The sequence below is a fragment of the Mobula birostris genome, chromosome 20 (assembly GCF_030028105.1).
Source record: "Mobula birostris isolate sMobBir1 chromosome 20, sMobBir1.hap1, whole genome shotgun sequence".
NCBI classification, from domain to species: domain Eukaryota; kingdom Metazoa; phylum Chordata; class Chondrichthyes; order Myliobatiformes; family Myliobatidae; genus Mobula; species Mobula birostris.
Window position 1 is genome coordinate 43,194,731 of NC_092389.1, and position 72,089 is coordinate 43,266,819.

General features: G+C 41.8%; 1 long non-coding RNA gene across 2 annotated transcripts; it reads left to right on the forward strand.

Moving 5' to 3' along the window:
• The first annotated feature begins 392 nt into the window (after window positions 1-392).
• Window positions 393-33,574, forward strand: LOC140185545 (uncharacterized). 2 transcript variants are annotated; one of them, XR_011882647.1, is made up of 4 exons: window positions 393-471; window positions 9,224-9,291; window positions 20,283-20,523; window positions 32,939-33,574. It is a non-coding gene; the product is annotated as an uncharacterized lncRNA (long non-coding RNA). The 2 variants fall into 2 exon arrangements; XR_011882646.1 differs by lacking the exon at window positions 32,939-33,574 and having other exon boundaries at window positions 20,283-20,990.
• Window positions 33,575-72,089: the final 38,515 nt, after the last annotated feature.

A 72,089-nucleotide genomic window follows, 5' to 3' on the forward strand; every position in this document is an offset into this window, starting at 1 on the left:
TATGTGCTGGAGCCAGGATAAATCCTCTGAAATGACAATGCCAAGGAATTTGAAGTTGCTGACCCTCTCCAACTCTGATCCCCTCATGAGGACTGACTCATGGACCTCAGGTTTCCTCCTCCTGTAGTCAATAATTTTTTTTGGCTTTATTGGCATTGAGTGAGAGGTGGTGTGGCATCACTCAATGTCTCCTTTTGTCTTTTTTCTCTTTTTGGGGCGCGGGGAGGTGCTACAAACCTCAGAGGCAAGCACTGATCCCTCTAAGCTTCATGGGTGCATGACGACACCACCGCTGTGGGCCAAATCAAAGGTCATGAATCAGCATATAGGAGCGTTTTGTAATCAGTTATTTAAATTTCCAGCCTAAGGCGCAGAGGTTTCATTCAGTTTTGTCACAAATTGTTCATAAGCTATACTAGCATTACCAGAGCAAAAGCATATACTGCCACTTTCCTGAAAAAATGCTATGTGGTAAGTTGTTGCTAATAACTTTATTTCACATATTTTATGGCCCTGATTACTATACATAGTTTTTGTTGCCGCGCAGCTGGAATTTTCTTAACATTTAACGGCTGTTTTATGCCGTGTAGAAATTTCCTGCTCGGAGCAATGGTTGGTCCACACAACTGTAAAAGAAAATTAGAGGGAACGTTGGAAGCAAGGCCAGAATTTACTCTCCTGACCACTCATAATCATAACAAGATAGGCTTTATTCAAATTGTTTTAAGTTACGAGAATTTAAGTGCCTTTTCGTTCTTACATTCACAGTCATTGTGCTACGTCGTGTTTCATTAAATTCCTTAAAACCAATAACTTATGCACTCATGTGCCCCTCCCCACCGGGGTTGTACACTACCACAATAATTGAGGGGCTTCCCCGACCCAGCCCCTCCCGTCCCTGTAGCAGAGGAGCCCGAAACTGTGGTCCTTTTCACCAAGCCCTCGAGCGAGCTGCGCCAGGCTTCAGTGTGTCTCTGCAGCCTAGATTATGCCAGTCGGCAGCATTCCTCTATGATGTGCTGGTGCACCAACAAGGTTCAGGCAGACCAAAGTGCGTCTTTCACCGAACTGATCTGCCAGCAGCGCTTGATGTCCGTCTGTGTGCGTGTATCTCTGGGAACAGCCCAAAGGTCAGCGAGTCTTCTGTCAGGTAATTGCTTGGGACGAACCATGGCCCTCGCATTTTTCTACACGCCCTCTTTGCAAATCCAGAGTTCACAAGGTCTTGGTGCCTGTTGGTGAGATCTGACGATGAGGCATTCTGACAGATGGTCTGGACGGTCTGCTAAGGGAACCGCCCCGCTGTGTCCATCGAATCCTTCTGCTGCAGTGTTTGCAGGGCGTTCCGTGTTGACACGATGGACTTGATGGATTTGTGGTCAAAGGTGTCCTGACACTTTCGGCAGGATAGTGATGTCAGAAAGCCTTCCCGAACTGCGGTCGTTTGAGCTTCTGGGCAGGGAATTCTGACATTTAGACCCAGTGCCAGTGATAACATCGCATGGTTCAACAACAACAACTTCTTCCCCACAGCAAACAGGCTCTTCAACTGACCTTGAAAATCCTAATTCTACCTTGACTCTATTCCTCTCAATTTATACTAGCGTCGTTATGTTTATTTTTGGTTATTTTGTTGTGTGTTATGTATAATTTATGTTAATTTAAGTTCATGTAATTTACGTTTGTCAAGCTGGTAATATACTGTGCTGCTGCAGCAAAAACGGTCACTTTAATGGGATTTAAAGATTAGCTTTATTTGTTTAAAGTTTAAAGTTCAAAAGTAAATTTATTATCAAAGTACATATATGTCACCATATACAACCCCTGAGTTTTTTTTTGCAGGAATTCACAGTAACTACAAAGAAACAAAATAATAATAATAAATAAACAATAAATATTGAGAATATGAGATGAAGAACCCTTAAAAGTGAGTCCACAGATTGTGGGAACAGTTCAGTGTTGAGGTGAGTGAAGTTATCCCCTCTGGTTCGAGGGTCTAATGGTTGAGGGGTAATAACTGCTCCTGAACCAGGTGGTGTGGGTCTTAAGGCTCCTGTGCCTTCTTCCTGATGGCGGCAATAAGAGAGCATAACCTGGATGGTGGGAGTCCCTGATGATGGATGCTGCTTTCTTGTGACAGTGCTCCATGTAGATGTATTTAATGGTGGGGAGGATTTTACTCGTGATGGACTGGGCTGTACCCATTACTCATTGCAGGTTTTTCTGTTCGAGGGCATTGGTGTTTCCATACCAGGCCATGATGCAACCAGTCAATATACTTTCCACTACACATCTATAAAAGTTTGTCAACATTTTAGATGATATGCCTAGTCTTTGCAAACTGCTAAGAAAGTAGAGTTGTTGCCATGCTTTCGTTGTAATGACATGTTGGAGCCAGGACAGGTCCTCCAAAATGATAATACTGAGGAATTTGAAGCTGATGACTGTCTGCACCTCTGACCCTCCGATGAGTCATCAGCAGGGTGGTGCAATGGAAGCATGCAGGGCCCTTAACCCAGATGTCGATGGATGGAAACTATATACTGCTAATTATGTAAATGAATCTCAGAGATGTATTTTTTTATTGAGATACAGTGCAGAATAGGCCCTTTGGGCCTTCGAACTGCGCCACTCAGCAATCCGCCAATTTAACCCCAGCCTAATTTACCAATTAACCTACCAACCGGTACATCTTTGGACTGTGGGAAGAAACCAGAGCACCTGGAGAAAACCAATGTGGTCACGGGGAGAACATACAAACTCCTTACAGGCAGCGGTGGGAATTGAACTCGGGTCGCTGGTGTTGTAATGCGTTGTGCTAACAACTACGCTAGCATGTATATGGTGATGTGTATGTATGTACTTTGATAAATTTACTTTGAACATTAAACTTTGAGGACTAGCTCATGGACCTCCAGTTTTCTCCTCCCGTGGTCAACAATCATCTCCTTGGTCTTTCTGATATTGAGCGAGATGTTGTTGTGGCTGCACCACTCTGCCAGATTTTCAATCTCCCTCCTATATGGTGACTCACCACCACTTTTATTTATTTACCAACACAGCGTGGAGTAGGCTCGACTGGCCCTTCAAGCCAAGCCGCCCCAGCAAGCCACAACCCTGATTAACCCTAACTTAATAACGGAACAATTTACAATGACCAGTGAACCTAGCCGGTATGTGTTTGGACTGTGGGAAGAAACCGGGAAAAGCCCACGTAATCCACAGGGAAGGTGTCCAAAGACTTTTACAGAATGGCGCTGGAATTGAACTCCAAATATTGGAATGCTCCAAGCTGTGATAACATCGCACTAACTGCCACACTACTTTGGGTTCCACATTTGATTCAGCCTACAGCAGTGATGTTGTCAGCCAATTTAAATATGGCATTGGAGCCGTGCTTAGCTTCACAGTCATACGTATAAAATGAGTCGAACAGGGGGGCTAAGCACACAGCCTTGTGGAGCACCGGTGCCGATGGAGATCGTGGAGGAGGTGTGTTGCCAATACAAACTGACTGGGGTCTGCAAGTGAGGAAATTGAGGATTCAGTTGCAAAAGGAGATATTGAGGCCAAGGTCTTTGAGCTTATTGAATAGTTTTGAGGGGATAACATCAAAGGTTCAAAGGTACAATTTAATGCCAGAGAAATGTATACAATATACATCCTGAAATGCTTTTTCTTCGCATAATTTTCTAACATAATTGAATTCCAAGCTGTAGTCAATAAACCGCATCCTGATGTTTGCTTCTTTACTGTCCAAATGTTCCTGAGTTAAGTGAAGAGCCAATGAAATGGTATCTGCTGTTGACCTGTTGTGATGGTAGGCAAAATGGAGTAGATCCAATTCATTTCTCAGGTAGGAGTTGATATATTTCACCTGAACTTGTACTTCATATATTTTTCCAAGTCAGAGTCTCTATTGCCTGTTTTATCATATACTGTACAAGTTTGCCATGTACAAGATTGCTGATGACACCACTGTTGAGGGCTGTATCAAAGGGGGTGATGAATCAGCATACAGGAAGGAGATTGAAAACTTGGCTGAGTGGTATAATAACAACAACCTCTCACTCAATGTCAATAAGATCAAGGAACTGATTATAGACTTTTGGAGAGGGAAACCAGAGGTCCATGAGCCAGTAATCATTGGAGGATCAGAGGTGGAGAGGGTCAGCAATTTTAAATTCCTGAGTGTCACTGTCTTAAATTCCTGGATCCATCATATAAATATTATTGCGAAGAAAGCATGGCAGCACCCCTATTTCTTCAGGAGTCTGCGAAAGTTCGGCATGTCGTCGAAAATCTTGGCAAACTACTATAGATGTGTGGTGGAAAGTGTGCTGACTGACTGCATTACGGCCTGGTATGGGAACACCAATGCCTTTGAGCAGAAAATCCTACAAAAGGTAGTGGAGCAACACACATAAAAGTTGCTGGTGAATGCAGCAGGCCAGGCAGCATCTGTAGGAAGAGGTGCAGTCGACATTTCAGGCCGAGACCCTTCGTCAGGACTTGGATTTGGCCCAGTACATCACGGGTAAAAGCCTCTCAACTGCTGAACACATCTACATGAAATGTTGCCGTAGAAAAGTAGAATCCATTATCAAAGATCCTCACCACCCAGGTCATGCTCTCTTCTCACTGCTGCCATCAGGTAGAAGGTACAAGAGCCTCAGAACTCACACCACCAGGTTCTAGAACAGTTATTACCCCTCAACCATCAGGCTTTTGAACAAAAGGGTATAACTACACTCATTTAAGGACTCTGTTATTTCCTGCTCGTTATTTATTGCTATTTATTTACAATGCCTACAAAAAGTATTCATTCCGCCTTGGAAGTTTTCATGTTTTATTGTTTTACTACACTGAATCACAGTGGATTTAATTCGGGTTAAGGTGCTCTAGTTTCCTCCCTCAGTCCAAAGATGTACTGGTTAGAAGGTTATTTGGTCATTGTAAATTGTCCTTTGATTAGGCTGGGGCTGGGTTTAAAATCAGTGGGTTGCTGGGTGGACTGAAATGGTCTGTTCTGCAACGTATCTCTAAATAGATCAATAAATAAATAAATACAGGGAAAAACTTGTCCTGTGTGCCATCGATACAGATCAACACATGGTTAAACAATAACAGAATGGAGAACTAATAATTACAGTTTCAGAGAAAGTAGTAGACTAAAAGGTGGAAGATCATAATGAGATAGGTTTTGAGATCAGGCGTCCATCTTATTATACAAAGGAAACATTCCACGGTTTCATAACAGTGGGGTAGACGTTGCCTTTGAGCCTGGTGGTACGTGCTTTCAGGCTTTTGCTTCTTCCTTTCAATGGGAGAGGGAAGACTTATCGATCGAAGATGAACTCCTATTTAAAACAAAAACACTACACATTTAAAAACAGTTGCAGACATAAAAAATCAAATCAGTTTCTGTCAGTTGCCCTGGGAGCCCAACTTGGCCTCCTTACACATGAAAATGTTATGTATCTATTTGTTGAGAAACACAGCGTGGAACAGGCCCCTCTGGCCCTTCGAGCCACACCGCCCAACAACCCACCGATTTAACCCTATCCTAATCACGGGTCAATTTACAATGACCAATTAACCTACTAACTGGTATGTCCTTGGACTGTGGGAGGAACCGAGCACCCGAAGAAGAAACATGCACGTGTAAGGAGCCAAACTCTGACACCCCGAGCTGTAATAGCACTGTGCTTACCACTATGCCACCGTGCGCCCCGTGGTATGGTAGCACAGTGATTAGCACAATTGCTTTACAGCGCCGATGATCACCAGTCAGGGTTCGATTCCCACTGCTGTCTGTTCATTTTCCACATGACTGCATGGGTTCCCTTTGGGTGTGCTAATACCCACATTCTCAAGACATCCGAGTAAGTTGTGGGCATGCTATTTTGGTACTGGAAGCATGGCGACAGTTGTGGAGTGCCCCCAGCACAGTCCCTGCTAATTTGAATCCAAATGAAGAATTTCTCTGTATGTTTCAATGTTTTCATTTATGTGATAAATAAAGCTAACCACTATCAGGCAACCTCTAAGTCACTTGCAGCACACATCTTAGTTGCTGGTGAACGCAGCAGGCCAGGCAGCATCTCTAGGAAGAGGTACAGTCGACGTTTCAGGCCGAGACCCTTTGTCCTGATGTGTTGCTTGAATTTCCAGCATCGGCAGAATTCCTCGTGTTTGCGTTTCTAAGTCACTTGCATTTGCTTTGTGTCAATCAATTAAAGGGGGAGAATCCCTGTGGAGCTAAAATTCCTGGCAGTTCACTTCATTTCCGTCAGCAAATTCCCAAATTTTGGAAGTGCATTTGGTGGTGCAAATCTCAAATTTCTGGCATAGTTTGGATGAGATGGAGGAATCTTGGCATGAGAGTGAGCAGTGGCTCCTACTCTGCAGGTCTGGGACAAACTGAACTGAATATCTCCATTGGAAGTGAAAGGTGAATCAATTAATACTATAAACACAAGAGCAACACACACAAAATGCTGGAGGAACTCAGCAGGTCAGGCGGCATCTATGGAGGGGAATAACCAGTCAATGTTTCAGGCCAAGACCTTACATCAGGACTGGAAAGGAGGGGGAAGAAGCCAGAGTAAGAAGGTGGGGGAGAGGGGAAGGGGGATACAAGCTGGAAAGTGGTAGGTGAGATCAGGTGAGGGGGGATGAAGTAAGAAGCAGGGAGGTGAAGGGCTGGAGAAGAAGGAATCTGATAGGAGAGGACAGTGGACCATGGAGAAAGGGAAGGATGAGGGGCACCAAAGAGAGGTGATGGGCTGCTGTTTATCCCTGTTTGTGGCTAAGTACAGCTCCAACACCATTTACAAGTTTGTTGATGACACCACTGTTGAGGGCTGTATCAAAGGGGTTGATGAATCAGCATACAGGAGGGAGATTGAAAATTTGGCTGAGTAGTGTAATAACAACAACTGCTTACTCAATGTCAATAAAACCAAGGAACTGATTGAAGACTTTAAGAGAGGGAAACCAGAGGTCCTTGAGCCAGTACTCATTGGAGGATCAGAGGTGGAGATGGTCAGTAACTTTAAATTCCTGGGTGTCACTGTCTCAGAGGATCTGTCCTGGACCCATCATATAGATATAATTGCAAATAAAGCACGACAGCATCTCTTCTTCCTCAGGGGTCTGTGGAGGTTCGGAATGTCATCAATAAACCTTGGCAAACTTCTAAAGATGTGTGGTGGAAAGAATGCTGACTGGCTGCACCATGGCCTGGTATGGGAACACCAATACCTCTGACAGGAAAATCCGACAAAAGGTAGTGGATTCGGCTCAGTACATCGCGGGTAAAACCCTCCCAGCCATTGAGCACATCTGCCTGAAACATTGCTGTAGAAAAGTAGCATCCATCATCAAAGATCCTCACCACCCAGGCCATGCTCTTTTCTCGCTGCTGCCATCAGGTAGAAGGTACAAGAGCCTCAGGACTCACACCACCAGGTTCAAGAACAGTTACTACCCCTCAAACATCAGTCTCTTGAACAAAAGGGGATAATGACGCTCAATTTAGGACTCATTTATCTTGTTATTTTATGCTCTCATTATTTATTGCAATTTATTTATATTTGTATTTGCACAGTTTGTTGTTCATTGATCCTGTTTACAGTTACTGTTCTATAGGTTTGCTAAGTATACCGACAGGAAGAAGAATGCCAGGGTTGTACTCTGACAGTAAATTTTACTTTGAACTTTGAACTTTCCATAGATTCTCCCTGGCCTGCTGAGTTAACTCCAGCATTTTATAGTAATTAATAGCATGGAACGATTTGTCAAATGATGAAATCCTTCTGCTTATTTTTCTCTAGCTACGGACTTAAATTCTATTATTGCCCCATTTGTTCAGAAAGATTACTGAAGGTAAAGAATACAGGCGATCATCACATTAAGTGAACAGTCCAAATGTCCCTTGATGGTTTTACCATGGATAAGCTGAGAAGGAAGACCAAAGTCTGTCTTTCTCTCTATTAAATTAAACATCAAACACAAGGGAAATATAAAGATAATTTATGTAGTTTACATTGAGATAATTTAAAAGGGAGAAAAGCATATTTACAAAAGTAACATACTAACTATTCCCAGAGAAACAGCTCACATTCCAAAGACGAAGCTTCCTGGCTAAGCACATCCTAGATATCTTGAGCAACACACACAAATGCTCGAGGAATTTAGCAGGTCAGCCAGCATCTGTGGCGAGGAATAAATAGTCAATGCTTCGGACTGAGATTCTTCTTTAGGACTGGGTAAGAAGGGGGCAGAAGCCAGAATAAGAGGGAGAGGTGGAGGAGTGCAAGCTGGCAGTTGGTAAGTGAGGCCAGGTGAGGGGGAAAGTGGGTGGGTGGGGGAGGAGTGATAAAGTAAGATTAGATTAGATTATGAAGACACGCAGTCCTCTTTTATTGTCATTTAGTAATGCATGCATTAAGAAATGATACAATATTCCTCCGGTGTGATATCACAGAAACACAGGACAGACCAAGACTGAAAAACTAACAAAAACCACATAATTATAACATATAGTTACAACAGTGCAACAATACCATAACTTGATGAAGAACAGGCCATGGCACAGTAAAAAGTTCAAAGTCTCTCGAAAGTCCCACATCTCACGCAGACAGGAGAAGGAAGAAAACTCTCCCTGCCATGCCCGACCACAGTCCGACTCTGAGTTGTCCGAAAACTTCGAGCTGCGATCAGCCCTCCGACACTGAGTACCGAGCACCATCTCTATCCAAACGCTTCAGCTTCAGCCTTGGTTGCCAACAGTGGGCAAAGCCGTGGATTTTGGGGCCTTCCCTCTGGAAGATTCTCGATCACACAGTAACAGCAGCAGCAAACCGGCAGGGATGTGATGCGTGGATGAGGTAAACAGCTGAAGAAGAAGGAATCTTCAGATAGTTGAAGATAACTCCATAAACTTATGCAACCTCATGGGATCATGTAGGTAAGTCACACTCATGGAACTGCTTTGACAGACAGCAAGGCCACACCCCTAGTGTTCCACCTATTGAAGCTGTCCAGACTTTTCACTGTTTCTGAGTGACTCTGATAGCCAGCATTCACTTGTGGGGGAAAAAAAAGCATTTAATATATTTTAAAAATAAAAAAGTGTCAAAAGACTTCAAAATACCTTGAAGTGATAAAATACAAATAATTAAAAGTAGTGAAACTTTCCCCATTCTAAATTCCTCAGAGCTGTGAAATCTCCAGGAAACGAAGGACGCAGGTATCCAACTCGGAATCCGGTTTATTATCACTGAGGTATGTTGTGAAATATGTTGTTTTGCGACAGCATTACACTGCAGTACATAAAATATACTGTAAATTACAGTAAGAAAAAATTACTGCAAATAAATAAGATTAAATTAGTATAGTATATATACTAGTACAGTGTATATATACAGTATGATACAGTATGTGTGTGCGTATAAGGGTGCCATGGTAGGGTAGCAGTTTGATCGGCGCTAACACAGTTCGGGACGTTCTGGAGTTTAGTGTTCTATTCTGGTGCCATCTGTAATGGAATTTATACGTTCTCCCCATGACTGCATGGGTTTCCTTCCACAGTCCAAAGACATACTGGTTGGTAGGTTAATTGGTCATTATAAGTTGTCCTGTGATTTGGTGAGGGTTAAGTAGGTGGGTTGCTTGGCAGCGCGGCTTGTTGGGCTGGAAGGGCCTGTGCCAGGCTGTATCACTGAATGAATGAATGAATGAATAAATGAATGAATAAATAAACAAACAAATACACACACACACACACACAGATACTGATGTGTACGCTGTGCACCATACCGACAAATCTAACAGCTTCTATCAGCAGACAGTCTGGGGATAAATGGGCACAGTTCACTGCAGGATTGTTGGGCTGCATCAGCAAGACTCAATTGATTTTCTTCGACTTTACCCTCCGGCGATGGAATCTTGAACAAGGAGGAATAACAATGAAGTAAAAGCTGAAGCTGCTGGGAATAAAACCAGAGAGCAGCTTTTTCACATGGTGCTCTCAGTCCACAAAAGTATGTAAATTCTGGTTCATTTATAGAATATAGAATAGTACAGCACAGTACAGGCCCTTCAGCCCAATTGTTGTGCCAACCCTCAAACCCTGCCTCCCATATAACCCCCCACCTTAAATTCCTCCATATACCTGTCTAGTAGTCTCTTAAATTTCACTAGTGTATCTGCCTCCACCACTGACTCAGGCAGTGCATTCCACGCACTCTCAGAGTAAAAAACCTTCCTCTAATATCCTCCTTGAACTTCCCACCCTTTACCTTAAAGCCATGTCCTCTTGTATTGGGCAGTGGTGCCCTGGGGAAGAGGCGCTGGCTGTCCACTCTATCTATTCCTCTTAATATCTTGTATGCCTCTATCATGTCTCCTCTCATCCTCCTTCTGTCCAAAGAGTAAAGCCGTAGGTCCCTTAATCTCTGATCATAATCCATACTCTAAACCAGGCAGCATCCTGGTAAATCTCCTCTGTACCCTTTCCAATGCTTCCACATCCTTCCTATAGTGAGGCGACCAGAACTGGACACAGTACTCCAAGTGTGGCCTAACCAGAGTTTTATAGAGCTGCATCATTACATCGCAACTCTTAAACTCTATCCCTCGACTTATGAAAGCTAACACCCCATAAGCTTTCTTAACTACCCTATCCACCTGTGAGGCAACTTTCAGGGATTTGATGTGTTCAATGTCGATGTTGATAGAGTACAGGTCATGAAGATATCATGAGGCTATCCAGGATGTTGTTGGCCATGATTTGGATCAATTGCAATGTAGTCAAAGTCTAGTTTATTGTCATATATGCACAAGTGCAGGCACAGGGTGCAATGAACAACTCACTTGCAACAGCATCAAAATCTGAATCAGCTTCTTTATTACTGACATATAGTACTGTGCAAAGTCTTAGGTGTATACATATACATCTAGCTGGGGTGCCTAATACATTTATACAGTACTATATTTGTCAACGTGGAGCGGCGAGTGAAGTTGTAAATCCAACAGAAGCAAAGGATGTTGGGAATGGCGAGGGTGGAGTGACATGGGAGGGGTGTGGGACAGGTGGCAGAGAAGGTGTGCCAGGGGTGGGGGCTGACTCAGCTGCCGACACACCCAGCCCTGAGACACCAGGCAAGGTCACTTGATTCCAAACAATTAGTTTATTGGTCATTACGGAATGTCTCTCTGGTGCTTCCCACTCCCTCTCCTCTCCATTCCCCTTTCGCCAACCATAATTCCCCTCTCCCTGTCCCCTTCCCACTCTCAGTCCACAGTAGAGGCCCATATCAGAATCAGGTTTACCATCACTCACATATGTCATGAAATTTGTTTTTGCAGCAGCAGTACAGTGCAATACATAAAATTACTACAGTACTGTGCAAAAGTCTTAGGCACCTTAACTATATACATGTGCCGAAGACTTTTGTACAGTACTCTATGCCATGAATTTTAAAACCGCAAACACGAGGAAATCTGCAGGTGCTGGAAATTCAAGCAACACACATCAAAGTTGCTGGTGAACGCAGCAGGCCAGGCAACATCTCTAGGAAGAGGTGCAGTCAACGTTTCAGGCCGAGACCCTTCGTCAGGAAGAACTGAAAGAAGAGATAGTAAGAGATTTGAAAGGGGGAGGGGGAGGGGGAGATCTGAAATGATAGGAGAAGACAGGAGGGGGAGGGATGGAGCCAAGAGCTGGACAGTTGATTGGCAAAAGGGATATGAGAGGATCATGGGACAGGAGGCCAAGGGAGAAAGAAAAGGGGGAGGGGGAAGCCCAGAAGATGGGCAAGGAGTATAGTGAGAGGGACAGAGGGAGAAAAAACAGAGAGAGAGAGAGAAGATAATAATAATAATTAATAAATAATGGATGGGGTACAAAGGGAAGGTGGGGCATTAACGGAAGCTAGAGAAGTCAATGTTCATGCCATCAGGTTGAAGGCTACCCAGACGGAATATAAGGTGTTGTTCCTCCAACCTGAGTGTGGCTTCATCTTGACAGTAGAGGAGGCCATGGATAGATATATCAGAATGGGAATGGGACGTGGAATTAAAATGTGTGGCCACTGGGAGATCCTGCTTTCTCTGGCGGACAGAGCGTAGGTGGGAAGGAATGGGGGGGGGGAATGAATGGACAGGGGAGTCGCGTAGGGAGCGATTCCTGTGGAAAGCAGAAAGAGGTGGGGAGGGAAAGATGTGCTTAGTGGTGGGATCCCGTTGGAGGTGGCGGAAGTTACGGAGAATTATATGTTGGACCCGGAGGCTGATGGGGTGGTAGGTGAGGACAAGGGGAACCCTATTCCTAGTGGGGTGGTGGGAGGATGGGGTAAGAGCAGATGTGTGTGAAATAGGAGAGATGCATTTGAGAGCAGAGTTGATGGCAGAGGAAGGGAAGCCCCTTTCTTTAAAAAAGGAGGACATCTCCTTCGTCCTGGAATGAAAAGCCTCATCCTGAGTGCAGGTGCGGCGGAGATGGAGGAATTGCGAGAAGGGGATGGCATTTTTGCAAGAGACAGGGTGGGAAGAGGCTGGGTGATATACTGTGTCCGGTGCTCCCGATGCAGCCTTCTATATATTGGCGAGACCCGACGCAGGATGGGAGACCGTTTCGCTAAACACCTATGCTCTGTCCACCAGAGAAAGCAGGATCTCCCAGTGGCCACCCATTTTAATTCCACGTCCCATTCCCATTCTGATATGTCTATCCACGGCCTCCTCTACTGTCAAGATGAAGTCACACTCAGGTTGGAGGAACAACACCTTATATTCCGTCTGGGTAGCCTCCAACCTGATGGCATGAACATTGACTTCTCTAACTTCCGTTAATGCCCCACCTTCCCTTTGTACCCCATCTGTTATTTATTTATTTATTTATTTATTAATTATTAATTATTATCATTTTTTTTTCTCTTGCTCCTTTTTCTCCCTCTGTCCCTCTCACTATACTCCTTGCCCATGCTCCGGGCTTCCCCTCTCCCCCTTTCTTTCCCCCTAGGCCTCCTGTCCCATGATCCTCTCCCTTCTCCAGCCTCATATCCCTTTTGCCAATCAACTTTCCAGCTCTTGGCTCCATCCCTCCCCCTCCTGTCTTCTCCTATCATTTCGGATCTCCCCCTCCCCCTCCCACTTTCAAATCTCTTACTATCTCTTCTTTCAGTTAGTCCTGACGAAGGGTCTCGGCCCGAAACGTTGACTGTACTTCTTCCTATAGATGCTGTCTGGACTGCTGCATTCCGCCAGCATTTTGAGTGTGTTGCCATGAATTTTGCTGCTTTGTGGCAGCAGTACATAAAAATGCTACAAGTTTCAATAAGAATTACAGTGCAGAGTGCAAAAAGAAAGCAAAATTGTGAGATAGTGTTCATGAGTTTATGAACCTTTCAGAAATTTGATGGTGGAGGGGAAGAAGCTATTCTGAAAATATTGAGTATGTGTCTTCAAGCTCCTGTACCTCCTCCCTGATAGTAGTAATGAGAAGAAGGCATGTCCTGTATGATCTTCTTGAGGGATCGCCTTTTGAAGTGTCCCCAATGGTGGCAAGGCTAGTAGCTATAATGCTGGCTGAGTTTACAACCCTCTGCAACTCTTTTGATTCTGTGTATTGGCACCTCCATATCAGGTGGCGATGCAACCAATCAGAATGCTGTCCACAGAGCATCTGTAGAAATTTGCTGGAATCTTTGGTGGAAAGCTATATCTCCTCAAAATCCTAATGAAATATAGCCACTGGCATGCCTTCATCAAGATTGCATCAGTATGTTGGGCCAAGGATAAATCTTTTGAGATATTGACACGTAGGAACTTGAAACCGCTCAGCCTTTCCACTGCTGATCTCTTGAAGAGGACTGGCATATGTTCTCCTGATTTCCTCTTCCTGAAGTCCACTACCAATTCCTTAAATTTACTGATGTTGAGTGCAAGGTTTTTGTTGTGACACCACTCAACCAGCCAATTTCTCTCTCTCTCTCTCTCGTACACCACCTCATCAGATCTGAGATTGTCAACAACAGCATCACAGGTACATAGCATCATCGAAACAGCATTCACAAGAAAAATATAAATTCAAAATCTGATTCAAATTCAGATTTATTTATGATAAGTATATCAAAATGTACAGTGAAATGTGATGGTTGTCCGTTGTGTCCAACGATGACAGGAAACTGGGACAGTTCCATTCCTTCGACCTCAGAAGTCCAGATCCAGTGGTACAAACAAGTGTCACAAACTAGGGTCCTCCTTGGTTGCAGTGGATGACCAGGTCATCTTTTGTGCCTTGTCATGCCCTTGGCTCTCCATGGAGTGTTGCAGAACCGCCTTCCTGGCCATTGGATCTCACTGTAGATCTCCTCTGCCCTATCCGCCAGAGCTGACTTCGAATGCTAGGACAGGCACGTCCCTATCTCACTGGGGTACAAGGCCCACCGTCTTCCCTGGCCTGGTTTATCCGCCTGTCGATGCGATGTACCAGGGTGTGGCTGCTGTCGCATGTAAACAGCCACTTGGAGCCACAGGTGAGAGTTGAGTGTCTGGTGGGGACCGAAGGTTAGTGAGCTGCCCCAAAACGGACACAACAAGCCCCTTCACCAGAGGCGCTCCCTCTCCCTGGACATCCCATACACAGTGAAATGTGCCATTTGTGTAAACATCCAACAAATGGATTAAACATAAATTATACATGAATGAATAGAAAGGAAAGTGTATAAATGAGACACAGAACTTCCTTGATTGATTGGGGGGCAGGGGGTGGGGGAACATCGACTCAGACCATGAGAGGCCCGCATCGGGCATTTTCATGCCTTGCAAGGCGCAGATTGGAAGTCTGTGTGGGGTGCCACTCCTCGCACAGACTAGAGCAATGTGTGATTAAGTGCCTTGCTCAAGGACACATACACGCTGCCACAGCTGAGGCTCGAACTAGCGACCTTGAGATAACTAGACGAACGCCTTAACCACTTGGCCACTTGCCCAACACTACCAGAATAGGATTGTTATTATTCTGGTACAGGAACAGGCATATTTTCTGCATATCATAAATATGAATGAATAAAAGATTCAGCAGTTCCACAAAGCATTTTTTGAAATATTGACCGGTTAATGTATAAATGAAATGTCTAACTCCATAAAAAATAGTTATTTGTTAAAGGGATGGAATATAAACAAAGGGAACCTTTGATATAACTATTGGTGTGGCTGTACGAGCAGCTGGGGCATATCACAAGTCCTGGTTATGTGACCATTGACGCCAGACAGATGACCTGTGAAGAGTATTGATAATGGCTGGGGTCACCCGTCTTGTAAAGACACTGCCCAGAAGAAGGCAATGACAAACCACTTCTGCAGAAACATTCGCCAAGAGCAACCCTGGTCAAGGACCATGATCATACAACATGGCACATAATGAATGAATGAATGAATTGGTGTGAACATTCTTGGGGCCATTATGGACCGCTTAGGTTTATTTATTTAAGGAGGGTTATGTTTTCATTGGAGTTATCTCAGAGAAGGTTTCACTATTCTTGAATGGGTAGTTTTTCTTTTATACAGGTTTGCTTCCACAACAGTCTTGGCTGATAATCAGGAGTTTGAGTGACTGATGTGATTAATTGCCCTTCTGTTAATCATTTTTAATAAAACAATACTTTGAAACACCACATTGTTCCTGTGGTGTGGTCTTGGCCAGTTCAAGTGCTTGTTTCCATGCTGACTGTCTCTGTGACTCAATGAGATGAAAGGGAGGTAGAGGAGATGGAGTCTGTACTTATTGGAGTTTACATGAATGAGAAGTGATCTTATTGTGTGATAGCATTGGGTTTGCTGACCACAAAGTTCTAAACTCAAATGAAGACCTTAAGCCCTATCAAGTATAAAGACCCATGAGTACTCTCACTAAGTGGAGATTATGCTATTAACTACCCAATCTTCAAAGACTAGTTCACTTCCATGGTTAGTTTAGTTGCCAATACCCATTATCTGAGTGGTGCCCCCCCCCACTGAGGAGAAGATACTTTCAGCTAACAAAGTAGTTTAACCACAGTTCAATTTTTAGTGATAGAAGTTTTAATTCACATTCTTAAAACACATTTAAAACTCAGAGGATCTTCTATCTTAAAAAAACATTTCCAATTAAGGATTTCCAAAATGCAGGCATAATTTCTAAAAAGACAGACCGTTGATGCAGATGAACTAGTCATCTGTTCCAGAAATCAAAGGCAGAGGAACGTACTGTAGTTCACCATGTATCTCATTCATCCTTCTTCATGTCCCCTACCACATTCCTAATGAGTCTGAACTGCTGTCTGTATTTGTTCCCTTTTTCTACCACTTGAGTGACTTCTCACATATATGATATTCTTTCAGATAGCTTTTTATCACAAGCAGTCTAAAAGCTGGGAGACACAGATCCCAAGTACCCACAATTAGTACTGTGAAGCTTGAGTGCATAAATTTTCCAATTTGTTAATAGATCTGCTTTTGATGTGCTAAGTGATTGTCTTCATCTGGTCTGGAAGCTTCTTTGAACTAAGCAACTTATCCGGTGTTGTCTGATTTGAAATAAGGCAAATTAAATAACCCATTGTCTGATACTACAACTCTTGAGCATTAATGAGCCAGGTGCACTGATGCAACATCCTTCTTTCTATAAGCAACGCATCTGTTTTCAAAGCTGCCCTTCCAACTTCAAACTGATTATTCCTTGCCATTTACATTTAAAACTGAAGTCTGGCTCCCATTTACGACCAGAAGCTAAACAAAGAATTTTGTTGGAAGTTTAACTTGATCTTTGCAAGTGGCAGCTGCTGTGTTCAGAAAGCCAAGCTTGGCAAAAAGAAGAAGCCCCTGGTCCAGGAAGGGAATATCCATCATAAGTATAAAATTTTGAGAGAGGTTGATAGATAGGATCTTCGCCTCAGTGAGGGTGTCAAGAATCAAGGTACAGAATTTCTGGAGTGGAGAGTTACCCATTAAGGAAAGAGATGAGGATGAATTTCTTCTATCAGAGGGTTGTGAATTTTTGAAATTCTCAAACCGGACAGTTGAGGAGTGGTCACTGAATATGTTCAAGGTTAAGGTAGGCAGATTCTTGCCCTATAGGAGAGTGATGGATAGGAGGGAACAGGTATGATAGCAGAGTAAAAGCCAAGGGTAGTTTGGTAGTATAATACTTTACAGTGAGAGCTGTAAGATCAGGGTTCAATTCCCACCACTGTCTGTAAGGAGTTTGTCGATTTTCACCTTGGCCATATGGGTTTCTTCCCACGTTCAAAAGACATGCGAGTTAGGGGTAGTAAATTATGGATATGCTACGTTGAAGCCGGAAATGTGGTGGAACTTGTGGGTTACCCCTAGCATCAACCTGTGTTGGTCATTGACACAAATGGTGCATTTCACTCTATGTTTCGATGCACTCAAAGTTTCAGGAACAACTTCTCTCCCTGCATCACCAGATTTCTGAATGGACAATGAATCCAAGAACACCACCTCACTATTTTCTCATCTCTTTTGCACGACTTACTTAATTTAAATATATATATTTGTATTGTAATTTATAGTTTATTATTATATATTGCAATGTTCTGCTGCCACAAAATAAAAGATCTCACGACAAATGCCAATGATTCTTTTTTGATGTATGTGTGACAAATAAAGATGATCGAATCTAATCTATAGATGGACCTTGACTTTATAGAATGGCTGTGCAAGCTCAAGGGCGACTTGGGCTTTCTCACACTCCCTATTTCTTATATTCTTTACAAATAACTACTAATTATTTGCAAGGAAAATGCTAGGAACATAAACTACTCCAAAATGAATTATTCCAGATCTGATTTCTGCTCTGGTTAATTACCTCAGAGCTTTTTTGGTGCCCTTGACTTCCTACATCTTTCCATGATCAAGCGCATTATTAGCTGAGAAGCAGATTAAAATCATTTTTCAATGCAAGGTGGTAAATAATTGTCCAAAGCAAACCACAAGGAAAAATGTGTTGCTTCCATGTATTGTTTCAGTAGTAATTAGATTCACAAGAAATGATTAATAGAAGAGCAATTAATTACATTAATTTTTCAAATTCCAATTATCTGAGCTCTGGATTATGAGTCAAAACAGGTGTGAGAACAAGGGAATGCACAAATCTTTCTGGTATAAATGAGCTTCACCTGTAGGAAATTAGGTCATCTTTACACAGTGAAACTGACAATAATTTTGGGATTTCTGCACATCCCCAATTCAATGTTGAAATCCTTATACAGTGACTTATTGTACCTTCACAGACAACACTGCAACCTGGTTATTGAGAGAGAGATCAATGATCTAACAAGTTTACATGTTGATAAACTAGAATTGTTGTAAAGAAGTATACTGTCGGATGGCACAATATTGTAGTGGTTAGCATAATGCTGTACAGCGCCAGTGATCAGGGTTCAATTCTCACTGCTGTCAGTAAGGAGCTTGTACATTCTCCCTCTGACCACATGGGTTTTCTCTAGGTGTTCCGAATCCTCCCACATTACAAAGATGTGCAGGTTAGTAATGGCTACTAAGTTGTAGGCATGCTATTTTGGCACCAGAAGCACGGCAACATCTGCAGGCTGCCCCCATAACGTATTTGGATGGTGTTGGTTGTTGACGCAAACGATGTAGTTCACTGTATACTCACTTTACTCTTATGACTGTGAGGTTAAGTGCAGCTTCAATTGCCAATTGACACCCCTGTCGATAGCTGAATCAAAGGTAGTGACGAATCAGTATGTAGGAGGGAGATTGACAATCTGGCTGAGTGGTGCTACAACAATAACCTTTCACTCAATGTTAGCAAAACCGAAGAGCTGATTATTGAATTCATGAGGAGGAAACCAGATGCCCATGAGCCAGTCCTTATCGGTGAATCAGCAGTGGAGAGGGTCAGCAATTTTAAATTCCTCGGTATTATTATTTCAGAGGATCTGTCCTGGACCCAGCACATAATTGTAATTATGAAGAAAGCACGGCAGAACCTCTATACTCATAGAAGTTTGTGAAGTTTCATCGAGCATGTCATCTAAAATTTTGACAAACTTCGATAGATGTATGGTGGAAAATATATTAACTGGTTGCATCATGGCCTAGTTTGGAAACTTTAATGCCCTTGAACAGAAAAGCCTGCAAAAAGTAGTGGATATGGCCCAGTCTGTCATGGGTAAAGGCCTTCCCACCATTGAGCACTTCTACACATAGGATTGTCACAGGAAAGCAGCAGCCATCATCAGGGACCCCCACCACCCACGGCATGTTCTTTTCTCATTGCTGCCATCAGGAAGAAGGTACAGGAGCCACAGGACTCACCACACCAGATTCAGAAACAATTATTAACCCTCAACCATCAGGCTCCGAAAACAGAGGGGATAACTTCACTCAACTTCACTTGCCTCACAACTGAAGTATTGCCACAACCTATGGATTCACTTTACTTTCAATAACTCTTCATCTCATACTCTCAATATTTATTGCTTATTTATTTATTATTACTATTTCTTTTTTTCTTTCTTTTTATATCTGTACAATTTGTTGCATTTTGCACCCTGATTGTCTGCCCTGCTGGTGCTGTCTTTCACTAATTCTATTATGGTTTTTGGATTTATTGAGTATGCCCACAAGAAAATAAATCTCAGGGTTGTAATGGAGACATATACTGTATGTACTTTGATAAAAATTTACTTTGAACTTTGAACTTTGTATGTTTTGATGTTTCAATGTACATGTGACAAAAAAGCTGACATTTCATCTTTCATCTAAATGGAAAAAACCCCTGAGGATTTCACATTCTGTTGTGTGGCATGTTTTAACAGTGTACTTGCTGATGGTTAATTACTGCTAAGAAACTCTCTGGCCCTGTAAACCTATCTTATGTAACATGCACAAATTACTGGAGGAACTCAGCACACCAGGCAGCATCTCCGGAGAGGAATGAAGAGTCGACGTTTCAGGACAGGAACCTTCATCAGGAAAGGAAGGGGGTAAGAAGCCAGATTCAAAATGCTGAGTTCCTCCAACAATTTTGTATGTGCGTGTTTCTGTCGATTTCCGGCATCTACAGAATCATTTGTGGTTATAACTTATTTAACGTCATTGATCTGAAATGTGCTGAGGTAAATAATTTGAAAATTACAGAGGCGGGTCGGAGCGATGATGCACTGAACAGTGACTCCTTTGCTTGCATCGTCGGAAACAGCTCTATTTCCATCTTTAATATCTCTATTTTTCTTTTGAAGACCCTGACCTGGAGTTACACGCTGACTATGGTTCTTTGCGGGAATGAGACCCACTCTTGGGGTTTCACAAATGGCCATTATTTGGCACACCAAGGGCTCGGCTTAAGAGTCCGGCTCGGCTTTGGAGGCCTAGGATCTTGGGGCTCTGGAGACGGGTGGATCGAGAGTCAGTGTCACAACAGGAGATCCGTGTCTCAGCAGGGGAGTCAGAATATCTTCAGCTGTTTAACATCGTAAACCGGCAAGTTGTTTGTTATGTCTCCCTGCTCGCTGTGAAAATGGAGACATTTCTTTCTCCTTTAGAAAGGGGGAGAGAGAACCTGTGGTATGTTAAATGCCGGGTGAACAATGTAGCCTTTGGGGTAACTGCAAGTCTGTGTCTTTATTGTTGCTTTGCTCACACTTGAGTGCTCGGTGGTGGGTGCTGATGCTTTTTTTTGCCATTGGGGTGAGGTTGGGGATTGTTGCTTGCTGCTGCTTACGCGCGGAGGGAGAGGAGCTGGAGGGGAGCTTTGGGGTTCTAACATTTAACTTGTCATTCATTCTTTGGGGGCACTCCTCTGTTTTTGTGAGTGATTGCGAAGAAAATGCATTTCAGAAAAAGCATTTCAGGATGTATAATGAATACATTTCTCTGACATTAAATGTACCTTTGAAACCTTTGAAAACGAAGCAATGTTAAAGTAATAAAAAATATTTTTTTCTAAATTTTTCTTTAAGTTTCATCATAGGTGTTTACATCAATATGCATATTTTTAGAATATATAAAATATTTGTCCAAAATTTGTAGGATATTGCTTTCCAGTTTGCCTCTTTGGGAATTCTACGATGGGTTAGTTTTTCAGCTAGTTTAATTAAAATACCTTTGCTGGATATGAGTGTTCTCTTGGAAGTGAGGCCTGATATCAGCCAGGGGTTATACTGACCCTATGCAATAGGGCCTCAATGGTGAGGCCTGGATAGTCACAGACACTCACCCTAAAATATCAGAACACATTTTCACATCAATTGAAGCTGGTGGTTGTGTTATATTAAATTTTGCAAAACATTGAATGAATATCTGAACAGTTCAAAATGACAGTTTAGCTCTTTCTGAGCTTGCAGTGTGTAAAGTGTCTGCACAGATTAAACGCTGTTGATGAAGAATGTTCACTGATGATAGCTGGATTCTTTCTTAGTCTTAGGCACCATTCACATGAGGATGTCTGTTAATGACTAACTGTCTGTTGGTCATTTTGAGAGTTAGGTTGTTGAATTCTTCCTTACTGTCTGTCAAGTTTGCATTTGGGATTATCACTTGTATGTAAAATTAGTGCCCTTCTGTAAATTCAAAACATTGGCGGATTAGTGAATGAGGAGTGATCTAATTGATTTAAAAGGGTATGCTGAACACGTGTTGTTTAAATGAATTAATGGCATGAGAACAAAAGAACAAAAAGCTTGTTTGTCTCTCTACACTTGTGGAACTTGTATTTATTGGGGTATCCTTCCTGGGTTCATTGGACTTTGCCGAGACCAGAAATTGTGAGCTGCGCCAGGCACCCAGCAGTGGTTTCACGAGTGTGTTGGAAATCGGAGATCCCCCAATAACAGCAAGCATAATTCCAGGGGCATTAAATTTTAACAATTAATTGCATATTTGACCATAAGCTCATAAAGCATAGGAGCAGAATTAGGCCAATCAGCCCATTAATTCTGCTCTGTTATTCCATCATGGCTGATTTATTATCCCTCTCAACCTCATTCTCCTGCCTTCTTCCCAAAACCTTTTATGCCCTGATTAATCAAGAACCTATCAACCTCCACTTTAAATATACCCAATGACTTGGCCTCCACAGCTGTTTGTGCCAATGAATTCCACAGATTCATCACCACCTGGCTAAAAAAATTCCTCCTCATCTCTGTTCTACAGGGATTTCCTCTGGCCCTAGATTCCCCCGCTATAGGAAACATTCTCTCCATGTCCTTTCAATATTCAATAGATTTTAATGACATCACCCTCTCTCTCATTCTTCTAAACTCCAGTGAGTACAGGCCCAGAGCCATCAAACACTCCTCATATGTTAACCCTTTCATTTTCAGAATAATTCTTCTGGATCTCGTGGACTCACGTGTGGGCACATGGCCAAGTGGTTAAGGCATTCGTCTAGTCATCTCAAGGTCGCTAGTTCGAGCCTCAGCTATGGCAGCGTGTTTGTGTCCTTGAGCAAGGCACTTAATCACACATTATTTTAGTCTGTGCGAGGAGTGGCGCCCCACACAGACTTCCAATCTACGCCTTGTAATGCATGAAAATGCCCAACGCAGGCCTCTCATGATCTGTGTTGTCTTCCCCCCCCCCTTTCCTCTGGACACATTTATGTTAGATTTAAACTGATAACTACTAAATCACTATTCAATTTAAGAGCTTTGTGTTGCTCAAGATGTCCCATAATCTGCAGCATCTCTTGTATTTAAAATTTACATTTGACTGCATTGGAGAGGCATATGAAACACATATCTGCACCTCTAGTGGGTCGTGTTGAGAGGCTCCAAGACCATATTCTCCTTGGCTGTATTTCAGGAGTAAAGCATTCTGACTTGTCACCCAGAACAGGCTATCTTCAAATTATTTGGTACATTAAACAGAACAAGTCATTAATCCCCTTTCAGAGCAGATTTTGCAGGAAATCATTAATTTTTAAAAAAAAATTAGAGATAGAATACAGTAACAGGCCCTTCCGACATAATGAACTAATGCTACCCAATTACACCCATGTAACCAATTAACCAATTAACCTGTACATCTTTGAAATGTGGGAGGAAACCGGAGCACCTGGAAGAAACCCATGTGGTCACAGGGAGAATGTATAAATTCTTTAAAGACAGTGGTGGGAAATTGAACCCGGGTCGCTGGAATTGTAAAGTGATGCACTAACCACTATGCTACTGTGCCGCCCCAATGCTTTATAGTTGTGCTTTTGAAGCACGTGAAACCTATTCAACTGTTTAATAAATTTGCTCACACTGGTTTGATGAAAAAAATATAAACACAAGAAATATGTTTGGTTCAGTGCTGATTTGCTTCGGCTATAGTACAAGTGGAGAGAGATAGAACATAGAACTGTACTGTTTAGGCCCTTCAGCCCACAATGTTATGCCAACCTATTCACCTACTCTAAGATTAACCTAATCCTTCCCTCTCATATAACCCTCCACTTTTCCTTCATCTGTGTGCCTTTCGAAGAATCTCTTAAATGTCCATAATGCACCTACCTTTACCACCACCCGTGGCAGTGTGTTCCACCCACCCAGCACTCTCTGGTAAAAAATATTACCTCTGATATCCACCTATACTTTCCTTCTATCAACTTAAAATAATGCCTCCTCATTTTAGGTATTTCCGTTCTGGGCAAAAGTCTCCAGCTGCCCACGCTATTTATGCCTCTTATTAACTTATACACCTCTACCAAGTCAGCTTCCGCCCTCTTTCTCACAAAAAGGAAAAGCCCAAGTTCATTCAACCTATCCTCATAAGAATCACACTCAGCGATTTAGAAGTGGCTTCTTCCCCTCGGCCATCTGATTTCTGAACTGTCTATGAATACGGCATTTTTTTTTACACTATTTATTTATTTTAGTAGTTCATTGCAATTTTTGATCTTTGTACTGAACTGCGGCCCAAAACAGCAAATTCCACATCATGTTAGTGATAATAAATCAGATTCTGATAACAAAGTCGAGGTGGAGAGTTTTATCATGATAATCAAACAGGAGGTGCAAGCACACTTTATAGAGCCAACCAATTTAGAATCTCCTGATTATGGGTAGGGCAAAGAAAATTTAAAGGGGAGATTTTTCTTGTGCATTCTGTCCACTGAAGCACATTATTTATACTCCAACCTGCGCCACCCAGCAACCTACCTATTTATTTAACACTAGCCTAATCACAGGACATCCCCAATGTTGGGGTCAAGATACATCTCTACCAAAGGAGGTGTAAGGTGTTCTTTCCTTACACTAGACTGCAGATCACCCTTGGGTAAGGTATAGCACCTGTTTAGCCACCTGCTTCCCCCCCCCCCCACCACCGATAAGGGTCATGTGCAGCAATGTAGAAACATAGAAAATAGGTGCAGGAGTAGGCCATTCGGCCCTTCAAGCCTGCACCGCCATTCAGTATGATCATGGCTGATCATCCAACTCAGAACCCTGTACCTGTCTTCTCTGCATACCCACTGATCCCTTTAGCCACAAGGGCCATATCTAACTCCCTCTTAAATATAGCCAGTGAACTGGCCTCAACTGTTTCCTGTGGCAGAGAATTCCACAGATTCACTACTCTCTGTGTGAAGAAGTTTTTCCTCATCTCAGTCCTAAAGCGCTTCCCCTTTATCCTCAATCTGTGACCCCTCGTTTTGGACTTCCCCAACATCGGGAACAATCTTCCTGCATCTAGCCTGTCCAATCCCTTTAGAATTTTATACGTTTCAATCTGATCCCCCCTCAATCTTCTAAATTCCAGAGAGTACAAGCCTAGTCGATCCAGTCCTTCATCATATGAAAGTCCTGCCATCCCAGGAATCAATCTGGTGAACCTTCTTTGTACTCCCTCTATGGCAAGAATGTCTTTCCTCAGATTAGGGGACCAAAACTGCACACAGTACTCCAGGTGTGGTCTCCAAGGCCTTGTACAACTGCAGTTGTACCTCCCTGCTCCTGTACTCGAATCCTCTTGCTATGAATGCCAGCATACCATTCGCCTTTTTCACCGCCTGCTGTACCTGCATGCCCACTTTCAATGACTGGTGTATAATGACACCCAGATCTCGTTGCACCTCCCCCTTTCCTAATCGGCCACCATTCAGATAATAATCTGTTTTCTTGTTCTTGCCACCAAAGTGGATAACCTCACAGTTATCCACATTAATTTGCATCTGCCATGAATTTGCCCACTCACCCAACCTATCCAAGTCACCCTGCATCCTCTTAGCATCCTCCTGACAGCTAACACAATGGAAGCAGGTGGTGGATGGTTGTATGAGCAGCTGATGTATAACACAAGTCCTGGTTATTCAGCCACTAATGTCAGGCAGACAATATCTCAAAAATATTGATAATGGTTGGGGGTCACCCATCTTGTAAAGACTTTGCCCAGAAGAAGGCAATGGCAAACCACTTCTGTAGAAAAAAATTGCCAAGAAAAATCATGGTCAAAGACCATGATTATGCACGTCATACAACATGGCACGTTGTGATAATGATTATGAATCACAGGACAATTTACGATACCCAATCAAATTACGAACTGGTACATCATTGGACTGTGATAGGAAACCGGAGCACCCAGAGGAAGTCCACACAGTCATGGGAAGAACATACAAACTCCTTAGAGAACTCTGAACTCCAACATCCTGAGCTGTAATACTGTCATGCCAATCACTACATATTCATAAATTTTAAATTCTGTAAATGGCTCAAGGATGTCAGGACCTTTGTAAGTTTCTGTGTCACCCTATGGTTCACCTTCTTTATAAGCCCATCTGAATCACGGTTCAGTTCCAACAGTCAATTCTGTACCTGCTAAGAACTTGGTATGGAAATTTAATTAGCATTGGCTTTGGGACAACAGTTGAGCGAGAATTAGACTTGAGTTATTCATCCTCTGTTGCAGGAGAAGAAATCTTTAGTTTCTCCTGCATGTGAAATGTTTCGCAAACACTTGGTAATTAAAATCTCCACATCACATTTACCAATTGGCTCTCAGTATTAAGAAGTTCCAATCTGAAGGAAAGATTTTAACACTGCTTCTTCCAGGTATGTGAATAAATCAGGTTTTAACTAGATATTATGCACATTCAAATTATATTGCATTTTCCTATGGATGATCTGAACATTAAAAATATCCTTAGTCAAATGGAAAATAGATTTTATGAAAGATTCTATAAATTTGATTTATGTAATTTTGGCATTTGAATTTAAATTCCATTTAATTTTGTTTTATTTATAGATAAGGCATGGTAACGAGTTCTTCCAGCCTAACAAGCCCAATTACACCCATATGACCAATTAAACTGCTAACAAGTACATCTTTGGAATGTGGGAGGAAACCAGAGCACCTGGAGGAAACCCATGCGGCCACAGGGAGAACATACAGTAGTGTGCAAAAGTCATTGGCACATGCAAAAAAATTCTGTAAAACAAAGATGCTTTCAAAAATAATGAAAAGTATCTAAATCTCTAAAATTTTACTCTAAAGAGCAGTAAACAATGAAAAACTAAATCAAATCAATATTTAGTGTGATCACCCTTTGCCTTTAAAACTGCATAAGTTCTCTTAGGTACACTCTCGTGCGGTTTTATATATTAAAAAAAAATCAGCTGGTAGGTTGTTCCAAGCATCTTGGAAAACTTGCCCCAGTTCTTCTGCAGACCTTGTCTGTCACACTCACTTCTGTCTCTCCAGGTAATCCCATACCTTCTGAAACCATACAAAAAATCTAGGTTGCTGAAGAATTTTGCATAGTACTGTATAAATTCCTTAACACAGTGGCAGGAATTGAACATAGAAACATAGAAAATAGGTGCAGGAGTAGGCCATTCGGCCCTTCGAGCCTGCACCGCCATTCAGTATGATCATGGCTGATCATCCAACTCAGAACCCTGTACCTGCCTTCTCTGCATACCCACTGATCCCTTTAGCCACAAGGGCCATATCTAACTCCCTCTTAAATATAGCCAATGAACTGGCCTCAACTGTTTCCTGTGGCAGAGAATTCCACAGATTCACCACTCTCTGTGTGAAGAAGTTTTTCCTCATCTCGGTCCTAAAAGGCTTCCCCTTTATCCTCAAACTGTGACTCCTCGTTCTGGACTTCCCCAACATCGGGAACAATCTTCCTGCATCTAGCCTGTCCAATCCCTTTAGGATTTTATATGTTTCAACAAGATCCCCCCTCAATCTTCTAAATTCCAATGAGTATAAGCCTAGTCGATCCAGTCTTTCATCATATGGAAGTCCTGCCATCCCAGGAATCAGTTTCGTGAACCTTCTTTGTACTCCCTCTATGGCAAGAATGTCTTTCCTCAGATTAGGGGACCAAAACTGCACACAATACTCCAGGTGTGGTCTCACCAAGGCCTTGTACAACTGCAGTAGTACCTCCCTGCTCCTGTACTCGAATCCTCTTGCTATGAATGCCAGCATACCATTTGCCTTTCTCACCGCCTGCTGTACCTGCATGCCCACTTTCAATGACTGGTATATAATGACACCCAGGTCTCGTTGTACCTTCCCTATTCCTAATCGGCCACCATTCAGATAATAATCTGTTTTCTTGTTTTTGCCACCAAAGTGGATAACCTCACATTTATCCACATTAAATTGCATCTGCCATGAATTTGCCCACTTACCTAACCTATCCAAGTCACCCTGCATCCTCTTAGCATCCTCCTCACAGCTAACACTGTCGCCCAGCTTCGTGTCATCCGCAAACATGGAGATGCTGCATTTAATTCCCTCATCTAAGTCATTAATATATATTGTAAACAACTGCAGTCCCAGCACTGAGCCTTCCGGTACCCTACTAGTCACTGCCTGCCATTCTGAAAAGGTCCCGTTTATTCCCACTCTTTGCTTCCTGTCTGCCAACCAATTCTCTATCCACATCAATACCTTACCCCCAATACCGTGTGCATTAAGTTTGCACACTAATTTCCTGTGTGGGACCTTGTCAAAAGCCTTTTGAAAATCCAAATATACCACATCCACTGGTTCTCCCCTATCCACTTTACTAGTTACATCCTCAAAAAATTCTATGAGATTCGTCAGACATGATTTTCCTTTCACAAGTCCATGCTGACTTTGTCCGATGATTTCACCGCTTTCCAAATGTGCTGTTATCACATCTTTGATAACTGGCTCTAGCATTTTCCCCACCACCGATGTCAGGCTAACCGGTCTATAATTCCCCGGTTTCTCTCTCCCTCCTTTTTTAAAAAGCGAGGTTACATTAGCCACCCTCCAATCCTCAGGAACTAGTCTAGAATCTAAAGAGTTTTGAAAAATTATCACTAATGCATCCACTATTTCTTGGGCTACTTCCTTAAACACTCTGGGATGCAGACCATCTGGCCCTGGGGATCTATCTGCCTTTAATCCCTTCAATTTACCTAACACTACTCCCCTACTAACATGTATTTCCCTCAGTTCCTCCATCTCACTAGGCCCTCTGTCCCCTACTATTTCCGGAAGATTATTTATATCCTCCTTAGTGAAGACAGAACCAAAGTAGTTATTCAATTGGTCTGCCATGTCCTTGTTCCCATAATTAATTCACTTGTTTCTGTCTGTAGGGGACCTACATTTGTCTTTACCAATCTTTTTCTTTTCACATATCTATAAAAGCTTTTACAGTCAGTTTTTATGTTCCCTGCCAATTTTCTCTCATAATCTTTTTTCCCTTTCCTAATTAAGCCCTTTGTCCCCCTCTGCTGGACTCTGAATTTCTCCCAGTCCTCAGGTGAGCTGCTTTTTCTGGCTAATTTGTATGCTTCTTCTTTGGAATTGATACTGTCCCTAATTTTCCTTGTCAGCCACGGGTGCACTACCTTCCCTGATTTATTTTTTTGCCAAACTAGGATGAACAATTGTTGTAGTTCATCCATGCAACCTTTAAATGCTTGCCATTGCATATCCACTGTCAACCCTTTAAGTATCATTTGCCAGTCTTTCTTAGCTAATTCATGTCTCATACCTTCAAAGTTACCCTTCTTTAAGTTCAGAACCTTTGTTTCTGAATTAACTATGTCACTCTCCATCTTAATAAAGAATTCCATCATATTATGGTCACTCTTACCCAAGGGGGCCTCTCACGACAAGATTGCTAATTAACCCTCCCTCATTGCTCAATTCCCAGTCTAGAATGGCCTGCTCTCTAGTTGGTTCCTCAACATGTTGGTTCAAAAAACCATCCCGCATACATTCCAAGAAATCCTCTTCCTCAGCACCTTTACCAATTTGGTTCACCCAATCTATATGTAGATTGAACTCACCCATTATAACTGCTGTTCCTTTATTGCACACATTTCTAATTTCCTGTTTAATGCCATCCCCGACCTCACTACTACTGTTAGGTGGCCTGTACACAACTCCCACCAGCGTTTTCTGCCCCTTAGTGTTATGCAGCTCTACCCATATCGATTCCACATCCTCCCGGCTAATGTCCTTCCTTTCTATTGCATTAATTTGCTCTCTAACCAGCAATGCTACCCCATCTCCTTTTCTTTCATGTCTATCCTTCCTGAATATTGAATATCCCTGAATGTTGAGCTCCCATCCTTGGTCACCCTGGAGCCATGTCTCTGTGATCCCAACTATATCATATTCATTAATAACAATCTGCACTTTTAATTCATCCACCTTGTTACGAATGCTCCTTGCATTGACACACAAAGCCTTCAGGCTTGCTTTTACAGCACTCTTAGCCCTTATACAATTATGTTGAAAAGTGGCCCTTTTTGATTTTTGCCCTGGGTTTGCCGGCCTGCCACTTTTACTTTTCACCTTACTACTTTTTGCCTCTATCCTCATTTTACACCCCTTGTCTCTCTGCACTTGTTCCCATCCTGGGTTCTTGGCACTGTAATAGCATTATGCTAACCGCTATGCTCCCTAATATGTTTTAAGATGTTGCAAATAAATATTACTAATGAGTACAATCATTTTTATAGCTAATACAATGGGAATCGGCTTCTCCTCCTTGGACTCATTACTCCCCATTATAGCCTTTCTATTTGTTCCCTCAGAATTGAACTTTTTAAGCTTTTTACTGTAACACTTTATTCTTTTACCTGCCATCATTTTCACTTTGTACTTCCTTCATGTACTATTGTGATGAAATGATCTCCATGGATGGCATGCAAAGCAAAGTAGTCTCCAACCAGATTGCATGAATATCAATTTCTCCTTCTGGTTAAAAAAAATTCCCTCTCTCTCATTGTGGGCCGTATGGCCTGTTCCTGTGCAGTACTCACTCTGGCTCCTTACCTCTTCTCACCTGCCTATTACCTCCCCCTGAGTCCCCTCCTACTTTCTCCTATGGTCCACTCTCCTCTCTATCAGACTCCTTTCTCTCCAGTCCTTTTTATCTTTCCTAACCACTTGGCTTCATCTATCATCTTCAAGCTACTCTCCTGCCCCTAACTTTTTATTCTGGTGTCTTTCCCCTCCCTTCCAGTCCCGAAGAACGGTCTTGAAATGTTGGCTGTTTGTTTATTTCCATAGATGCTGCCTGACCTGCTGAGTTCCTCCAGCATTTTGTGTGTGTTGCTTTAAAGTTTTCTACTAAACTACTTCTTCTTAAGCCCATCACATCTAATAAGCATAGGCTGCCGACAGTATCTCGCTGGAGTCCTCAGTCCTGGGCCAGAGGTTGATCAGTCCTGTAGCTTCTGCTTTCACCACATGACTTCATATATTTTTTAGGTGAAGATCCTTTCTGTTCCAGGGATGAGGTCTTTGGAGTTTCTGTAGCTTTGGGTTTTTATGGGATGGGGTTGCTAGCCCTATTCCCAACACTCCTTTCACTGATACGCTCAGGACCGTCCATGGCAATATTTTCTTGTCTAGCTATGATTACATTTTATCATCCATTCTGTCCCCAGGGCAGATCTCACACATACTGTGCCACAGAGCAGTTTCCTCCCTTTCAGCCGAAGGAAGGTTCTCTTTCATTTTGCTTCAGAGCAGCTCTTTCCCACAATTTGGCTCCAGCAAGCCAAAATCGTAGCCCTCCTTACCCCTCCCATCCATGTACTCTAGGATGGCACACTCATGCAGTGGTTAGAACAATGGTTTACAATACCAGTGACCGGGTTCAATTCCCACCACTGTCTGTAAGGAGTTTATCTCTTCTCCCTATGGCTGTGTGGGTTTCCTCTTGGTGCTGTGGTTTCCTACCACAATTCCAGGATGTACTGGTTGGTAGGTTAATAGGTCATTGTAAATTGTCCCATGATTAGGCTAGGATTAAATCAGGGGTAGATGGGCTGCATGGCTCAAATGGGCAGGAGGTGCTATTCTGCACTGTATTTCAATAAATAAATAAGCCACCCCCATCTTACTTCAGAATGATTTCCCCCATTATGTGCTAGAACATTTCAGCTCCACAATAGGCTGCTCTTATTCTGCACCAGAATGATTGAAACATAGAAAACCTACAGCACAATATAGGCCCTTTGGCCCACAAAGCTGTGCTGAACATGTACTTACTTTAGAAATTACCTAGGGTTACCCATAGCCCTCTATTTTTCTAAGCTCCATATATCTGTCCAGGAGTCTGTTAAAAGACCCTGTCATATCCGCCTCCACCACCGTCACTGACAGCCCATTCCACACACTCACCACTCTCTGCGTAAAAAACTTACCCGACATCTCCTCTGCACCTACTTCCAAGCACCTTAAAATTTTGCCCTCTCATGTTAGCCATTTCAGCCTCTGACTATCCACACGATCAATGTCTCTCATCATCTTGCACACCTCTATCAGATCACCTCTCATCCTCCGTCGCTCCAAGGAGAAAAGGCCAAGTTCACGCAACCTATTCTCATAAGGCATGCTCCCCGAACCAGGCAACATCCTTGTAATAGATTGCTGTCCATCCAGTCCAGAAATGTCCCTTAGCACCTGGAGGAAACACACATGGTCATGGGGTCCATAGATCTGCTGAGTTCCTCCAGCATTTTGTGTGTGTTGCTTGGTCATGGGGAGAATGTTTCATTTCTTCACAGATAGTGGCGGGATTAAACTCAGGTCATTGGTGCTGTAAAACGTTAGGCTAATCATGCATTTATGGGTTCGTTAATAAGATCTGTTTTAGATTTAGCCTTTGGCTTTTGAGGAGTAGTAGAGCATTTTTGGAATTCCGAGGTGGCAAGGGTGCATTGTGAAATGTACTAACTGGAACTAATCTAGACATCTAATTCAGGTGTCAGTGCAGCTAGTGCAAACAGAGCTGTTACAGCAATGTTGGCAGAATGACAGGAGGTAGAGTCATAGAACACAGAAACAGGCTTTTTGACCCATCTAGTCCATGCCAAACTATTATTCTGCCTGGTCCCATTGACTTGCATCTGAACCACAGCCACTTATCTAAATTTCTCTTAAATGCTGAAATCGAACCTGCTTCCACCACTTCTGCTGGAAGCTGGTTCCACGCTCTCACCACCCTCTGAGTGAAGAAGTTCCCCTTCAGGATTCCCTTAAACATTTCACCTTTCGCCCTTAACCTTTAACCTCTGGTTGTAATCTCATCTAACCTCAGCAGAAAAAGCTTTCTTGCCTATCTGTACCCCTCATAATTTTGTATACTTCTATCAAATCTCCCCTCATTCTCATACACTCCAGGGCAAAAAAGTTCTAACATATTCAACCTTTCCCTATAACTCAGGTCTTCACATCCTGGCTACATCCTTGTAAATTAAAAGATACAGCATTCCATCCTGGGAATCTAACAGTGACAGAAACTAGATCCGTTCACCAATACAAACTCCATCTCACTTAGCACAAGCCACAAGCATTTGGCAGCCACTTTATTATTAAGCAGAGATAACACACAAAACATGTAGATTAATTATATTCTATATTAATATTTTTCTCATGTCAATGCATTCCTCAGGAAAGAATGATCAACGGTAAAATCCTCCCGGGAGGGGGGAGAAGATGGCGGTGTGACAGCAGCGCGCGCGGCCACTTCGGTGATGAATATCTGTTATCTGTCAAGTAGGGGACCGTGCAGAATTCTGAGTTGATGGAGACAGACGTGACAGCACAGCAGAACATCTGGAAAACCTCTGAAATGCTCGCTTCGCTGCCGCTGCTACTGTGTGGTAACCGAAATCTCCAGAGCTGAAGGCCCCGAAATCCTTGGCTTTGCGTGTTTCAGCGGCCGGGGAGAGGTTGAAAGCACTCGGCAGAGGATGGCGCTCGGGAGGCTGTATCGGAGGGCTGGTCGGAAACTCGGAGTTTTCCGACAGATGGACTCAGTGTCTGCTGGGGTCGGCTGCTTCCAAGGTATCGGCAAGTTAATGGTGCCTGGAGGTTTATGGCAGGGAGTTTCTCCCTTTTGCCACCTGCGATCGGGGACTCGGGAGTCGATCGACTCGGGGACTTTGAGACTATTTTTTTTACTGTGCCTATGGTCTGTTCTTCATCAAATTATGGTATTGCTTTGCGCTGCTGTAACTATATGTTATAATTATGTGGTTCTGTCAGTGTTAGTCTTTGGTCTGTCCTGTTTTCTGTGATATCATTCCGGAGAAACATTGTATCATTTCTTAATGCATATCTAAATGACAATAAAAGAGGACTGAGTGTTCTCATAATCTAATTAAAAGCTACAATTCAATTATTTAAACATCATAGAATCATTGCCAGAGAAGGTATTAGGCTATACACAGGTTACCTAACAAAATCAGACGGTTATCTCGAAATATATTGTTAGATTAATGGCCAAATTTAGGCCCGATTGCAGAGTATCACACATAAAATGCTGGAGGAACTCAGCAGGTCAGGCAGCATTTACAGAGGGAAATAAACTGCCAATATTTCAGTCTGAGACTCTTCATCAGAACCAAAACATCGACTCTTTATTCCTTTCCGTAGATGCTGCCTGACCTACTGAGTTCCTCCAGCAGTTTGTCTGTGTTACTCTAGATTTCCAGCATCAGCAGAATCTCTTGGGCTGGATAGCAGAACCAGTGAAGCATGTGGATTTTTATAGCAGCCTGGACATTCTCATGGTCTCTATTTCTGGAATTTGTCTCATATTGTTAATTTATTTAATTCCCAGATTTAATCCTCATGCTGCTGAGACGAGAATGAAACATAATCTTTATGACCTGTCCTCTGGATGTTGAAACATTTATGTAACCATCAGTACCAAAGGGTCATAGTGGCCAAAAGACCTGCCATCAACAGAATGGAGGATTAAAAGTGAAAATATAAATTAGCAGGGAAGTGAAGGATCTGAAATTAACTGTTAGAAAATGCCATATCCTTTCTTTCTTAACAACTATTCACTGATAATTCATGTCAAGTTCAAGTTTATTGTCATCTGAGTATGCAACCAAATGAAATAACGTTCCTCCAGGCTATCGTGCACCCAGAATACATATATTTCACACTGTATATAAAATAAAATATTTCCACAAATAAGTGAATAAAATGCATGCACACAATGAAACCTAAAATATGTATGGTGTTAATTCAAATTAAGAAAAAGAAGTTACTAGACATGAAGCAACACAGAAAATGCTGGAGGAACTCAGAAATCTCATCAACCTGAAAAGTTAACTTGTTCCTCTCTCCACAGCTGCTGCCTGACCTGCTAAATACTAATAGGGCATTGTTTTATGACAGAGCACAAAACCAAACACTGCATAGTGTTGCTGTTCTATAATTCAGTCTAAAGTGGTTTATTTGGCTTCCAGCCTTATACAGGTAGAAGTTTGTAAATGTGCATGCTGGGAGTTCATCACATTTTGTGTGATGAAGAATAACGGCCTGAAATGTCAACTGTTTATTCCCCTCCATGGATGCTGCCTGGCATGCCGAGTTCCTCCATGCTGTGTTGCTCTGGATTTCCAGCATCGCAGAATTTCTTGTGTTTAGAAATGAAACAATGTGTATTTTATGACAACTGCCATTGAAGTTAATCAGTACATCTAACAGCAGATTATAAAAGTGAAAAACATACTGTACCTCAAGAACCAGGTAAACAACTGACAATTCAAATTGCGGTTCAGAAACTTATAGTGTGCAGATGTAACAGATAAAAACAACCATTTCCTTCTCTATTTCTCTGTACGGGGAGAAGTTTGTGAACGTGGGTGCTGGGTGTTCACATTTTCTGTTATTGATATCGTAATTACAGTAATAATTGAGGACACTGCAGAACTAGAGGTCACAGGCAATGAACAGCTGTAAATTTTGGCCTGTAAACTTGATGACACTATGCACGTTTATTCATTACACAGCAGAAACCCAAGCACTTGATAGAGGCAGAAGAACAGAGACTTCCAGGTGCAAAGTTCTGTAAAGGTGAGTAGAGAAGTCAAATACTAAGCTGAGGTCAGCATTTAATGAAACATGGCCCACAACTCAATAAATAATTAAACAGTTGTTCCTAGGGGATATTACAAGCTACTACTGAAAGTATGATTATAGACTCTCTTTGGGTCAATGGGTGAGGGGGGAGGATGTTCTTGGATCTACCCTTACGCCAAATGCCGTTACCAATGATTAATTCAGAAGCACTCATGGCCTGAGTTATTGGAGTAACTCAGGAGACGGATGTCAGGGCTTGATCAACAGAGGATTATGAACCATGGAGGGGCGGCAGCTTGCCCATAGCCAAAGTAGGGAGTAGAAAAACCATGAAATGAAGGGGAACCTATCTGAGCTGAGTCCTAGAGTTGGGCTGCAATCTCCTCAGGGAAGTCCTTTCAACTTGCTCTGGTTCAGCTAGAAGATGCATTTGGACCTGAAACATTCCTTGGCAGTACTCTGGAGGGGTTCTGAACAGGGAAGGGTGTCTTTAGGTGTACATCCAATGCAGGAAAAATATTATTAGTGCAAGTGCAACTTGTGAGTATAGGTGGCTGCTCACATTTCAGGAGTGGAAAAAGCCTTTGGAAAAACTTTCCACACCAGGAAAAATTAGTGCCATCCATCTGAAATTATACATTATATTTTATAATCTTAGGACTTTATTCACTGGAGTGTAGGAGAATGAGGGGAGATTTATCAGAGGTATGCCAAATGATGAGGGAAGATAGAGGAAGTGGATTTTTCCACTGAGATTGTGTGAAGTTAGAGGTCATGGGTTAAGGGTGAAAGGTGAAACATTCTTCACTCAGGAGAAATTTCTTCACTTAGAGGGAGGTGTGAGTGTGGAATGTGCTGCCAGTGGTAATGGTGGATGTGGGTTCAATTTCAGCATTTGAGAGAAATTTGGAAAAGTGCATGGATGGGGTGGGGGACATGGAATGCTATGGTTCAGCTGTAGGTTGAAGGGACTAGGCAGAATAATAGTTTGCTACAGATAAGCAAAAAAGGAGTGCCTGTAGTTCTCCATGCTCAATGACTCAATAAAACAGGATTTCTTAACTGGATAGGCAGTGGAAAAGCCTCTTCTATTGCTACTAAACCCATTATTGCTGCCAGAGACTACATCTCCCACTCAATATCCACCGGGCAAGGCCTCCCCACTTTTTTCAGTTTTCCATTTCTTCCAATGAACCCTTCCCTTTCACTTCCAGTGAAGGCTTCCTCTTTTCTCCCACCTGCCTTCTCCTCTCCCAGGACCTCTCTGAGAGCTCCAAGAGTGATACAATAGATTTCAATCCATGTCCTGCGTCCTGCTGAGCTGTTCGGGTTTGCTTCCTGGTGCTGACAGCTCACTGTCCTCTTATAAGTCAAGCCTGAGGTCCAATACCCGATGGCTTAGGGGTATATTGGGCAGGATGCAAACTTTTGGCTCTGTTTGTACTAGCGCAATACTTTCATGACCAATATAGATTGTAAGTTATGATTATAATGAAGATAATAACTCCAGATAATGTGGCTATCAGGTTTAATAATCTGGCAATAAAGGATGACTGCCTTGCACTTCCTAGGTCATCGTTGCTAGAAGCAATGTCAACCTATAAAGAATTAAGTCAAAGTTATTACTGAATGAAGAGTTTCAATGTGAAAATTATTCCTGCATTTCATGTCCCATGTCACTATACTAAACATTAGTTTAATGATACGGTTGGTTGAACTTTTTGAGAACTTTAAAAACTGACCAAACATCCCACATGAAATCCACTTCACCTACTTGGTGATCAAATCTTCACTCATGTTGCTTACTTCAATACTCAACCCAGAGTGAGAGGTGCTGGAAACTCTGTGCTTGGCAAATGGAAGGAATCAAGACAATGGAGGTCAGAATCCATCTCCAAACCCATGACAGTATCACTTAGGATCCTTACCTCTGGGACATGTCCCCTTCCTATTACTACCATTGGGGAAGAGGTACAGGAGCCTGAAGACTCACCCTCAACAATTCAGGAACAGCTTCTTCCCCTCTGCCATCAGATTTCAGGATGGACTACGAACCTGTGAACACTACCTCACTATTACTATTTGTGAACTATTTATTTATTTTGTAATTCATATTAATTTTATGTCTTTACTGTACTGCTGTAGAAAAACAAATTTCACATCATAGAAAAGTGATAATAAGCCTGATTCTGATTGTACTAGAATAGTGATGGAGGCAGAGACTCTCACCATACTCAACACGTATCTGAAAGAGTAATTGAATCACCAAGGTATAGATCAATATAGGGCCAGAGCTGGTAAATGGGATTAGTATGGAGTAGTATTTGACAGTTGGCATACGTATAATGGGCCAAAAGATCTGTTGTGTGCTGTAGGAATCTTAACACTCTCTGAGATGGTTATTGCCTGGCATTTCTCTGGTTGCTTGCTGCTCCTCAGTGAATATCCCCTCTTCTGACCCTATGAGAGAAGAAAGGTTACTGATGAAGCAGTGTCAATTTGGCTCTTTGGTCCAACCAGTCCATGCTGACCATTTCGTTCATTCAGCTAGTCCCAATTTCATGCATTTGGCAACTGCCCCTCCGAGGTTAGGCCTGGGACATTTACCTGAGAAACTCCACTAGCAATATTTAATAATTGACATTCAGTAACTACAATCACTTTCTTCTTTGGAGGTATGACAACAGCCCTTGGAGATTTCCTTGACCCTGATTCTCCAAGGGCTTTTTAATGTGCAGCTTGGTCAGATGCTTCCTTGAAATCAAGGACACGTATTCTCACTTCACCTCTGAAGTCTAGTTGTTTTTTTCCATAGGAGATGAAGTCTGTAATGATATCTGGAGCTATGCAATCTGATGAGAGCCAAACTGAGCATCAGTTAATAATCAGTATTGGCATTTACTGTTTACCTGTGCTGTGCACTTCACATGCATTTTGTATTATATTCTATTAACTTGTGAAAATATTTAGTTTTATGTGCTGTGTGTGATAAACGTATTGTGGGTCTGGAGGAATGCTGTTTCATTTGGTTGCATATATATACAGTCAGATGACTATAAACTTGAACTTGTTTTGATAGAAAGCCTCATCAATTATGCCTTCCATTACTCTGCAGGTGACTGAGAGTAGCTTAATAGGATTCAGATTTATTTATGGAAATGGAAAGATACAGTGAAATGTGTCATTTGCATTAACAACCAACACATCCTAAGGATGTATGGAACAGCCTATAAGTGTTGCCACACATTCCAGTGCCAACATAGCATGCTCACAATGTTCATCAGAACAGCACAAGCAGCAACAACATAACAAAATATGTTTTTTAACTTAGAATTAACCGAACAGGGTTTGTCCTGAGAATGAATGAAATGTATCAGTCATCACCAAGATTGTAATGACAAATATTTCCATGCTTTAACAATCATGACACCTTCAAATAATCTTCAGATATCAGGACCATGAACCCATGAACACTACCTCAATATTCCTTTTCTGTGGGCTATTTATTTATTTATTAGTTCATAGTAGTTTTATGTCTTTGCACTCTACTGCTCCTGAAAAACAAACTTCATGTCATCGAAGAGTGATAATAAGCCTGATTTTGATTGTACTAAGATAGTGATAGGGACAGGTCCCAGAGGTTGAGGATCCTTCGTGATAGATGTCATGGGCTTGGAGATGGACTCTGACCTCAACCACCATAATTCCTTCCATTTGCCCCAAGCACAAAGTTTCCAGCACCTCTCACTTTGGGTATGGATGGGGTAGAGCAGTGGTCCCCAACCTCCAGGCCGCGGACCGATAGATTGCCGCGAAGAATGCAGCGGTGCAGCGGTAGTTGGAACGAACCCAGCACATCTTTAAGAAAAAAAGCCAAATGAAACAAGTTAATTAATTAGGTGTCACCTGGCATGACCTGGGCCGACATTTACATGCCGGGCGGCACCTAATTAATTAACTTGTTTATTTCGGCTTTTTATCTTAAAGATGTACTGGGTGCATTCCTACTACCGCTGCATTCTTCGCGGCAATGTATTGGTCCGCGGCCCGAAGGTTGGGGACCACTGGGGTAGGGTGTTGAAGTAAGCAACACGAGTGAAGATCTGGCCACCCAGTAGGTGAAGTGGATTTCATGTTGGACATTTGGTCAGTTTTTAAAGATCAAATTGTTCTCAAAAAATTCAACCAACATTTGAATTACAGAATGGCAGGGGCTGGCATTTCTTGAGACATTTCACAGAACTGTGCCAACTTAAGGTAATTTGAAGACGTAATTTAACTGCAGTCCACATAAATGTACAGATGCCCTGAATATACACCCAGTGGCCATTTTACTATGTACACCTGTACACCTGCTTGTTAATGCAAATATCTAACCAGCCAATCATGTAGCAGCAATTCAATGCACAAAAACATGCAGGCATGGTTAAGTGGTTCAGTTGTTGTTCAGACCAAACAACAGAATGGGGAAAAAATGCGATCTAAGTGACCATGGCTGTGGAATGATTGTTGATGCCAGATAGGGTGGTTTGAGTATCGCAGAAACTGATGATCTCCTGAGATTTTCATTCACAACAGTCTCTAGAGATTACAGAGAATGGTGTGAAAAACAATAAAATATCCAGTGAGTGGCAGTTCTTAATGAGAGAAATCAGAGGAGAATGGTCAGAATAGTTCAAGCTGACAGGAAGGCAACAGTAGCACAAATAACTATGCATTAGAGCAGTAGTGTGCAGAAGAGCATTTCTGAAGCATAGCATATCAAACCTTGAAGTGGATGGGCTACAGCAGCAGAAGACCACGAACATGTACTCAGTGGCTACTTTTATTAGGTACAGGAGTTACCTAGTAAAGTGGCCATTGAGTGTAAATGCTGCAGCCTTAATGCTTGTTTTGATCAGGATTTTCAACCAACCTTGCAGGAGAAAATCAATGCCACCAATCCAACTGGAAAACAGCAGAATACCAGATTGAAAACAGACCAGCTCAGGTAAGGCTCCACCCGTTCAGTTTGAGGCAGCTGTAAACTTTCCACCTTCTGTTCCATTGTACTTGGTTGCCTTGAATAGATGAGGAATGAAAAGTAATTAATAATAAGTAGATAGCAATATTGAATGCAGGCTATACATCAAAACATGCCATTTTAAACAGCTATTTATATTTGTGGTTTGCACGAATGCATAGTGCTGCTAACTGTAATTTTATGTTGACAAAAATATCAGATTACTTTGAAAAATTCAATTTAGATTCTCATCTTTTTCTACGCATTTGATGAATATTTTATTCTTTTAAAAATAAAAGGGAATCATCAATTCCTTAGCAAATGATTTGAAGAATGCACATGTTTATGTCGTTGTTGAATAGATATTTGGGCATCAGGGCAAAATCTCAAAAGCTAGAGTGGTCAGGCTGCAGATCAACAGGCGTTGGCAGGCACAGGTGTGGGTTCCAAAGTAAATTTCTAGTCAGTATTTTGTGTGAGATGTGGGAACTCTGAGAGACATCCGGTCTTCCTGATAACTACATTTGTGTGAAGTGCACCACACCACAGCACCTTAGAGACCATTTTAAAGAAATGGAGTTGGATGACCTTCAGCTCATATAGGAAAACGAGGAGGTGATAGATCAGAGCTACAGGTATATATTCACCCCTTAGTTGCAGAAGGCAGGCACCAGGGTGACTGTCATGATAGGAAAAGAGAATAGGCTGCCAGTGCCGAGTACCCCTGTGGCTCTTCCCCTCAATAATAAGCATACCTCTTCGGATACTGTTTGGCAAAATGGCCAACTGGGGGAAGCAGCACTTATCAGGTCTCTGGCGCTGTCTGGTTCTGAAGTTCATAAGTGAAGTGTAGAGAAGAGGAGTGCACTAGTGACAGAGGATTCCATAAGTAGAGGAGCAAACAGCAGATTCTGTGGATGTGAAAGAGGTACCTGGATGGTATGTAGCCTCCCAAGTGGCAGGGTCAGGGATGTCTCAGATTATGTCCATTGGATTCTAAAGGGAGAGGGTGAACAGCCAGAAGTTGTGGCTCATATTGGTACCAATGGCATAGGTAGGAAAAGGGAGGAGGTCCTGAACAAAGAATTTAGGGAGTTAGGCAGAAAGCTGAAAAGTATGACCTCCAGGGTAATAATCTCTGGATTACTGCCTGTGTCACATGCCAGTGAGAATAAGAATAGGATGATTTGGCAGATGAATGCGTGGCTGAAGGATCAGTGCAGGGGACAGATTTCTGGATTATTTGGATCTCTTCTGGGGAAGAGTTGATCTGTACAAAAAAGGATGGGTTACACCTGTACATGAAAAGAACCAATATCCTTGCGGGGAGGTTTGCTAGACCTTTTGGGGAGGGTTCAAGCTAATTTGGTAGGGGGATGGGAACTGTTGTGATACGGTTGATTATGGGGTAGTTGGTATATAACTAGATGCAGTGCCTAGTAAGAATGTGAGGAAGGACAGGCAGATGATTGGGCAAAATTGCAGTCGGTGTGATGAGTTAAAGTGCAACAGGAGGGAAAAATTAAAAAGGGTGATGAATACAGGACTGAAGGAGTTACACTTGAATGTATGCTGTATACAGAATAAGGTAGATGATCTTGTAGTGTAGTTAGAGATTGAGAGATATGATGTTGTAGGTATCTTTGAGTTGTGATTGAAAGAAGATCTTAGTTGGGAGCTTAACATACAAGGATACACATTGTGTCAAAAGGGCAGGCAGGCAGGCAGAGGGGTTGTGGCATTGTTGGTAAAAAATTAAATTAAATTCTTAGAAAGAGGTGACATAGGATCAGAAGATGTAGAATCCTTGTGGATAGAGTTAACAAACTGCAAGGGTAAAAAGACCCTGATGGGAGTTATATCCAAGCCTCCACACAGTAGCCAGGATGTGGCCTACAAATTACAATGGGAGATAGAAAATGCATGTCAAAAGGGCAATGTTACAAAAGTCATGGGAGATTTCAATATGCAAGTAGATTGGGAAAATCAGGTTGGTGTTGGATCCCAAGAGAGGGAATTTGAAGAATGACAACATGAAGGCTTTTTGGAGCGGCTTGTAGTCGGGCCCACTAGGGGAATGGCAATTCTGAATTGGGTGTTATGTAATGACTACATTTGATTAGGGAGCTTAAGATAAAGGAACCCTTAGGAGACAGTGATCATAATATGATAGAATTCACCCTGCAGTTTGAGAAGGAGAAGCTAAAATCTAATGTATCAGTATTACAATGGAGGAAAGGGAATTGCAGGAACATGAGAGATGAGCTATCCAAAGTCATTTGAAAGTGGACATTAGCAGGGATGGTGACAGAACAGCAATGGCCGGTGTTTCTGGGGGAAATTTGGAAGCCACAGAAAAGATACAATGCAAAGATGAAGAAGTATTCTAAAGGGAGGATGAGACAACCATAGTGACAAGGGAAGTCAAATACAGCACAAAGGCAAAAGAGAAGGCATATAATATAGAAAAAATAATGGGAAGGTAGAGAATTGGGAATCTTTTAAAACCAACAGAAGGCAACTGAAAAGCCATAAAGAGAGAAAATATGAAATATGAAGGTAAGCTAGCCAATAATATAAAAGAAGATACAAAAAGTTCTTTTCAGATATATAAAGTGTGGAAAATGATGCTGGAGAGGTAGTAATGGGGGTCAAAGAAATGGATGGTGAACATAATAAGTATTTTGTGTCAGTCTTCACTGTGGAAAACACTGGTAGAATGCCAAAAATGCAAGAGTGTCAGTTGCTATTACTAAGGAGAGGTGCTTGGGAAGCTGAAAACTTTGAAGGTAGATAAGTCACCTGGACCAGGTGGGCTACACCTGAAGGTTCTGAAAGAGTTAGCTGAAGAAATTGTGGAGGCACTAGTAATGATCCTTCAGGAATCGCTAGACTCTGGAATGGTTCCTGAGGACCGGAAAATTGCAAGTGTCGCTCCACTCCTTCAGAAGGCTGGGAAGCGAAAGAAAAGAAATTATGGGCCAGTTCACCTGACTTCAGTGGTTGGAAAGATGTTGGAGTATATTATTCAGGATAATTAAGGAGTATTAAGGATAGGGTTTTGGGGTACTTGGAGGTACATGATAAAATAGGCCAAAGTTAGTATGGCTTTCTAAAGGGGAATCTTGCCCGACAAATCTGTAGGAATACTTTGAGGAAATAACAGGCAGGATAGACAAAGGAGAGTCAGTGGATATAGTTTATTTGGATTTTCAGGAGGTCTTTGACAGGGTGCCACACTTGAGGCTGCTTAACAAGATAAGAGCCCATGGTATTACAGGAAAGGAACCAGCATGGATAGAGGCAAATAGTGGGAATAAAGGGTCATATTCTGGTTGGCTGCCGGTGATTTGTGGTGTGCCACAGGGGTTGGTGTTTGGACTGCTTCTTTTCACGTTATATGTCAATGATTTAGATGAAGGAATTGATGGCTTTGTGGCTAGGTTTGTGGACGAAATGATGATAGGTGAAGGGGCAGGTACTGCTGAGGAAGCAGGATGTCTGCAGAAGGACCTAGACAGATTGGAAGAATGGACAAAGAAGTGGCAGATAGAATATAGATTAGGCAAGTTTATGGTCATGCACTTTGGCAGATGGAATAAAGGCATAGACTATTTTCTAAATGGGGAGAAAATTTAAAAAATCAGAGGTGCAAATGGACTTGGAAGTCCTTGTGTAGGATCCCCTAAAGTTTAATTTGCAGTTTGAACTAGTGGCAAGGAAAGCAAATGCAATGTTAGCATTCATTTCAAGACACTAGAATACAGAAGCAAGGATGTAATGCTGAGGCTTTATAAGGCGTTGGTCAGACTACACTTGGAGTATTGTGAGCAGCTTGAGGCACCTTGTCTAAAAAAAAATGTGCTAGCATTGGAGAAGGTCCAGAGGAGGTTTCTTTTTTATTCATTTACGGGATGTGGATGTCACCAGCTAAGCCAGCATTTATTGCCCATCTCTAGTTGCCCTTGAGAAGGTGGTGATGAGCTGCCTTCTTGAATCGCTGCAGTCCCTGAGGTGTAGGTAGACCCATAGTGCTGTTAGGGAGGGAATTCCATGATTTTGACCCAGCGACAATGAAGGAATGGTGATATGCTGCCAAGTCAGGATGGTGAGTGACTTGGAGTGGGATTTCCAAATGGTGGTGTTCCTAGATATCTGCTGTTCTCGTCCTTCTAGATGGCAGTGGTCGTGGGTCTGGAAGGTGCTGCCTTAGAAACTTTGGTGTGCTGTTGCAATGCATCTTGTAGGTAGTACACACTGCTGCAACTGTTCGTCGATGGTGGAGGGATTGGATGCTTTTGGAAGGGGTATCAATCAAGTGAGCTGCCTTGTACTGGAACTGCACTCATCCAGGCGAGTGGCGAGTATTCCATTATACTCCTGACCTGAGTCTTGTAGATGGTGGACAGGCTTTGGGGAGTCAGGAGGTGAGTTGCACGCCACAGGATTCCTAGCCTTTGACCTGCTCTGAAAGCCACGGTGTTTATATGGCTAGACCAGTTCAGTTTCTTGTCAATGGTAACCCACAGGTTCATGAGAATGATGTTGGGGAGGACCTCCCCTGTCTGCCAATGGAGTAGTGGTATTTTTCTGCTGCTCTTAGTTTTCTTTCTTTCCCCCTAGTTTAAGCTTTGAATTTAAAATTTTTACTTGTTGATTCTTGAGGGTGATCAATATGCCTATGTCTACAAGAAGTGGGAAGAATTTACCTGAACCTAGTGATAAAGGTAATGGGAAAGGAAAGGTGCAAAAGGAAAGATCTGATGAAATGCCATCGTGGGCTGACGATATCGTTCGGACACTGAATTCAATTAAGGATCAGAATGGATCAATTAAAGACCAACTGGAAAAGAATAGTAATGAAATGAAGTCATTTCTGGGAAAACTTAAAGACCTGGAAACTCAAGTTATTTCACACGAAGAGGAATTGAAGATAACTAAGCAAAAGCTGTCTGAAGCTACAACTCGTTTGGAAAGATATCAAAATAAGATTATAGACCTGGAAACTAGGTCTCGACAAAGGAATATAAGAATTGTTGGGCTGCAGGAAGGAGCTGAAGATGCAGATCTAACGGCTTACTTTGGTAAGCTTTTCCACACTTTATTTCCTACCATTCTATCGAAGCCGCCTGCTATAGAAAGGGCACACAGGGCATTTATCTTGAAATCGAAGGACTCTAGTAAACCAAGATCTGTTCTGGTTTGCTTTCATCACTTTAAAATTAAAGATCAAATAATACGACAGGGAAGAAAACAATGAGTTTTTAGATGTATGGAATCTGAGCTCCGCTTCTACAAAGATTATCCAAGAGAGATAATGGAACAAAGATCAAAATTTGCCCTGGTAATGAAACAAGCATATGATAAGAATCTTTTCCCGTCTTTGAGGTATCCGACAAAACTTAAAATTTTCCCTCCTAATTCTCCTCCTTGTACATTTTTTGATCCAAAAGCTGCACTGGATTTTGTTCAGGATTTGCCTGCTGCTGTCACCGACACCGCTGTTGAATGATCCATCTGAAAGGCTGTTTGGCTATTTGTATATTATTCGCATTTTGGAAAGAAGATTTATGAAGGTCACTTGTATATTTCATCGAGAGACTAATTAAAGAACACGGGGAGTTATTCTTTATTGCATATTATTGGTTTTCCTTTGGAAAGATTTATGGTTTAAGTATCTCTGCTCAAATGATTTCTGGACATATTATGACTGAGGGAAGAAGATAAGGCGATTTGTTCCTTTAATTTAATACTTTGTAGCTAATTGGTAGTTTTTCCTACTAATAGGGCTTTTTATATGTTTTTCTGTTCTATTATAATATTTTATAATTGAATTTAAAGCTTTTTTAGGGAATTAATATTAAACTTAAACATGGTGCTGGTTTTTCTCTCTAAAAGATAACATTATTTTGGTTCTTTCTTGTTTATCAGTCGATGGAATGTAAATACCTTTTTTTCCTGAGACTTTATTGTCTTTCTCACAAGGTTACTCTACTTTTTTACTAACTGGGGGGAGGGAAAGAAAACACAGATAGAGCAGTCAGCAGCTTTGAATTCTATCGTAGATCGCTTGCCTTTTTTGGGTTTCCGGGTGTGGGTGGGTGGGTTTAGAGTTAGTATTTTCCCATTGGGTGGTTCCGGAGCATGCGTGTTTTTTATTTGGTTGTATTCTTCATCGCCGCCATCTTTGATCATCCTGCATTGGTATGTGCTTTGTGCATGTATAAAGTAGAATGAAATTATAGTATGCTGTTCAAATGGATTAATATAATAAGTTGGAATGTACGTGGTTGGAATCATCCTATTAAACAAAAGAAGACTTTTAGAATTATTAACCGATTCCAACCTGATATAATTTTTGCTCAAGAGACACATATCAGGGCGGGAGATCAAAATAGATTTTTTAGATTGTGGAATGGTTTGCAATTCCACTCTACTTCTCAGAGTAAAACAAAAGGTGTATCTATTTTCATTAAACCTAATATATTTATTCAAGAGGATATTGAATCAGATTCTAATGGTAGATTTTTAATTGTTAAAGGAACAATCTGTAACAGAAAAGTTGTTTTTGGTTAATTTGTATGGTCCTAACTTAGATGATCCTTCTTTTTTGAAAAAGGTATTCGCTTTACTGCTTGACTTAAATGAATATATGCTTATAATGGGTGAGGATTTTAATTGTTGTTTAAATCCTATGATTGATAAGAGCTGAACCAAGCAGTGACTTCCAAATCGATCCGTGTCATTTATTAATTCCTTTTTGATTGATTTTGGGTTGATTGATTTGTGGAGGTATCTTCATCCCGACAATAGAGAATATTCTTTCCTCTCACACGTTTATAAAAAATATTCGAGGATCGATTATATTATAATCGATCCCCACTTCTTGCCTAGTGTTAAAACCTGCAAATATGACGCTATTGCTATATCTGATCACGAGCCTCTGAGTTTGTCTTTTGAATTTGATGATGTCACTCTTGCCCGCCCACCTTGGCGCATGTCTCAGACATTATTGCAAAACTCTGACTTTGTCACTTTCATTGAAACTCAGATAAAAGAATTTTATCTTTTTAATGATATAGGGGGTATGTCTAAATTAGTTATATGGGATACATTTAAAGCATTTTTACACGGTCAGATTATTTCTTATTCAGCTAAACTTAAAAAACAAACTAAAGCAGAATTAGATAGAATTTCAAAACAGATTAAAGATTTAGATAATATTTATGCTATTTCCCCCAATACTGATTTATTTAAATGAAGGGTGAAACTTCAATCACAATATAACCTGTTATTAACTCATCCCATTGAAGGTTATTTGCTTAAGTTAAAGAGCCAATTTTATATGTCTGGAGATAAAAATAATAAACTGCTTGCATCTCAATTAAAAATGGCTGCAGCCAAAAGGCAAATCATGAAAATTTGTAGGAAAGATGGTACCTTAGCTCAGGAATGTGAGGAAATTAATAAGATTTTTCAAGACTTTTATGCTGAGCTATATAAATCTCAATGTCCGTTAGATTCCTCTAAAATGAATGCTTTTTTACAAAAGGTTGTTTTTCCTAAAATCTCAGCTGAGGATCAAAAGATTCTTGATGCTCAAATTACTGAAGCCGAAATTCATAAAGCTATTTTTTCAATGCAATCTGGTAAGTCCTCAGGACTTGATGGCTATCCCATAGAATTTTATAAAAAATTTGGAAAGTTGCTCTCTCCGTATATGTTGGAAATGTTTTGGGTTCTTTTGTGAAAGGTGACTTACCCTCTACTTTCTATGAGGCCTCTATTTCTTTAATTCTTAAAAAAGATAAAGATCCTACTGACTGTGCTTCATATAGACCTATTTCATTACTGAATGTTGACGCTAAGATTTTGTCAAAGGTAATGGCCAATCGGTTGGGGAAAATTTTGGGTAAAATTATTTGTAAAGATCAAACAGGCTTTATAAAGGGTCGCTATTCCTTTTCAAATGTTCGAGACTACTTAACATTATATATTCATCCTCTTCTAAAATTCCACAATGTGTTGTCTCTTTGGATGCTGAAAAAGCATTCGACCAAGTCGAATGGAAATATTTATTCAATGTTTTAGAGAAATTTGGCTTTGGTATTAATTTTAATAATTGGATTAAAATGATATATAAAGCCCCTATTGCTACTGTTGTTACTAACAATTGTAGGTCTCCTTTTTTTCAGCTTTCACGGGGGACAAGGCAAGGTTGTCCATGAAGTCCTTTGTTGTTTAATTTAATATTAGAACCCCTTGCTATTGCTCCTCGTGAGGCTAAAAACATCCATGGGATATTTGTGAATGAGACCATGCATAAGGTCTCCCTTTATGCTGATGACTTATTGGTTTATATATCTAACCCTGACGAATCCATTCCTGCCCTGCTAAAATTATTTAATGAATTCGGAGGTTTTTCAGGATATAAAATTAATTTTTAGTAAAAGTGAATTGTCTCCTTTAAATGATTCTGTTTCTATATATGATAATACTCCTTTTAAAGTTTCAGACTCTTTTAGATATTTAGGTATTATAATTACTAAAAAATATAAGGATCTTTATAAAGCTAATTTTGTTCCCTTAGTAGACTCTATGAAGTATTTATTTAGTAGATGGAGTTCACTTACATTTTCACTTGTTGGTCGTATTCATATAGTTAAAATGATGATTCTACTGAAATTTTTATATTTATTTCAGAATATTCCTGTTTTTTTGACTAGGAAGTTTTTTGATCGGATTGATTCTATTATTTTATCTTTTATTTGGAATAATAAAAGACCAAGAATTAGTAAATGTCATTTACAAAAATGGAAAAAGGATGGAGGTCTTGCTTTGCCTAATTTTAGAATGTATTATTGGGCTATTACTCTGCGATATATGTCTTTTTGGATATACTGGGTTGATAAGAGTGATCGGCCAATTTGGGTAGACCTGGAAATAAAAGTTGTAAAACAGTTTTATTTAACCTCATTATTGGGGCCTCCTTTACCTATGCAATTAGGTAAAGTTGTTAATTTAAACCTATATCCTGTGATTAAGTATTCTTTAGAAATTTGGCTCGGGTTCTGCAATTTTTTTAATCTTAAAAAATTTAAACTTTGTAGTTTAATTTACCGAAATTACTTTTTTAAGCCTTCTTTGAGTGATCCAATTTTTCTATTTTGGAAAAATAAAGGTATTAATTCTTTTTTGGATTTATTTAAAGAAGACAGATTGATGTCCTTTGAACAATTAATTGATAAATATTCTCTTTCATACTCACACTTTCTGCAATACCTTCAAGTTAGACATTTTTTACAAAAATATTTAAGTAATTTCCCTTACATATTGGAGGCTGACCTGTTAGGTACTATTATGAGTATGAATCCTTTGATTAAGGGTTCTACTGGAAGAATTTATAATTTACTATTTCAGTGGGATAAGCGTCCTTTGTCTAAGATTAAACAGGATTGGGAAAAGGAACCTAATTTGACTTTTATTACAGAGGGTTGGATGCGGATATTGAAGTTGGTTAACTCTTCTTCAATTTGTGCTAGCCATTCATTGATTCAATTTAAAATTGTACATCGTTATCATTTGACAAAGGCGAGACTTTCTAAAATCTTTCCTAATGTTGATAATCATTGTGATAGATGTAAAACTGACACATATGTTTTGGTCTTGTTCTATATTGGAACAGTTCTGGAAGTCGGTTTTCTCAACAACTTCTAAAGCACTTAAAATTAATTTACAACCTAATAAATTAACTGTGCTTTTTGGAATAGTTCCTCAAAATATTCATGGTAATTCTGCGTCTGACCAATATGTTATTGCATTTGTTACATTGATAGCTAGGAGGGCCATTTTTCTGAAGTGGAAGGAAACATTAGCTCCCAGTTTGTCACAATGGTTCTCTCAAGTGATGCTATGTCTTAGTTTGGAGAAAATTAGAAGTCGAACCTTTGAACCTTTATTTGATTTTGAGAAAAGATGGGGCTCATTTGCTCGTTATTATCATTTGAGTTAATTGATATAATTTTTCCACGATCTAATTGTAAATTTTTTAGTATATTTTCTTTTCTTGCTGGTGGTTTGATGTTTATTTTTAGAAGCTTTTTGTATGACGCATGGCTCCAGGGTTGTACACCAAATGGGTTCTCTTTTTTTCTCTCACTTTTCAGCTCAGGAGGTTTTTTTTTGTTACCACAAAATTTTGTTTTCAATCTTTAAGATGATGGGTTTTTTTTTGAGGCATTGTAAGTGTTGTTACTTCGATGTACTCATGTTATTTTCCCTATATATACAATAAAAAGATTTGAAAAGAAAAAGAGAATGATTTTGGGAATGAAAGGATTAACTCATAAGGAGCGTTTGATGGCTCTCAACCGATAGTTTAGAAGAAGGAGGCATGAGGCAGTGGGGGGAGGAGGGGTGGTGGTGGGGGATCTAATTGAAACCTGTTGAATATTGAAGAGGTCTGAATAGAGTGGATGTGGAGAGAATGTTTCCAATAGTGGACGGGACTCATACCAGAGGGCACAGACTCAGAATGGAGGGACATCCATTTAGATGAGGAGGAATTTCTTTAGCCAGATGGTGATGAATATATGGAATTCATTGTCACGGCCTATTTCTTATGGTCTTTACAAAGCCCTGTTTGGTGTGTGTATTAGAAGCTTTCTGTATGACAATAGTTGTCTGTGTGGTGCTGTGCCAGTTCAGAGGCCAACTCTACTATCAACTGGACTCAGAGTTGCTTCACAGAAGCAACACATTGGAGAGAGCCTTCTCCCTGGTGTGGAAGCTGAAAACTGCTGGTCTCAGGTATCAAGGAGCTCTTCTGGAAAGTAAGTTTTGGTTTGACTTTTGACAAGGTTCATAGAAGCCAAGTAGGTGTAGTTTAAAAGTTCTATTGATTTGCTTTTACATTCTCCCTGTTAGTTGATGGTCTTGCACAAGAATTCTTGCCTTTAGCATGTCCCTCTCATGGTGTCATAGAGTGACCAAATTTCAAGAAGTACTAAATAGGCTTAAGTATAATCAATGTGTCCTGAGGTTATAGGGTCATCGAACACTACAGCAGTACCTAAGCAGACCCTTCGGCCCATCTTATCTGTGCTGAACTGTTATTCTGCCTAGTCCCATCAACCCACACCTGGACCATAGCCTTCCATACCATTTTCGTCTATGTACTTATCCAAGCTTCTCTCAAATGTTGAAATCGAACCCACATCCACCACTTCTGCCTGCAACTCTTAACACACTTGCACCACCCTCTGAATGAAGAAGCTATCCTTCAAGTTCTCCTTGAATATTTCATCTTTCACCCTTAACCTATGACCTCTAATTCTAGTCTCCATGATGTGCTTTCTAAGATATTTTGAGTGTGTGTGTATATATATAGTGATTTCTTCAATCTTAATGATTAAAAGAGCAATAGGAAACTTGGCTCCTATACTGGATATATACCAGAACCGCTATGTTCACAGAGCCCTCAGCATTGTCAAGGACCCCTCCCATCTGTCCCATAATCTCTTTGACCTCCTACCATCAGGCAGAAGGTACCATGGTATAAGAAGAAGGATTGTTAAGCTGGGTAACAGCTTCTTCTCCCAGTCTGCTGACATTATTTATGACAGCACTAGTAACATTATACTGTTGTATATGTAACTATAGGTCATATATGCACTTTATACCAACGTACATCTACAGAATATTTTTATTATCTCTTAATATTAATGCATTAACTCTATGTTATGTGCTATATGTGATATATGGACTGTGTTTTGCACCTTGGTCCCAGAGGAATGTTGTTTCATTTAGCTGTATATATGTGTATGGCTGAATGACAATATACTTGAACTTGACCCTGAACTTGGATTGGCAATGGCCAGCAAGAAAAGTTGAAGTTAGTATTAGATCAAAGGGAAGGTCTTTATTATTAGTTAGGTCTACACACTGCTGTGTGTTTTTAAATGTTGCTGCTGTAACGAAAGTATTTCCCTTTATTGACAGGATCAATAAAGTACATATTATTATCATTATTATTATTATTATGTGGTAGGTTAAGAGTGTCAAGAGTTAAGGGTGTAAGGTGAACTGGTTAAGGGGAACATGAGGGGGAACTTCATTAAGAGGGTGGTGAGAAGGTGGAACGAGATGCCATCGAAAGTGTTGGATACAGGTTCAATTTCAAAATTTAAGAGAAATTTGGATAGGTGCATGGATGGAAGGGGTACAGAGGTCTATGGTCTGGGAGCAATTCAATGGGACTGGGCAGATTAATACTTTGGCATGGACTAGATAGGCTGAAGGGCCTGTTTCTGAGAGGTTGTATTCTATGACTCTATAACTCTAATGTAGCTAAAAAGTGGAGAAAATTTCAGATTTCAGCGAAGGAGGACGACAAATAGAAAAGGAATATAGAGTGTGATAATGAACAAGCATAAAATATATAATCAAATCTAAATGCTTATATGGTTACAGTAGAAAGAAACAGATTAAGAAAAAGTATCCCAGATTTCTTATAGATTGACACAGGAAACATTATAACAAGGCATAAGGAAATGACAGGAAACTTAGACAAATTTTTCTGTGTGTCTTCACAGAAGAAGGTAGAAAACCTGGAAATTGTGAAGAGCTACATTTCTGAAGTAATAGGAAGCTGAAAAAAAATTACAAACTGATCAGAAGAGAAATCAATGGAACTGAAGCCCATTAAGTCTCTGGAGATGATGGTTTAAATCTCAATGTTTTGTAAAGGCAGCAAATAGCAGATACATTTTCCATAATATCCTAGATTCTAGAATGACCCCCACAGTTGTAAAGTGGCAGACGTAACCCCAGTATGTAAGAAATAATGGGGAGGGAGAGAGAGAAAGAGAAATTGGAAAGCTTTGCACCAGTACACCTCACAGTGGTAATGAGAAAATAATAGAAAACATTCTATAGGAGGTGATAGCACAACATTGAAAAGAAAGTAGAAGAACCAACAGTAATGCTAAATGAATATATATATGTATACAAAATCTTGAGGAGTGTATGTAGGGTAGAGTGCAGTAAACCTTCCCCCAAATTGCCATAAAACATGAGAGAATTAGGCTATTTAGCCCATCAAGTCTGTTCCACCATTCCACAATGGCTGATTTATTTTCCCAGTCAATTCATTCTCTTGCCATCTCCCCGTAACCTTTGACACCCTGATTAATCAAGAACCTATCAACCTCCACTTTAAATATACCCAGTGACTTGGCCTTCACAGCCTCTGTGGCAATGAATTCCACAGACTCACCATCCTCAGCCGAAAGAAATTCCTCCCCATCTCTGTTCTAAAGGGATGTTCTTGTATTCTAAGGCTGTGCCCTCTTCTGGTCCTAATCTCTCCCACTATATAAAACATCCGTCTGTACATCCACTGTATCTAGGCGTTTCAACATTTGGTAGGTATGATAAGCAGATAAAATGAGAGGACATAGATTTAAATACCAATCAATTTATTATTATCAGATACACTGAGATACATTGAAAAGATTTTGTTTGCATGATCCAGACAAATTATTCCAAACTTCAGTATATTGAGGTAGCACAAAAGGAAAAGCAACAGCAGAATGCAGAATAGAATATTCCAGTTACAGAGAAGGCTCTGGGCAGACGGACAAATTCATGATTGTTTAATATCATTTCTAGTACACAAGTATAAAGGAGAATGAAATAATGGTTACCCTGGATCTGATGCAGCACAAAAAAACACAATAATTAAAAAAAATCATGATAAATATAAGTATATAAGATAGCTTATATATGTATATAGATTGATTGTATGTCCATAAAATAATGCTAGCTACAGGAGTGTCTGTACATAAGGTGACGGACAGAAAATGATAAAGAAGTGGTTGCTGGGGGTGTGGAGGGGTGGGTTAGTGGGCAGAGGTGTTGATCAGCCTTACTGCTTGGGGGAAGTAACTGTTTTTGAGCCTGGTGATCCTGGCGGGGATGCTATGTACCCTCCTCCTTGATGGGAATGGGACAAACAGTCCATGAGCAGTGTGGGTGGGATCCTTCATGATGTTACTGCCCTTTTCTAGCATCTTTCTGTGTATACTATATATCCTTTGTAATAAAGTGCAAGGTCCATTATGAGATAGATAGATTCAGAGGTCAAGAGCTCATCTTCATTGTACGAGAGATCTGTTCAAGAGTATTATAACAACTCACAAAGCTGTCCTTGTTCACTGGAATGTGCTCTCAAGCTTCTGTGTTTTCTGCCTGCTGAGGTAGAAGAGGGATTGACCGGGGTGAGATGTGTCTCTGATTATGCTGGCTTCTTTCTTGAGGCAGTTGGAAGTGTAGATGGAGTCAATGGAGAGGAAGCCTGTTTCCATGATAGACTTTCTACGGTGCATCTATAAACGTTGGTGGGGGTCACTGGGGACATACTGAATTTCCTTAGCCCTCTGAGAAAGTAAAGGTGTTGGTGTGTTTTCTTGGCTGTAGCATCTATGTTCACCCAAACGTGAATGATCCTTGCCCTACAAGACTGTAGAGACTTAGTCGACGAGTACAACATTTGTATATTCAAGAGAGAAGCAAATAGTTAATGTATCATTGATGAAAAATAACTGCCTTTGTGCAGTTCTATGCAGCTATGCAACAAACTAAATAACTTATCAAAAATTATCCAAGAAGGGAGCCTCCTTCAGCATTTTTAATGAGATTTCTTTAGTTGTAGAACTGAAGAAAGTTAAGTAAAATACATTTTAAATTCAATACAGAGTAGTTGTGTGCCTGAATATACCAACACTGTCAATCATTCTCACAACCGGTGTTAACCAAGGTAGTACACATATGCAACACTCCATAACTACGCAGTGTAAACAAGAGTCAACTAAATGTTTATCAATATTACCAAAAACTTAAGACACACAGATATTGCTGTTCTAAGGGCAAATAAAGAGAGAATGTAGATGAATGTCTTCCGACCGTACGCTTCAAATCAAATCAAAACTAATCTGCACACAAAATTATATCAAGACTAAGTATTATATATAGGGGAAGTGATCTTCATACAAACTGAACTGTGCTCCTGGAGGCTAGAACAGATAAAAGTTCAAAGCAAATTTATTATCAAAGTACATGGATGTCACTATGTGCTGCCTGAGACTCATTTCCTTGCAGGCATCAACAGTAAATAGAAAGAAACACAGTAGAATTAATGAAAAACTGTAAAGACAGATGGCCAATGTGCAAACGAAAACAAATTGTACAAATACAAAGAAGAAAGACTAAATAATGAATAAATAAATAAAAAAATAATAAATAAATAACACCGAGAACATGAGTTTCAGAGTCATTGAAAGTGACTCCATAGGTTGTGGAACCAGTTCAGTGTTGAGGTGAGTGAAGTTATCCACACTGGCGCAGGAGATTGAAGGTGGAAGGGTATTAACTGTTCCTGAATCTGGTGGTGTGGGACCAGAGGCTCCTGTACCTCCTTCCCAAGGGCAGCAGTGAAAGGAGAGCATGGCCTGGATGGTGAGGGTCCTTGGTGATGGATGCTCCTTGTAAGAGAGAACCTGTGGGTTGCCAAATGCCAGGTGAATTGCGATAGTCTTTGGGGTAACTGCAAGGTCTGTGTCTTTGCTATCACTTAGCTCATGCTTGTGCTCGGTAGTGAGTGCGCCTTTTGTTTTGCCAGTGGGGAGGGGAACTGTTGCTCGCTACCGCTTACGTGCGGGAGGGGGGAGCTGGTGGGGGACTTTGAGGTTCCCACGTTTAATTATCGTTCATTCTTTGGGGCACTTCTCTGTTTTTGTGGATGTTTTGCGAAGAAAAAGCATTTCGGGATGTATATTGTATAAATTTCTCTGACGTTAAATTGAACCTTTGAGCCTTTGAAATATGCTCAGTAGTGGGGAGGGCTTTACTTACGATAGACTGGGCTATATTCAGTACTTTTTGTAGGCTTTCCCCCTCAGCCACATATACCCCTTTGGGTACTGCTGGAGCTGACCTTTCTGCTTCAGAATAGAGCGATGCCGATTAGAACAGAGACAAGAAAGAGGAATTTCTTTAGCGGCTAAAGTTTAGCCACAGGTTTGTGAATCTGTGGGTTTCTTTGCCCCAGGCCAAGTCCTGGTGTATATTTAAGATGGAGATTTATAGATTCTTGATTGATCAGTGTCAAAGATTACTAGGAGAAGAACAGCCTTGATGGAACGTCAGGACAGACTCAATGGGGCTGATAGTCTAATTGTGCTTGTATGTCTACAGCAAGCCTCTGGATTGAAGTTACACTCTGGTCAGCGACCAGCTCAAAAACACAGGATGATATAATGGTGTGATGATGTAGGAGGTGGGTGAAACATGACACTGGGGCCGCCACCACACGGGGGAGTGAGCCAAGACCTCACTCCTGCTTAACGTTCAATGACACTGACACCAATCGGCAGGTAAAACCAGTCGTGGAAAGGAGCACATACAAAATCACTTTAATGTGGTGTGAATAATTAGTATTTGCTCATGGTGGGGTGTGGGGCAGAGAGAGAGGGTGGATGCTTGTCCAGCTGGGGTCTTGCTAAGTGTTCTACCCTCAGACCGTTACCATAATTTTTGTGTGTGTGTGAGAGAGAGAGAGAGAGAGAGAGAGATAGAGAGAGAGAGAGAGAGAGAGAGAGAGAGAGAGATAGATTGATAGATGTCCCTACACAGTGCTACAGAAACGAACACCTTTCAGTAAGCACTCGGTGCCATCATGTCTTCCAGCTGCTTCCACTTTGCTGGCCAGCCTGCGAGCCGCAGGCCATGCCAACCAACAGGAGCCAATTTATCGAGGTGTGATGCATGCGGCTTTCGAGAACCATCGGGTGAGCCATTAAGAAGTGCTGGCGGAAGCAGCACTAACTACTGTAGGCAGCTCTCCGCGGAGATCACCCCTGTGGTTCCACTCAACCAGCAGCACCAGCTGAAGTCTATAACACTGATTGTGTTTCTTTCATAAGACATAGGAGCAGAATTAGTCCATTCAGCCCATCAAGTCCACTCCACCATTTCATCATGTCTGATTTATTATCTCTCTCAACCCCATTATCCTACTTTCTCCCTGTATCCTTTAATTCACTAATAATCAAGAACCTACCAACCTCCATATTAAGTATACACCATGACCTGGCCTGCACAGCCATCTGTGGCAATGAATTCCACAGATTCACTACCCTCCGGTGAAAGAAATTCCTTCTCATCTCTGTTCTAAATGGACACCCTTTATTCTGAGCCTGTACCCTCTGGTCCTAGAATCCCCCAATGTGGGAAACACTTTCTCCACATCTACTCTATCAAGACCTTTGAATATTTGATAAATTTCAATGAGACCCCGCTCATTCTTGTACCCTAGCAAGTACAAGCCCAGAGCCATCTACAAAATCATCCTATTCTTACTCTCAATGGCACATGGCATTGGCAGCAATCTAGAGATTATTACCCTGGAGGTCCTGCTTTTCAGCTTTCTGCCTAACTCCATATATCCTTTCTTACAGTCCTCCTTCCATTTCCTACCTATGTCATTGGTACCAATATGAGCCACAACTTCTGGCTGTTTACCACCCTTTCAGAATGCCATGGACCAAATCCAAAGCAGCCCTGACCTTGGCACCAGGAAGGAGGCACATACCATCTGAATGTCTCTTTCATGTCCACAGAATCTGTTTTCTGCTCCCCACATTATGGAATCCCCTATCTCTACTGCACTCCACTCCTTCCCTTCTGAGCCACAGAGCCAGACTCAGTGCCAGAGACCCTGATAGGATCCCCCCACTCCTCAACAGGAATGGAACGACCTCAGGGGTACACTGCACTGGCTGCCTATTCCCTTTCCCTCTCCTGACATTTATCATGATACATACCTCCTGCAACTTAGGGTTAAGTACTTCCCTGTAGCTTCTACCTATAACGTTCTCATTCTCCCATATGAGCCAAAGGTCATCCAGCTGCAGCTCCAGTTCCTTAACATGGTCTCTAAGGAGCTGCAGCTCAATGCATTTAACACAGATGTAGTTATCAGGGAGACTGGAGTTCCCACATCTCATACAAAGAACACTTTACTACCTCCAGACCCATTCTCAGTGCACTAGCTATGTACCAACAAAGAAACTTATTAGAAACTTACTTAGAATCTCTACCTGTGCTTGTCCAAGCCTGTTCTCACCTAAGGCTGTTGAGCCAAAGTCTGACCACTCTAACACCTGTGCACTCTAACAGTGGCTGCAGTGCTTACACCTCCTTCCTTTTTATTGGCCCCGCACTGATTGCAGCCTATTGAAAAGAGCTGATAGCACTGGAGCTCTTTTTAAACTTTTCCTGGCTCTCATTTTTTAGTCACACCAATACCACAATCCTTCAACTGCACTGTTGCCTTTTACTGTATTGTTACCTGACTCGGGCACCGCTGTCATGTTGCCACTGTTTGTCCTGGTCCATTAAACTCCCTCCCCCAATGTTCCCTGACCCTTGCGGACCCATATGGCAGTGAGCCCAGTACTGTTCCCTCTCAGCTGCGCAGGTGCTCAGTTGCGCGGTAACTGAATGCTCCCGCGTACATAGCCTTTGTTGCTGCACAGCTTGAACTTACTTTTATATAATGTTAATATAATTGTGAACTACTCTGTAATTATGTGTTAATGAATATGATTCATCAATGTTCTAAATAATAAATGTACCACAACCTTTACTTTGAAACATTTTAGAGCTCCAACTTATTTCTATTGTCAGTGTTTCAAGTTACAATACTGTTATAAATTGTAACAATAAACACAGAATGGAAGTTGGTAGATCATTGTTAATAAACTGCCGGCCTGCTGAGCACCTATCACTGTCAAAACCTTTTACTTTTTTCATTGTGCCTTCCAATTGTTTTGACTGCCTGACATCATTTACTTGTGTGGTGAGTTGTGGTTAGTATTTATTTGGTGTGAAAAATCCTATATTCTCACTTTTTTGGTAAGTAATCTTTCAAAAAAAATCATAACCTAATAAGAATTTTTAATTAAAAATTATTAGAACAAGGTAAAAATTGTTTTTACAGAATTGTTTGCATGACTCTTTATTTTATTAAATTTTTAATTTTTTTGACTTACCTTGTTATGTTCTGCAAATAATAACTTACTATTTTAGTACTTTCAATTTTTAGCATCTTAAGGACATTGAAAAGAAAAGCAGAAGAAGAGTTAAAGAAGAGTGAAACAAGATGCACAAAAGAAGTTTAATTCTGATAAGGTCAAAGTGGTAATTGATAACATCTTTGTAATTAAAATTAAAGCTTCCATGCATTCCGTGAAAGAAATTCATGCACATGTGGCTAAATATGTAAGTATGCCAGAGTTGGTGCAGCTGGAACTATGCATTTGAATTTGTTGAGTGCATCACCTATGTACCTTGGAAACAGAGGAATTACAAAAATATGCATTCCATACAATAAGTACAGACATTTCTGCAACAGAAAATGTTAATTTTGTATTTGTTTTGACTGTAAAATTAACCTTCCTTTAGACTATTTGTGGGTATTTTGAAGTTAACTACATGTGATAGTATCACTATGGTTGAAGCAATAATAAAAATTATATTAACAACATCTTCAAAAATGGTGATGTTTACGTCAGATGGAGAAAATGTTATGGTTGGAAAGAATAATGGTGTGATAGCTATTCTTCGACAAGAAATAGAGCATCTGTCTGAGAAGACCTGGGATTAGTTGATGCATGGAAAAATGTATCAATTATGCAGGATACAGAAATACTGCTATGAACAGTGTATATAATGTTCAGCAGGTTGTTGGTTAAAGAAAAAAGGTTAAAAGAATTAGGTAATGTCATAGAATCTGATGTTGATTAATTTAGATCACGAAACAAAGTTACTGGGTTAATGAGGAATTACAAAGTTTTGATCCAGTATTGCAAAGAGCAAGTTAATGTATGTAACGATCCAATCAGCAACTACTGCCTGAAGATTTTGACCACTCCACAATATCGAATAGCATTAATTGTCATTAACAATGTTTCAGAAGATCTGGTATCTCTTTGTAAATTCCTTCAGAAAATCCATTTGAATGCAGTTGAAGCACGGCAGTATGCAAAAGCTAAAATGAACAAGGTACAGTCTGAGTATCTTATCGATACAATTTATTGGTGTGACAAAGTGAAAGATCTGCTTGCATCTGTAAGTTCTGATGTTGATACTATGTCTATTCTTTGATTCATTCAACATGTGCGTGTAATCACTTGGTTAATAGATTTCTTGACGATGAGTTAAGAGAAAGGCAGGCTTTTGACTGTTGCTATTGCAAACACAAGTTTTGAATTTGAATAAGAGAATGCTGTACGATTGACAAAAAAACTCAGCTACTGTAACAAACTATAACAAAAGTGTTGTCTCAGAAATATCGAAGCAAAACTGTGATTTCAAACTTGTTATTTCTGAGAAAGTTAAAACTGGTTTAATCAAGATGTTTACTGATATCTTGAGGGTAGCGGGTGGAGATACCGCTCTACCAAAGAAGGTGTAACGCACTCCTTCCCTCCACTAGCCTGCAAGGCATCCTTGGGCAAGGTGTAACACCTACTTACCTAACTTCCCCCCACAGATCAGGGTCACTTGAAGCCATGGGACCAGGTGCGGATGATCGTATGAGCAGCTGACGCATATCACAAGTTCAAAGTAAATTTATTATCAAAGTATGTAATATCACCATATATGTACAACCCCGAAATTCATTTTTGTGCAGGTATTCACAGTAGAAAAAAGAAATACAATAGAATTAATGAAACTACACACTGACAAGCAATGTGCAAAAGACAGACTTTGAAAATACAAATAAAATAAAATCAAAGTTCAAAATAAATTTATTACCAAAGTACATATATGTCACCGTATACAATCCTGGGATTCATTTTCTTGCAGCCATACTCAATAAATCCATCATTGAATAATAACCATATCAGAATCAATGGAAGACTACATCAACTTGGGCATTCAACCAGTGTGCAAAAGATAACAGACTGTGCAAATACAAAAAGAAACAGTAATAATGAATAAATAAATAAGAAATAAATATTGAGAACATGAGATGAAGAGTCCTTGAAAGTGAGTCCATTGGTTGTGGGAACAGTTCAATGATGAAGCAAGTGAAGTTGAGTGAATTTATCCTTTTTGGTTCAGGAGACTGATGGTTGAGGGGAAATAACCGTTCATGAACCATGTGGTGTGAGTCCCGAGGTGTGATGCAGACAGTCAATATACGCTCCACATCTATAGAATGCCACGCTGAATCTTCACAAACTCCTAAGGAAGTAGAGGCACTGCCGTGCTTTCTTTGTAATTGCACTTATGGGCTTGGCCCATTACAGGTTCTCCAAAATAATAACACATTTTAAAGTTGCTGGCTCTCTCCAGCTCTGATCTTCCAGTGAGGACTACATAATGTACCTCTGGTATATCAGCTCCATAGTCTTGCTGACATTGAGTAACAGGTTATTGTTGTGACACCACTCAGCCAGATTTTCAATCTCCCTTATATATACTGATTCATCACCACCTTTGATTTGTCTTATGACAGTCCTAACGTCAGCAAACTTGAATATTCTTGATTACCTGACTGGCAGACCACAGTACGTGTGCATGCAACACTGTGTGTCCGACAGAGTGATCAGCAGCACTGGGGCTCCACAGGGGACTGTCTTGTCTCCCTTTCTCTTCACCATTTACACCTCGGACTTCAACTACTGCACAGAGTCTTGTCATCTTCAGGAGTTTTCGGATGACTCTACCATAGTTGGATGCATCAGCAAGGGAGAAGAGGCTGAGTACAGGGCTACGGTAGGAAACTTTGTCACATGGTGTGAGCAGAATTATCTGCAGCTTAATGTGAGAAAGACTAGGGAGCTGGTGGTAGACCTGAGGAGAGCTAAGGTACCGGTGACCCCTGTTTCCATCCAGGGGGTCAGTGTGGACATGGTGGAGGATTTCAAATACCTGGGGATACGAATTGACAATAAACTGGGCTGGTCAAAGAACACTGAGGCTGTCTACAAGAAGGGTCAGAGCCGTCTCTATTTCCTGAGGAGACTGAGGTCCTTTAACATCTGCCAGACGATGCTGAGGATGTTCTACGAGTCTGTGGTGGCCAGTGCTATCATGTTTGCTGTTGTGTGCTGGGGCAGCAGGCTGAGGGTGGCAGACACCAACAGAATCACCAAACTCATTCGTAAGGCCAGTGATGTTGTGGGGATGGAACTGGACTCTCTCACGGTGGTGTCTGAAAAGAGGATGCTGTCTAAGTTGCATGCCATCTTGGTCAATGTCTCCCATCCACTACATAATGTACTGGGTGGGCACAGGAGTACATTCAGCCAGAGACTCATTCCACCGAGATGCAACACAGAGCATCATAGGAAGTCATTCCTGCCTGTGGCCATCAAACTTTACAACTCCTCCCTTGGAGGGTCAGACATCCTGAGCCAATAGGCTGGTCCTGGACTTATTTCATAATTTACTGGCATAATTTACGTATTACTATTTAACTATTTATGGTTCTGTTACTATTTATTATTTATGGAGCAACTGTAATGAAAACCAATTTCCCCCGGGATTAATAAAGTATGACTATGACTATGACTATATGGTATTGGGGCTATGCTTAGCCACACAGTCATGAGTGTAAAGTGAGTAGAGCTGGGGCTAAGCACACAGTCTCGCGGTGCACCTGTTCTGATGGAGATTGTGGAGGAGATGTTGTTGCCAACATCTATGAACTGACTAGGGTCTGCAAGTGAAGAAATCAAGCATTCAATTACACAAGAAGGTATTGAGGCCAAGGTCCTTGAGTTTATTGATTAGTTTTGTGGTGATGGTGGTATTGAAAGCCAAGCTGTAGTCAATGAAGATCATCCTGATGTATGCATCGTTGCTGTCCAGATGTTCCACCGTTGAGTGAGGCTGGAACTGAAGGTGTGGGAAGGAAGAGTCTGAGGACAGGCACAGGGGGTGGCCAGTATCCTCGGGTTTGTGAACCCATCCCAGGTGTACGACGGATCCCAGGTCTCAACACCGCCCATTTCTCAGTAGAGCCCCCTTCCTCCAACACAGCCTCACCCCTCATTTCGGCCCCAGTCACATTAGGCCACGCCCACAAAACCATCCCACTCCCCGCCTTAGCCCCCGCGTATACTTGCCAATCACAGTGAAGTGCCGCCCCTCAGCCGTGGCCTTGCTTCTGAATATTCAACCCTTCCCTACTCCACCCCTCTCCTTCCTTTCTCTCCTTTCACTTACGCTATTTACGGACCCTCCTGTCACTCACATTTTAGCCCCGCCCCTTCGTCGTCTCACGTCTCAGCTCTGTCGCTCCCGTCACTCACATCTTAGCCCCGCCCCCTCTAGTTATTCAAGGCAGTACATCCCGAGGATGGACGGCAGTGTACGAGGCTGCTGGACGCTCTCGTTCTGTCGCTCTGGGTCTCGATTTTCTACACACACCCCGTGAGCAGCTCAGTGTACACATTCTCATCGACTGCTCCCTTACACGATCGGGAGAAGTCTCTCACAGGCTCAGACACGCTTTTCACGTTATTCAGAAAGTAAACATTTAACAGAAATCCAATAAAGACAAAGGAGCATGGCTTTCTTTACATTTGTAGTGAAGTGTGATAAACAATCTGCTGGAGGAACTCGGGGTGAAGTACCATCTCTGGGGGTACAGTAATTACCCCTCAACCATCATGCTCTTGAACTAGAGGGGATAACTTCATTCACCCCAACACTTAACTGATCCCACAACCTGTGGACTTACTTTCAAGAACTCTTCATCTCATGTTTGATATAGTCAAGATGGCGCCAGTGTACCATGCTCCCTTGGTGGACATCTTTCCAGATAGCCCACGAAAATGGCTTTTTTTACTTCTTTTCCGTCTGTTTTTCACTTAAATATGTCCGTGGAACTCTTAAAGCCTGCGATTTACAGCTTGGAGATCGTTTGAGTGTTCCAGTACTTTTCTGTCTCTTGAGAAGATTCTGGGAAGCGAGCATGTACCCAGATGACCTCAATGCGAAGAAACCCAAAATGGTGTGTGAGCCGATGTTCGACTCCATTTCACTGATTAAAGCGTTGAGGAAGGTCGGGACATTGAATGCAGAAAGCGAGGGAGAGTTCAGCGCTGACTGCCTTCCTTTTGTTTGCAGTCATAGGAGGAATCTGTGAGCAGTCTATCACTGTGTGGCTCGCTGTTGCAGGCGGGTAGGCCTCTGCCTAGTGTGCCTTTCGATGAATGTCGGTGATATTGTAAGATGGTATCGTGGTTCTGCGTTTATGGATTGGACTAACCATAGAGACCATAGAAACTACAGCACAGAAACAGGCCTTTTGGCCCTTCTTGGCTGTGCCGAACCATTTTCTGCCTAGTCCCACTGACCTGCACACGGACCGTACCTTTCCATACACCTCCCATCCATGTATCTGTCCAATTTCTTCTTAAGTGTTAAAAAAGAACCCGCATTTACCACCTCACCTGGCAGCTCATTCCATACTCCCACCATTCTCTGTGTGAAGAAGCCCCCCTCTAATGTTCCCTTTAAACTTTTCCCCCCTCACCCTTAACCCATGTCCTCCGGTATTTTTCTCCCCTTGCCTCAGCAGAAAAAGCCTGCTTGCATTCACTCTATCTATACCCATCATAATTTTATATACCTCTATCAAATCTCCCCTCATTTTTCTACGCTCCAGGGAATAAAGTCCTAACCTATTCAACGTTTCTTTGTAACTGAGTTTCTCAAGTCCCGGCAACATCCTTGTAAACCTTCTCTGCACTCTTTCAAGCTTATTTATATCCTTCCTGTAATTTGGTGACCAAAACTGAACACAATACTCCAGATTCGGTCTCACCAATGCCTTATACAACCTCATCATAACATACCAGCTCTTATACTCAATACTTTGATTAATAAAGGCCAATGTACCAAAAGCTCTCTTTACGACCCTATCTACCTGTGACGCCACTTTTAGGGAATTTTGTATCTGTATTTCCAGATCCCTCTGTTCTACTGCACTCCTCAGTGCCTTACCATTAACCCTGTATGTTCTACCTTGGTTTGTCCTTCCAACGTGCAATACCTCACACTTGTCTGTATTAAACTCCATCTGCCATTTTTCAGCCCATTTTTCCAGCTGGTCCAAGTCCCTCTGCAGGCTCTGAAAACCTTCCTCACTGTCTACTATACCTCCAATCTTTGTATCATCAGCAAATTTGCTGATCCAATTTACCACATTATCATCCAGATCATTGATATAGATGACAAATAACAATGGACCCAGCACTGATCCCTGTGGCACACCACTAGTCACAGGCCTCCACTCGGCGAAGCAATTCTCTACTACCACTCTTTGGCTTCTTCCACTGAGCCAATGTCTAATCCAATTTACCACCTCTCCATGTATACCTAGCGACTGAATTTTCCTAACTAACCTCCCATGCGGGACCTTGTCAAAGGCCTTACTGAGTCCATGTAGACAATATCCACTGCCTTCCCTTCATCCACTTTCCTGGCAACCTCCTTGAAAAACTCCAATAGATTGGTCAAACATGACCTACCACGCATAAAGCCATGTTGACTCTCCCTAATAAGTCCCTGTCTATCCAGATGCTTGTAGATTCTGTCTCTTAGTACTCCCTCCAATAACTTACCTACTACCGACGTTAAACTTACTGGCCTATAATTTCCCGGATTACTTTTCGATCCTTTTTTAAACAACAGAACAACATGAGTCACTCTCCAATCCTCCGGCACCTCATCTGTAGACAGTGACATTTTAAATATTTCTGCCAGGGCCCCTGCAATTTCAACACTAGTCTCCTTCAAGGTCCGAGGGAACACCCTGTCAGGTCCCGGGGATTTATCCACTTTAATTTTCCTCAAGACAGCAAGGACCTCCTCCTTTTTGATCTGTACAGTTTCCATGATCTCACTACTTGTTTCCCTTAATTCCATAGACTTCATGCCAGTTTCCTTAGTAAATACAGATGCAAAAAACCTATTTAAGGTCTCCCCCATTTATTGTGTTCATGGACTGTGGACTTTTTCAGACTTGTGGCTTTTATTTTCTGTGTTTGTTTGCCAGTTCCTTTTCTATTTTGTTTTGTGGGGGGGGGGGGTTGGAGGTTGATGTTTTGTGAGTTTTTTTGTGTAGAGAAGGGGTTGTTTTTTGGAGGTTGATGTTCCTGTTCTGTTTTGTGCGGAGGGAGTGGATTTTGGGGGTTGATGATTGGGATGCTGTTCTCTTTTGTACAGGGGGGTGGGTTTGATGTTTCTCTCTGAATGACTTTTATGTTCTTTTTCTGTTTCGTGGCTATCTGGAGAAGACAAATTTCAGAGTTGTATATGGATACACGCTTTGATAATAAATGAACCTTTGGACCTTCTTTGATCCTTTGATATATATATATTGCTTATTTATTTACTATTATTATTTTTTCTTTCTGTATTTGCACAATTTGTTGTCTTTTGAATATTGGTTGTTTGTCCATCCTGTTGTGTGCGGACTTTTGTTGATTCTGTCGTGCTTCTTTGTATTTACTGTGAATGCCCACAAGAAAACGAATTTCAGGGTTGTATGTGGTGACATATATGTACTTTGATAATAAAATTACTTTGAACTTTTGTAGGTTGTCACAAATAAAATGGTGGAGGGATTTTATGTTTAAGAAAAACAATAACAACTCATTTATTGTAATCCGAACACTGAACACAAAGTACAGTAAAAGTACTTCATGTAATTATGTCATTACGTCAGCCCAGCCTCTTAAATTGAACCCCAACTCAATGCTGATCGCTGTGAATTATGTACATTTCCACCAGTGACATTACCCTGCACAGGCTCCCACCACCCCACCCAGAATTCACTAAAACCGGCATTGTCAGCCTGTTCGGAGCTCAGACAAGCCTCCTGGCTCAGGTCCCGTGTTCCATGGATGGAGGAACAGTGAGTCGTCTAGAGGTGTGTTAACACACTCACGGTCATGTTGAGACAGCAGCGGCTTGGTAACAGAATACTCCAAATCTTGGTGGGCTGGTTCTAGGCGATCCGCCAAAGTACAATCACCTTTACCCCTCTTGTGGTAAAAGTCTTTTCTCTCCATTCTAAACTACAGAACGGGCCATCGTAAGGGGGCTTAAGGGGATTTTGGTGTGCATTATGTCAGACGAAAACAAACGAGGTGGCGTGTAGGTCAGCAGGAACCCAAGAGTGCTGTACGCCATGATGCGAGGTAAGAATAGGTGAGAAGGTATTGAATTTACTGAGGAGGGTGGAATGCTGTTCAGAGGCCCACCAGTCAGTGGTGGTGTCAGGAATAATATCACCTGGCACTCGTAATGGCTGCCGATATACCAACTGAGCCATTGACGACTGCAGGTCCTCTTTTGGAGCTGTTCTGAGCCCCTGCAGGACCCATGGGAGACGATCATGCCAACACTCATCAGTCAGGGAAGCCCTCAGAGCAGTCTTTAAGGAGCGGTGAAATCACTCGCGTAGACCATTATACTGCAGGTGATACGCCGTGGTGTGATGTAGCCTTACACCGAGGTTCTGGGCCACCACAGCCCAGAGGTCTGGAATGAACTGGCACATTGACATGGACATATTGACATGGTCAAACCTTCGCTCAGGGACATCAAAAGGTGCCAATTGTGCCTGAACATGACAGCTAAATTTTGCCCGCTGGCACTCCACACAGGGTGCATTCCAGTCACACACGTCCTTTCTAAGGCCATGCCACACAAACCTTAGTACAACCATTTTCTGGGAGGCCTTCTGGCTCAGACGTGAAAGGCCACGTATGATGTCAGAAGCATTCTGCCTCCAGTTTGTGGGCATGATGGGGGAGGATGACCCATTGAGACATTATGCAGGAGAGATACCCCAACTTCCCCAATCTTAAGGTCAGCCAACCACAGACCCGTGACTGCTGTTCTGTAAACCTGGACCTGTGGTTCAGTAGCTTGGTCAGCTGCCATGCCTGCATAGTCAGCCCCAATGTGTATGACCTCAATGGCTGACCATGAGAGGCAATCAGCCACGGCATTATTTTTCCCTTTGATATGTTGTATATCAGGTGTGAACTCTGATATTTCAGCCAGGTGGAGTTGCTGCCATGCAGACCAAGGGTCTGATATCTTGGCCATCACGTTTGTGGTCAATGAACGCTGTGAAATGCTGACCCCCTAGAAGAAAACGAAAATGGTGGACAGCCAGATAGAGACCGAGAAGCTCGTGGTCAAACATGCTGTACTTCCTTTTGGGGTGACTAAGCTGCAGGCTGAGAAAGGTGAGCAGCTGCCTCATGCCTCCAACCAACTGTCCGTGCATAGTCTGAAGCATCAGTAGTAATGGCTAGGTGTGTTGGGGAGCAGGGGCACCAGTAGGGTCACATTGGAAAGAGCTTGTTTGGTATCATCATGTCCACTAGCCAGTCAAGCATTTGATTACGGGTATTGCCTTTAAGTGCACTATACAAGGGAGCATAAGTTCAGCAGCTCGTGGAATGAAGCGGTGAGAGAGATTCACCATGCCTAAAAACTTCTGTAGTTTTTTAGTAGTAGTGTGGGGTGGTGGGAAATCCATAATAGTGGAGACTTTTGATGGGAGGGGTGGAAATGCAATGGCCGAGAAAGTCAATGGTTGACAACTCAAACAGGCATTTAGCAAGGTCGGCTTAAGCACTCGAAGAGTGTGCAGAGATGAGATACGTGTTCGGATTTTGATGCACTGGTGACAAGTATGTCATCCAGGTAAACAAAAATAAAATCTGTCTTTTAATAGAGTCCATCAGCTGTTAGAAAGTCTGTGCTGCATTTTTCATTTTGCAGAAACTCAAAGAGGCTAAACGAGGTTCTCACAGCCATTTTGGGAATGTTCTCCAAGCATCAGGCACCTGATGGTAGTCCACAGCTGAATTGACTTTGGAAAAAATAAACTTTCCAGCTAACCATGCCAAAAAGTCCGGAATATGTAGGACTGCGTAACGATCGGGGGTGGTGACCTCGTAAATGCCACATGGGCAGTGACCATCATTAGACATGGCGACCATCTGGAAGGGCAAAGCTCAGGGGCTATTCGAGCTGTGTACAATGCCAGGTGTATCCATGTTTGCAAACCCAGCCAACAAGGTTGTCAGCTTTTCTAGGTCCAGTCTAGGCATGTGGGCATGGACTGGCAGGCCAGTTGTAGAAATGTGATGCTCGACCCCATGTTTTGTGACTGTAGTGGAGAATGTGTGCTCAGTGAGGTCTGGGAATTCACTCAGCAGTTGAGTAAACTCACGTACGGTGGCGCATGTGCTTGACAGGGTTGTTGTGAGGAACTTACTGGGGGAGTAGGGTAACAGACCAAAATCCTTGACATCCACAAGCCAGCAGATCTTAAAACTGACTGACAGTCCTTGGGCACACAGGAAATCTGCTCCAAGCAGAGGTCTAGCCACTTTAGTCAGGACGAAGTCCCATGTGTAACATTGCCCACTGAAGCAGAGCATCACCCATTGTGTCCCGTAAGTCTGGATCCAGTGAGGTTTCATCGCTCTTGGCCTTCTCATCAATAGGCGATGCTGGCAGCACACTCACTTGAGCACCTGTGTCAACCAGGAAGCGTTGCCCTGAAGAGTGTCGGTAATGAACAGTAGACAACCCTGGTAGCTGGAACCCACGGTCTTCACAGACCTCTGATGTCCCGACGTGCTGGCACTGTTGAAGCTGCAAGATGGTCGGCACTTTCTAGTGTTCGGTGCAAAGTGAGCATGGTAAAAGCACAGGCCCCACATCACCTATTTCACAGCTGCGTCGTTCTTATGTTGTGGCCTTGCTGACTGGCTTGTAGAAGTAGGGAAAAGAGGAGGAATGATACACCACTGCCTAGCTGAGTGTAGACTGTCAGCCATTTTAGCAAGTTCCCTATAGTTCTTCACGAGTGCATTAGTGGGGACTATGCAAGCTTGATCAAGCATTTGCTGCATGAAGAGATCTTTAACAATAAAACAAGGATGGTGATTTCCCAGGAGAGACAGCACTTGGTCCATTAGCTCCGACAGCTCAGCATCGCTGAGGCCAGGCAGGAGAGCAACTGTGTGGCATTCAAAAGTCTGAGAAAGGTGAGTTTTCAACGACTGGTATTTATCGTGTTCTGGCAAGTGTTCAAGCAGACTCACTGCTCTCACAGCCATGGAACTGCTGAGCAACGCTACCACATTGAAGTATTTAGTGTTGTCAGCTCTGAGTTCTCATGCCGTGATTTGGGCCTCAGGTTGTACAAACCAAGCAATGGCATTTTGCTCCCAGAACTTCGGCAGTTTCAAAGCGACTGCATTGGCCAACGTGGTCAATAACTCTGGAATTGTCCTAGAGCATCGAGATCACCAGTGTAGGCGTTTTATGCTTAAGAAAATCCATGACAACTCATTTATTGAACCTGAATTCATAGCATGGTAAAAGTAATTACATCACCACATCAGACAGCCTCTTAAAGTGAACCCCAACTCAATGTTGGTGCTGTGAATTATGTACGTTTCCACCAATTACATTACCCTACACAGAACACCATGGTCCCCTTGGATGGCCACATTCCCAGACAGTCATTAAGATCAGTTTTATTTGTCACATGTATGCTGAAACATTGAATCACACAGTAAAATATGTCGTTTATGTGTCAGCGACCAACACAGTCCAAGAATGTGTTGGGAACACACCGCAATTGTCGCCAACATAACATGCCCACAACTCACTAACCTTTGTGGGCTGAAGGGCCTGTATTGTGCTGTTTTTTTAAATATGTTTTTAACTGGGCATCTTTTGGAATATGGGAGGAAACCAGAGCACCACAAGGAAACTCACATGGTCATGAGGAAAATGTACAAACTCATTACAGACAGCTGCAGGAATCGAACCCCAAATGATCATCGCTGGCATTGTAGAGTGATAGTGCTAACCGCTATGTCACTGTGCCATCCACAGTCATGTCTTTGGGCTCAAGAACAGAAAACGTACCAGTTTAAGTGTCGAGCCAGATTAAAAAGATCAAGGCTTTGAGTCTGAAAGTGGAGGATGAACCAGTGTTCAGCTCACTACTCCATGTCATCTGGGGCTCTCCACCTGAGCCCGTCCTCTCTGCTTGCAGTTGACCCATCTCCTTTTCTTCTCGCTGTTACCATCAGGTATGTGGTGCAGGAGTCTTGGGCTGAACCACCACATCTGAGAACAGATTTTGCCTTGCAGCTGTTGGAGGCCTGGACCAGCTTTACACGCCTCAGGACTGAACTGACTCTGCAGCTGTGGCCTGCTGCCATCAGTCTCCTGACTGGTTTCACTCACCTCAGCGTTGAACTGGCTCAGTGACTGTGGACTCACTTTCAGGGACTGTGCAGTTACTATTCTCTGTGTTATTTGTTTACTCTTTTATTGTTTGCGCAGTTTGTTTTTCACTCATTGGATGTTTGACAGTCTTTGTTGTGTGGGGTTTTTCGTGGATTCTGTTTTGTGGATGCCTGAAAGAAGATGAATCTTAAAGTTGGATATGGCATAATAAATGTACTTTGATAAAAAATGTTCTTTGAACTTTGGACTTTGGAAGATCAACAAGTTTTAGTCGACCAAGCTGATGAACTGAAACTCAGGTTGATGACTACAGAAGCACATTTAAGAATCACCTACT